A 72,089-nucleotide genomic window follows, 5' to 3' on the forward strand; every position below is an offset into this window, starting at 1 on the left:
CTGGATCATGCCATGTTTTGAATTTCCAGTTGTTGAATAGAGAAAGAGGTCTGTCCAAACTATTTAATCTTGGCAGACAAGTAGCTTAGGTAGAGAAAATAAGGTTCCCAACTGCTTAATCTGGGACCTTGGAAGCAATAAGGATAGCCCTAGATAAGAGACAAAAGGAAAAAGCAAAGGAAAAGAAAAGGAAAGTAAGGGTCTGCAAGCCTAAGTGTACCCTCCAAGAAGAAACAAAAAATGCTAGGCAAAGTAGCTGGGTAAGTAGATGGGGTTGTAGAAGTGGTATTCATTTCAGGTTTAACCTTGATGGTCAAGATAAGAGAAGAAAAGCAAAGGAGCATGTCTAACTTCCCCTCTTCCCCTTTTTCATGTCATTTACTAGCATTCCCTTCTGAGTTGAGATTCATGGAACTAATTGTGGTGTTATGATTGATTTTTAATCTTTAGAAGCCACATTTCCTGTGTAAAAATTCTTTTCATTTTGATCTACTCCTTAAGCTAAGTGTTTCACAAATAAACTTAGTATTATCTCCCCTCATTCATATTTTCCCCCATATTAACTCTAACTCTACTATGTAAATCCCCTATATTACCTTTCCCCTAATATTATTAACACCACGGTGTATAAACCCCAAATTTTGTATAAATATCCCTCCCCTTGGCATTATAGCCAATAAGTTCTATATCAGGGATCAAATTGGCATCTGGTCAGTTTGATTAGCCTAAAGCCTTGCCCCTCTCCCCTCTTCTGAATCCATTTGACTCATTCAAACCTCATTTGCTAAGAAAAACCTTGTAAAAATCCCTCCTACCCATAAACCCCATTGAAATTATGAAAAACCCAAAAACCCACCCTTTGCCGCTTATCCAAAGTTTCGGCGCACATGTTTTTCCAAAAATACATTGTGAAACTTTACAAAAAACCCATATTCTATAGTTCTCTACCAAAACACAGATCCCAAAACAAATAATAAATTGAAACCCGCCCCCCCCTCCGTATTGGTCGATTACATTGCCCCTTCCGCCCACCGACGGATCAGACCCATCTGATCCGACGGTCCTTGTTGATATCGGAGCCGCCCCCATGACTGACAATTAGCGCCCGAGAAAATGACGAAGGGTTACGTCATTCCTCGGCCACGGGTCACCCTTTTAGGTCTCTCGGAGCGGCCTCTGACAAAACCAAGGCTGTATCCTAACCGCTCCGAGAAACCGTAACCGCTCCGAGAAACCATAACGGCTAGTGCACTTACCGCCCGGTTGCTGGTTCCATGTCATGCCCACGTCAGCGCCACGTCGCCGCCACCTCGCCGTTGCATCACCTCATTCACCCTTCTCTTCGCTGACCTGTCCGCCACTTCAGCACATCCATGAACCAACCAGGGCCTGCCACATCACCCGGTGACGTCATGCTGACGTCATTCGACTCCGACCCCACTCGATGACGTCATGCTGACGTCACCCCAGAAAAGGCGCCAAATTGCCAAAAATCCATATTATGGCCAATTTTCGCGTTTTACATACTTTTTTGCTCATTTCCTGTTGTTTCCGCTGCATGGTTTCTTACGTCCAAAACTGCGCCACCCTGCTGGAATCAACCTGAAGACCTCCAGAGCACCAATTCTGCCCACATTCACGACCACTGCTCGCTGTTTGCCAGGTATTTCTCATCATCTATCCTCCATACGCCTAAATTGTCTGTAAATTACTCAGAAGGCTCAAAGGACACTAAAACTCATCATTTTACCAGCAAATTCCCTCTGCAAAGCCTCTATTTCCAACTACAAGCTCGAAAACCACCAGCCGAGCCTTGATTTCCCGAGTTTCTGTCAAAAACTGTAAACTGCTCGCGCAATCGTGAGACAGTTGGTCAATCCATTAAAAACCTGCTACAAAATACAGAGTGAAACCAGACATTGGTCTTATTCGTAATTCAAACAGTATTTCAATTGCTGTATGCTCAATTCACCCTCTAGTCCCTGAAATTCACACTTTTATCGTAAGGAATCACTTCTGTGTTGCTCTGCTTACTTCAACCAATTCACCTGCAAGTCAGAAGCTTAATAGACCATGGAAACTCCAATTGCACTGAACATCAAGCCTCTCAATGCCCCTCATAGGGAGTTAGAATGGAAAGCTCTGGGAGATATGGATTATCAAATGTTAGATTGGTTTCCATTAGGCTCTAAAGACAATATTCAGTTGCTAAATGAGTTGAAAGCCCAGCACCTTAGTGGAGCTGATATCCTAGGGATTTGGGACTCAAACTTGCCCATCTACAACCTCCCCCAGGTAAATCCTATGCCAGAATTGATCCACAGATGCCAGGAGTGCTATGATCCATGCCAAAGAGCTGTCCTCAGCCCCACGGGCTCAATTCTGTTCCATATTACCCCAGAGAGCATAAATGAGATGCTGCATTTCCACACTGCAAAACCATTGACCCCCCTCTACATGCAGAACTTGATAAAGAAGGGGAATAAGTTGTCAAATGACCAGATCATTAAAATCAATCAGTTGTTTGTACAACCAGGCTCTGAAACCATCAGAACTCCTCCTATTGGATATGCATACTTAAATCAATTGGGCAGAATGCTAGTAGATCTGATCAGCTATGTCCTAGGGTTCAGAGGAGTGGAGGATGTGGATGATATTATAATGGCAATGTTGTCTATATTCTCTCCTGGAAAGCCTCCAGCTGTACATTATGACTATGCCACATATATTGCAGATAAGATCCATGACCAGCTGATGAATCTCCAAAGGGAAAGATTGTTCAGATACACTTCCTACATCTACCATCTATTCTTGTTTTATCAACCAGGCAGCTTCCTCATTCCCCTGAAGCAAGTTAATGCCCAGGGGAATCCAAGGTCAGTTGTGTTTTGGACCTCTGTTTTTCATTGCACCTCTGTGTCACCATACACATACTGTGAGTTCATAGACTTGTTCATTCATCCAGCTATGACATTATTGTATGGTGTTCCTCCTCCAAGGTTAACTAATGACATGAGGAGAATTCTCCATCTAAACAAAACCTACAGCATTGGTAATTGGTACTTTTACCAAGACCACACAGTCATTAGAGTATATGGATGTGAGTTGAAGCCTTATAGGCTGCCAAGATATGTCCCTATGAGACTTTTTTCCCTGGAATATTTCAGGCAATTTGGGAATGCTGACTACCTCCACTTCCAAAGTAAGAACAAGAAGGCACAGTTGAAGGTAAGGAGCCAGCTGGGCCCTTTCCTATATAACAAAAAAGAGGAGGGATGGAAAGAGGCAAATAGTATCCTAGAGGCCCTCAAACTGCAAACTAGTTTTGAGTGGATACCCTATGACCCCAATCACTTTGTTTCCCTCAGGAGGATAAGATACAAATTGGGTACTTATTCACATGTGAGGCAGCCTGAGATTGAGCAGTATGCCAATGCATTGAGCTGGGAAGAGGGCACCCTAGAAGAGGAGATTACTACCGAAGAGCTGCTAGAAAGAGAGGCTAGAAATATTCAAAAAGAAGCTGACTTAGAAACTTGTGGACAGGTCCCCCTCTCATATAAAAGACAACTTGGAGCAGCTGCCTCATCCTTGACAAAACATCAGCAAGCTGCCATGAATACTCCACAGACGGCTAACAAAAGCAAAGAAAAGCAGGTGGAACAGCCACCTCCTATGACAGAAGAGCAAATGGAAACCCTAGTGCAGCAACAAGAAGAGATGGAGCAGCAGGGAGAAGTGCAGCAGCAAGAAGAACAGCAACAACAGGAAGAACAAAGGCAAGAACAACCTGTCCAGCAAGAGCAAACAGTGGAAGCCCCTAAATCCACTGAACAAACTGTGCCTCCAAGGCAAGAAACTTCAGCTGAGGCATCCATCCTCCAAACTCCACAAAAGGAGGATACAAGCAGGAAAAGGGACAGAGAGACTCCCCTTACAACATCAGCAACGCGTGGGGAGAAAAGACAGAGAATTAATCCCTTCTCGGAGGAAGAAATGCCAATAGGACAGTCTTTTGGTATGGTCCCACCCAGCAGGGAAGCATCAGCAAGTTCCTTTCAACAGGAACAGGATAGAGCAATGGGAGGTGAAGTGAGTTCCTCAAATCAGCAAAGAGAAGGTGGACCCGGCATTAAACAGCAGTTCATCGACATTAAGAGGAGGTATGAGCCCATCAAGATACAGTTGTATAACCATCTGTTAAACATGGCTCCCACCAATCAACAAAGACTCATGTCTGCATATGATGTGCAGGAAGGCAAAATGATCATGAGTCATTTTATGCCAACAACAGTGCAGCCCCAATATGCCTCTGACTACTTGAAGACTAACCTGGAAGTCCTTGCCAAGGATATCCACCCAATGGACAAGATAGAACTGCATAAGCAAACGGGTGAGATGGTCTATGCTTCCTTGGCAGACCAAACATTGGATAACTACAGGCTACAAAATAGCCTTAACAATACAGCCTCTCAGCTAGAGTTGGAGAGAGCATCATCCCAGGCAAAGGACAACAGAATAAGGTCCTTAGAGGACATCATCATAGAGATTGGGCATGATCCCAAAGACATCAAGGGCATACAAGAGATACTAAAATTGAGGGATGCAGACATGGCAGCCTTGAGGAGAAAGATCAAACTCCCAGCCACAATTCACCCTCAAACAGATGATGTTGCCCAGCAAAGACATGATCAAGAGGCCACAACCTTGTTGATATCTCTGTACAAGCAGCTAATCCAAACTCAGGAAAAGCTGGGAGAATAGGAGGCTGCAAAAGCAGCACTACAGGCAGCCTTGAAACAAAGAGAAGAAGGGCAAACCTCCAAGCCTCCTCCTGAAGTGATCAACCTTGAGGAAGCTGCTCCAACTACTGCCCCTCCTTAGCAAACAAAACCTACAGCACCAACTACATCGACAACTGCACCAACAACAGAGCAGACTCATAGTCTGGATATGCAGAAGCTTCAAAATGAAATTCAAGTCCTGGAAGCTCAAATGTTAGAGCTAAATCAAGCCAAAGAATCTTTGGCTAAAATCAATGACAGGTATGACAAATCAAAGCAAGATGTGGCAGAAAAGGGCAGGGAAATCAAAGCCCTTAAAGACAAGATCAAAGAGCTGGAAAAAGAGCTCACACTAGATAAGGTGACAGCAGAGCTCAAAACAGTCCTTTGGGCCAATATTGGCCAGTCCATTACCAATCAGTGGCAATTCATTGAGACCATAGATGAGCAGTCAGCGCTCATAACAAAGGCAAATAGGGAGATACGCAGAGCAAGAGCAAGCCTTGGCAACATGCCTGATGCTGCCACTAGGATGATCAACATATTAAATAACAGGACAAGCTCTCAACTGACCACCATGGGAATTGCTCACAGAACTGAGACAATCTCAATGATTAAAAGGGTCCTTACATTAAGAAACCTGGTTGGAACATTAGAAAGGAGAACCCAAGATATGCAGACCGAAATCAACAAGTTCATGGACAGGTTTCAGGTCTTGCAAAACAGAGGTCTCCCCAGCCTACTAAGCAGTGTGGGAAGACTGCTTACCCATGAAAACTATGCTAAAAGGGTCAATGCCTTTGCTGCAAGTCAAATTGTAGGACAGTCCAGCACTGCAGCAGAATCAGGGCCAGCATCAGGGCAGACTCTATATAATAGGGTGGAAAACCTGTTTTTTATCATGAACGAGATCAATCATCTGTTTGATGTGCCTCCAAACTTCTATAAATATACAGAAGAAGATGAAACCATAGAGGCAATTGTGAAACACCAATTGCCCACACAGGAAGTCTGGAATATATTGACACAACTAATATTGTCAAGCCAGAACCCGTAATTTCAAGTTTTGCAAAATTTATAAGTGATCATACAGAGGGAAAATTTTGGTAGATCAGCATACAGAGGAAAGATAAAAGGCTGAGCCAACTCAGCAGGGCTATTCGGTCACCACAGCAGCAAGCACAGTCACAGGTGGCAGGGCCGAGAAAATACAACGCAGCAAACATAAAGACACATTTTCCAGCATTAAAGCAAAGCGTTCCAACCGACTCAGTGACCTCCAAATGTCAAAATATCCTCTGACAGACTTAAAGAGCAGTTATGATGCATTCAAAGCTGTAATAACTCCTTTTCTACTTTTCTGTACGAAGTAATGAAGATATTTCTCTCTCAGATGACTCAATGCCTGAGACATTTTGTATAAACATTTCTATAAAGTCCCCTTCGCATGAGTTTGCAAGAATTGTTGTTGATTTCATTTCTATACTTCTGTTGCTGTATAACTCTCAGAGAAATAATACAAAAGGTGGATGAAATTTCTAAGGCTCTGTGTTCCTTGATGCACTGTGGTGGCTGGCTGATTGTTACAGGATTCCTGCATGTTTCATAGCACAATAAGTCTTCTTTTAACCTCTGTGTTATATGTTTTCTAGTCTTTCATGTTCTTTCATGTTTCTGAGTTTTACACTTAATGGCAAAGTAAAAGAATAGTTCCAGGATTTAATCACAGATTACCCTGAACTCAATCTAAGCTGTTATAAATGTTTTCTTCCAGATAGAGTAAATAAGGTGTAATTCTTAATTGCTACACTTTCAAGCTATATCTCTCACTGTGATAAATATTTCAGGAATTCAAGTTTGCTCCTGAGGCATCTATCTCTTCCCCACACCCCAGTTTTAGTGAGAAATTCTTAAATGCTTTTCACTGGCTGTTTACATGTCACCATCATAATCTAACTTTGTTATATGAAATATTTAATTGGCCCTGTAATCTCAGTAAAACACCTCAAGGTTTCTAAAACACTTGTAGCCACAGACTCCATTTCCCAATGAAATAAACTCATCTGTTGATTGCACACTTCAAGTACAGAAAGATATCCCTCAACCAAAGCATAAAACTAAAAACACCCTCATTTCATAGCTAGCCTAAAATCATTTCAGAACAGAGACAAATTTATAAAGAGAGAGCCCTCTCTGATTACAGTGTGGCTAGGCACTGTAATCCAAAGATTGGTTAGTGGTTACCCCGGCCGTATTCCCTTGGGAGTCATAGGGAACAACCTGGGTGTTAACATAATTGGCGACTCCGCTGGGGACTTCTTAGGATTTTCCAATTTCTATACATCCCTCAAAGCCTGAAATCAAGCCTGAAACAAGTCAGGAGGCCTTCAAAACTGTTTCTGTGTAACATTGACAGTTTTTAGGGAAGAGCTCTTTCAGTGAATCTCCATCTCAGCTTTGAAGTATATATAGCCAGTCCAAAATCTTTATCCAGTCCTTACAGATATAAAAACTTCCTATAAATATCCTAAAAAACAGTTAGAAGCTGGCTCCCAAGAAAAATTCACGGCACACTAGGGCAAATCCTGACCCTAATCCACCCATCATTGTTGATAATCCAAATACCATCCCTAGAAACATTAGGAGGCAGCAAAGGCAGGAGCAGCCTGCTGATCTAATTTCAGATTCAGATCATCCCATCCTTATCCCTACTCCATGCAAGGTCCTTTTCCGGTCTACCCCTAGTTCCCCTAGTTCACCATCCACATCTCAAAGTCCTCCTCTCACATCCTCATCCACTGCTCATATCCCCTTGACCAACACTCTAGGTTCACCCTTACTTGTCACCCCTGTGGTACCCACTGTTCCTATTATTCCAGCTACCCCTGTTAATCCTCTAAATCCTGTAAATATGGCTAACAGATATGCACCCTTGCAGATACCGGCTAATGCTGCAGCTCTACCCCAAGACTACCAAACCAAAATCTCATATTTTGACTCCAATGGCCCTCTGACAGCTATCCAGTATGCTAAGAGGATGCAAGACCATTTTGAGACCTATGAAATAGATGATGACAGTGTCAGAATGAGGATGTTTTTTCAAAGCCTAACTGGGGATGTAAGAACTTGGTTTAGATCCCTGAATGCAAACTCCATTACAACTCCTGATGAATTGTATCAAGCCTTTACTAGTAGATGGGAAAAGAAGAAAGATCCTCTGCACATACTTGGGGAATATGACACTATCAAAAGAGGTCCCCAAGAGACTGTTTTGGAGTATTGTGCATGATTTAACAATGTATATAACGCGATTCCACAAAATTTAAGACCTCCTCCTGATCTAGCTTTGTACAAATTCCCTGATGGTTTTGACCCTGACATGGCCTATCAGTTGAAAGAAAGAGATCCTCAATCCCTTGCAGAGGCCCAAAGGGTTGCAGTTACAGTGGAAGCCAACCTAATTGCCAAAAGAAACAGGGCAAGGTTGGAAAAGAGGACCGTTTTCAAAGAAGAACCCTCTGCCTTTGATCAAAAGCTAGATGCAATACTCAATGGAATGAAAAGATTGGGTGATAGAGTGGAATCAGTTGAGAGAAAATCATCATGGGAAGCACCACAAAACAACCCTCCTAGGAATCCAAATTTTAGGAGAACTCAAAACCCAAATGTTGGCAAGGTCAGTGCTGACCAAGACATAAGACCCCCTTTCCAAGAAAATTATGCAGAAACATCCACATCAACAGAACCTAATGAAGATCCTGAGATTAATTTAATGGGTCTAGATGGTGAAAGTCAAGTTTTCTTAACACAAGAAGATCATGAAGATGATGAAACCAAACTCTTCCAAACTAAATCAGGTGAATCCTTTGACTTTAAGCAAGGCTATGACACTGCTGTTTATGAGGTCCATAAACAATACAAGCTAAGGAGCAGAACTGTGAATGTAAACCAGCCTGAAAAGATAAAGGATAATCAGCAGCCTGAAAGAGTCATAGTCACAGAACCTAATGACAAAACAAAGTCACCTGCAGAAGAAGTGATTATTGAAGAGATCACTGAACCACTGTCCTTGAAACAACAGCCTGTGGCCATTTCACATTCTCAGCCTAATTTGAATGTTACTCCCCAAGAGATGAGTAAAAGAGGCAAGTTCCAAAGTCAAGATAAAAATCAAGAAGAAGATTTAATGAATAAGGAAAGGACTATTATCTATAACCCCAAGACCCAATCTGAAAAACCTTTTGACCTAGAAACTGAAGTTGGTAAACTAAAAATAGCAATCCCTCTCTCAGAACTAGCCAAGCATGACATCTATAAACTACAAATCAAGAAGTCCCTTCAACTCACTAGCAACAAAGATGATGTTAATGTGCTGGATGACACCCCAGAACTCCTGTTTGGCCCAGAAGTGGATGGAAAAACAATGGTCACAGGGGTATTACCTTTTTATGTCAGCTTACATATTCATGACAAAATATTACATAATGCAATGTTTGACTCGGGTGCTTCTCACAATCTCATGCCAAAAGCAGTCATGGAGAGATTGAATCTAGACATAACAAGACCATACAAGGACCTGTTTTCCTTTTACTCCAACCAAGTCAAGTGTCTAGGTCTCATAAAAGATTTATGTGTGTCCCTGGTTCAATACCCAAACAAGACAATCCTAATGGATGTGGTAGTTGTTGATATCCCACCTAAGTATGGGATGTTGTTATCAAGATCATGGGGAGCTAAACTCCAATGTTCCCTACAATTAGACATGTCATATGCCACCATCTCTGTTTTTGGGCAACCAAAAAGACTGTACAGAGAAACACTCATGAAATATATGGTCAGCAGTGAAGAAAAGCCTCAAAACTTCCCCATATATGCTGTCCATTCAGACATAGACTCATACATTCTCTTCAATGACAACACAACTCCCTCAAAAGGTGAGGTTGAAACCAAGATACTCATACAGGAGGAAGACTCAAATGAAAGAATTACTACCCATGAAACAACAATCAATCAAACACTAGATACTGCTACTGTTCAAAATATCAAGCATGCCCAATCAAATGATAAAACTGTCCTAGAAGACAAGCTAGATGAAAAACCACAACTTCTACTCACATTTCCAGCCCATGAACAGATCATCAAATCTCCTTCCCAACAGGATATTCTATGGTTCCTTGAATTTGATGGCTCAGTGAACAAGTTAGGGGCAAGAGCTGGAGTTTGGGTACACAATAAAGAAAATAGTCATGCAGAGGGCAGAGCTTATAGATTGAATTTCAAATGTACTAACAACATGGCAGAATATGAAGCTCTTTTACTAGGCCTCAAGTTAGTAAAGTTCTTACAAGCTGCTAGGGTTTCAATCATGGGTGATTCAGATTTAGTTATTCAACAAGTGAAGGGAAACTTTGTCACCAATGACAAAAGACTAAGGACTTATAGGTCTGTTGTTGCTGAGGTACTAAACGTTTTCTCTGAATTCCAAATCACTAAGGTTCCTAGAACCCACAATCTACATGCTCATAGTTTAGCCACCTTTGCAAGTACCTGCAAGCTGCCTTTTGGGCACCATCATTGTTTTACAACTGAGGTAAAATACAGACCCTCCATTCCAAACAATCTTAATGATTGGCAAGTATTTGAGGATGACAAGCAAATAAACCATTTTTTAACTCTGCAACAAGAATTTGCAGGATTAAATATTGACACTGATACAGCAAGTCAATCACAAATACTTGATACAGCAAGTCAATCAAAAATACTTGATACAGCAAGTCAATCACAAATACTTGATACAGCAAGTCAATCACAAATACTTGATACAACAAGTCCATCACAAATACAGTTTCAACAGATTACTCACCCAATATCACCTAGAACAGCAAAGGAAATGCTAAATCCAACTATTTTCAACAACGAGAACATTCAGCTAATTCAATCAATCGATTGTGAGGAAGTGACCAATGTTGAAACTGAAATCATAGAGCTGAAAGACAATTTTCTACCAACAGGCCTAACGCCACTAGAAGACATCTTTGACTCAAATGACATCCCCAGAAAACCAAAAATGCAGCCCCTAAATGCAGCCATTGAAGAATGCAACATAGGTACAATTGACAAACCCAAAATAATTAAATTGTCTGCTTCTTTACCTCCTGACCAAAAGCCTAAGTACATTGACCTCTTTAAAGAGTTCCAGGATGTTTTTGCATGGAGCTATGAGGAGCTAAAGTCCTATGACACCTCTGTTATCCAGCATACAATCCCTCTCAAACCTGATCAAAAGCCCTTTAAACAAAAATTGAGGAGAATCAATCCTATGCTTCTCCCAGCAATGGAACAAGAAGTACAGAAAATGTTCAAGGCAGGCATCATAGCACCAATCAGATTCTCTGAATGGATCTCCAACTTAGTCCCTACAAGGAAGAAGACTGGTGAAATTAGGCTGTGTGTGGACTTAAGGAATCTGAACCAAGTATCCCTCAAAGACAACTATCCCTTACCCAAGATGGATCACATTCTCCAAATAGTCGTAGGGGCCTCAAGGATCTCACTGCTTGATGGGTTCTCAGGCTTTAATCAAATCTTGGTACACCCTGATGACCAAAATAAAACTGCATTTACAACTCCATGGGGAACTTTCAAATATGTAAAAATGCCTTTTGGATTGAAAAATGCAGGGGCAACATTTCAAAGAGCAATGGACATTGCTTTTGCATTGGAGATTCATGACTTTTTAGTCATTTACCTAGATGACCTTACACCTTTCTCAAAATCAGACCAAGAACATATAAAACATTTGAGACAGATCTTCCTAAAATGCAGAAAATATGGAATTTCCCTGAATCCCAAGAAATCCCTGTTTGGTTTAGAAGAAGGCAAGCTCTTGGGCCATATCATTTCTAAACATGGCATTAGAATTGACCCAGATAGGATACAGGCTATCCTACAAATGCCCCACCCAAGGAATGTCAAAGAGTTACAAGGATTCTTAGGAAAAATCAATTTCTTGAGAAGGTTTATCCCAAACTTAGCAGAACTAATCAGATTATTAAATAACATGCTAAAAAAGGATTCAAAAGTCAAATGGACTGTTGAAGCCAATCAAGCCTTTGAAGGTATAAAACTGGCCCTTACCCAAACCCCAGTCTTGATCAATCCTCAATTTGACAGGGAATTTATCATTTTCTCTTTTGCCTCCCAGCATACCATTGCGGCTGTTTTATTACAAAAAGATGACCAAGGAAATGAGAAGCCAATTTCTTTCTTTAGAAAAGCTCTTCGAGATGCACCTTTAAAGTATCAAATCATGGAAAAGCAAGCTTATGCTTTGGTCAAAGCCATTAAAGACTTTAGGATTTACATCCTTTATTCACATGTCATAGCATATGTGCCAAGTCCTATTGTCAAAGACATTCTCACCCAAGAAAATCTAGAGGGTAGAAGAGGAAAATGGATTGCCAACATCTTGGAATTCGATATTGAGATAAAACCTACAAAACTGATAAAAGGGCAAGGTTTGGCCAAACTAATGACAGAAGCAAATTTCCAAGCCTTAGACATCAATCAGCTGGACAGTGAACCGGAGCTAGCGACTCCAAAGATCAATGTAGCCTTTGAACAATCCCCCTGGTACTCTGATATATGTTATGTATTGCAAAACCTGTGTGCTCCCTCAGGATTGTCCAGAACTAAATGTAGGTTCCTAAAAATGAAAGCTTCTAAATTTTGTGTTATGGATGGAAATTTGTTGTGGAAAAACCATGAAGGAATACTGCTAAACTGCCTAATTGAGAATGAAACTGACAATATCATAAAGGAATTTCATGCAGGTGACTGTGGTGGACACTTGTACTGGAAGTCCACTGTGGATAAAATACTAAGGGCTGGGTACTACTGGCCCACTATGTTCTCTGATGTCAAGAAATTCACCACCTCATGTCATAAATGTCAAGTGTTTGAGGGAAAGAGACAGTTGCTGCCACTTCCTTTAAGGCCTATTGCAACAGAGAGACCTTTTCAACAATGGGGCTTGGATTTCATTGGGGAAATTCACCCCTCATCCTCAGGCCAACATAGATGGATCTTGACAGCCACAGACTACTTCACCAAGTGGATTGAAGCTGTTCCATGCAGACAAGCAAATGATTCCACTATCATTTAGTTCTTGGAGAACAACATATTGGCTAGATTTGGCTGTCCTGACAAAATAATAACAGACAATGCTGCTGCTTTCAGATCCAAGAAAATGGTGAACTTCTGCCATAAATTTCACATCACTTTGGGCCATTCTACTGCATACTATCCCCAAGGAAATGGCCTTGCTGAGTCATCAAACAAAAGTCTGGTAAACATCATAAAGAAAGTGCTAGAAGAGAACAAAAAGAATTGGCATAGGAAGCTTGTAAATGCCCTGTGGGCAGATAGACTAACAACCAAAAGATCAATTGGGACCAGCCCATATGAGTTGGTTTATGGATTAGAGGCCAAATTTCCTTCATCACTAGGAGTGCCTGTTATGAAACTTCTTCAAGAAAGCCAAGCTGAACCAAATGATATGCAAAGAAGAATCAATCAGATCATATGTTTACAGCAGACTAGAGACCAAGTTTTCAGCAGAGTTCAAGTTCTACAAGAAAAATTAAACAAGGCCTTTGATAGAAGAACTAAGGCAGAAGATTTCAACATTGGTGACAAAGTCCTCAAGTGGGATGCAAGGAGAGAAGATAAAGGAAAACATGGAAAATTTGATTCATTGTGGAGAGGACCATTTGCTATCCAAGCAGTGCAAGGTAACAACACTTATTTCCTCAAAAGCCTTAATGAAACTGACTTGGATGAAGGTCCTGTGAATGGCAGGATCCTGAAGCACTATTTTGACTATTACCCATGAGTGCAGCCTGAGGTTCCTTTGTATATATGCAGATGTAAATATTATTTTCTGTGTAGATTGCAAAAATGCAGTTTTTTCAAGTTTATTGACTGTTAGCAAAAGGCACATAGATTCAGAGATATACCAAGGAAGAAAAGCACAATTTTGGCATTTCAAAGCAGCGTACTTCAAAGTTTTGGGTAAAAAATGTCAAGGGCCAAGGCAATCTGACCTGCTGTTCTTGGTCTTTCAAATGAAAAACCATCCCCGTGTGGAGCCACTGTTAGCTACCTATACCAATAGGTTTCATATTTCATGATTGGCAAGGGAAAGTCCAAATATGCTCTGCTTTGATTATGCAAAGATCTCATATTTCCTAGAGAAGACAAGGTATGCAAAAATATTGTCCTTGTTCCAATTTTGATGGATGATTCAACAGTCTAATCTGGATCATGCCATGTTTTGAATTTCCAGTTGTAGAATAGAGAAAGAGGTCTGTCCAAACTGTTTAATCTTGGCAGACAAGTAGCTTAGGTAGAGAAAATAAGGTTCCCAACTGCTTAATCTGGGACCTTGGAAGCAATAAGGATAGCACTAGATAGGAGACAAAAGGAAAAAGCCAAGGAAAAGAAAAGGCAAGTAAGGGTCTGCAAGCCTAAGTGAACCCTCCAAGAAGAAACAAAAAATGCTAGGCAAAGTAGCTGGGTAAGTAGATGGGGTTGCAGAAGTGGTATTCATTTCAGGTTTAACCTTGATGGTCAAGATAAGAGAAGAAAAGCAAAGGAGCATGTCTAACTTCCCCTCTTCCCCTTTTTCATGTCATTTACTAACATTCCCTTCTGAGTTGAGATTCATGGAACTAATTGTGGTGTTATGATTGATTTTTAATCTTTAGAAGCCACATTTCCTGTGTAAAAATTCTTTTCATTTTGATCTACTCCTTAAGCTAAGTGTTTCACAAATAAACTTAGTATTATCTCCCCTCATTCATATTTTCCCCCATATTAACTCTAACTCTACTATGTAAATCCCCTATATTACCTTTCCCCTAATATTATTAACACCACGGTGTATAAACCCCAAATTTTGTATAAATATCCCTCCCCTTGGCATTATAGCCAATAAGTTCTATATCAGGGATCAAATTTGCATCTGGTCAGTTTGATTAGCCTAAAGCCTTGCCCCTCTCCCCTCTTCTGAATCCATTTGACTCATTCAAACCTCATTTGCTGAGAAAAACCTTGTAAAAACCCCTCCTACCAACAAACCCCGTTGAAATTATGAAAAACCCAAAAACCCACCCTTTGCCGCTTATCCAAAGTTTCGGCGCACATGTTTTTCCAAAAATACATTGTGAAACTTTACAAAAAACCCATATTCTATAGTTCTCCGCCAAAACACAGATCCCAAAACAAATAATAAATTAAAACCCACCCCCCCCCTCCGTATTGGTCGATTACATTGCCCCTTCCGCCCACCATCGGATCGGACCCATGTGATCCGACGGTCCTTGTTGATATCGGAGCCGCCCCCATGACCGACAATTAGCGCCCGAGAAAATGACGAAGGGTTACGTCATTCCTCGGCCACGCGTCACCCTTTTAGGTCTCTCGGAGCCGCCTCTGACAAAACTAGGGCCGTATCCTAACCGCTCTGAGAAACCGTAACCGCTCCGAGAAACCGTAACGGCTAGTGCACTTACCGCCCGGTTGCTGGTTCCATGTCATGCCCACGTCAGCGCCACGTCGCCGCCACCTCGCCGTTGCATCACCTCATTCGCCCTTCTCTTCGCTGACCTGTCCGCCACTTCAGCACATCCATGAACCAACCAGGGCCTGCCACATCACCTGGTGACGTCATGCTGACGTCATCCGACTCCGACCCCACCCGATGACGTCATGCTGATGTCACCCCAGAAAAGGCGCCAAATTGCCAAAAATCCATATTATGGCCAATTTTCGCGTTTTACATACTTTTTTGCTCATTTGCTGTTGTTTCCGCTGCATGGTTTCTTACGTCCAAAACTGTGCCACCCTGCTGGAATCGACCTGAAGACCTCCAGAGCACCAATTCTGCCCACATTCACGACCACTGCTCGTTGTTTGCCAGGTATTTCTCATCATCTATCCTCCATACGCCTAAATTGTCTGTAAATTACTCAGAAGGCTCAAAGGACACTAAAACTCATCATTTTACCAGCAAATTCCCTCTGCAAAGCCTCTATTTCCAACTGCAAGCTCGAAAACCACCAGCTGAGCCTTGATTTCCCGAGTTTTTGTCAAAAACTGTAAACTGCTCGCGCAATCGTGAGACAGTTGGTCAATCCATTAAAAACCTGCTACAAAAGACAGAGTGAAACCAGACATTGGTCTTATTCGTAATTCAAACAGTATTTCAATTGCTGTATGCTCAATTCACCCTCTGGTCCCTGAAATTCACACTTTTATCGTAAGGAATCACTTCTGTGTTGCTCTGCTTACTTCAACCAGTTCACTTGCAAGTCAAAAGCTTAATAGACCATGGAAACTCCAATTGCTCTGAACATCAAGCCTCTCAATGCCCCTCACATGGAGTTAGAATGGAAAGCTCTGGGAGATATGGATTATCAAATGTTAGATTGGTTTCCATTAGGCTCTAAATACAATATTCAGTTGCTAAATGAGTTGAAAGCCCAACACCTTAGTGGAGCTGATATCCTAGGGATTTGGGACTCAAACTTGCCAATATACAACCTCCCCCAGGTAAATCCTATGCCAGAATTGATCCACAGATGCCAGGAGTGCTATGATCCATGCCAAAGAGCTGTCCTCAGCCCCACGGGCTCAATTCTGTTCCATATTACCCCAGAGAGCATAAATGAGATGCTGCATTTCCACACTGCAAAACCATTTACCCCCCTCTACATGCAGAACTTGATAAAGAAGGGGACTAAGTTGTCAAATGACTAGATCATTAAAATCAATCAGCTGTTTGTACAACCAGGCTCTGAAGCCATCAAAACTCCTCCTATTGGATATGCATACTTAAATCAATTGGGCAGAATGCTAGTAGATCTGATCAGCTATGTCCTAGGGTTCAGGGGAGTGGAGGATGTGGATGATATTATAATGGCAATGTTGTCTATATTCTCTCCTGGAAAGCCTCCAGCTGTACATTATGACTATGCCACATATATTGCAGATAAGATCCATGACCAGCTGATGAATCTGCAAAGGGAAAGATTGTTCAGATACACTTCCTACATCTACCATCTATTCTTGTTTTATCAACCAGGGAGCTTCCTCATTCCCCTGAAGCAAGTTAATGCCCAGGGGAATCTAAGGTCAGTTGTGTTTTGGACCTCTGTTTTTCATTGCACCTCTATGTCACCATACACATACTGTGAGTTCATAGACTTGTTCATTCATCCAGCTATGACATTATTGTATGGTGTTCCTCCTCCAAGGTTAACTGATGACATGAGGAGAATTCTCCATCTAAACAAAACCTACAGTATTGGTAATTGGTACTTTTACCAAGACCACACAGTCATTAGAGTATATGGATGTGAGTTGAAGCCTTATAGGCTGCCAAGGTATGTCCCTATGAGACTTTTTGCCCTGTTATATTTCAGGAAATTTGGGAATGCTGACTACCTCCACTTCCAAAGTAAGAACAAAAAGGCACAGTTGAAGGTAAGGAGCCAACTGGGCCCTTTCCTATATAACAAAAAAGAGGAGGGATGGAAAGAGGCAAATAGTATCCTAGAGGCCCTCAAACTGCAAACTAGTTTTGAGTGGATACCCTATGACCCCAATCACTTTGTTTCCCTCAGGAGGATAAGATACAAATTGGGTACCTATTCACATGTGAGGCAGCCTGAGATTGAGCAGTATGCCAATGCATTGAGCTGGGAAGAGGGCACCCTAGAAGAGGAGATTACTAGCGAAGAGCTGCTAGAAAGAGAGGCTAGAAATATTCAAAAAGAAGCTGACTTAGAAACTTGTGGACAGGTCCCCCTCTCATATAAAAGACAACTTGGAGCAGCTGCCTCATCCTCGACAAAACATCAGTAAGCTGCCATGAATACTCCACAGACAGCTAACAAAAGCAAAGAAAAGCAGGTGGAACAACCACCTCCTATGACAGAAGAGCAAATGGAAACCCTAGTGCAGCAACAAGAAGAGATGGAGCAGCAGGGAGAAGTGCAGCAGCAAGAAGAACAACAACAATAGGAAGAACAAAGGCAGGAACAGCCTGTCCAGCAAGAGCAAACAGTGGAAGCCCCTAAATCCACTGAACAAACTGTGCCTCCAAGGCAAGAAACTTCAGCTGAGGCATCAATCCTCCAAACTCCACAAAAGGAGGATACAAGCAGGAAAAGGGACAGAGAGACTCCCCTTACAACATCAGCAACGCATGGGGAGAAAAGACAAAGAATTAATCCCTTCTCGGAGGAAGAAATGCCAATAGGACAGTCTTTTGGTATGGTCCCACCCAGCAGGGAAGGATCAGCAAGTTCCTTTCAACAGGAACAGGATAGAGCAATGGGAGGTGAAGTGAGTTCCTCAAATCAGCAAAGAGAAGGTGGACCCGGCATTAAACAGCAGATCATCGACATTAAGAGGAGGAATGAGCCCATCAAGATACAGTTGTATAACCAGCTGTTAAACATGGCTCCCACCAATCAACAAAGACTCATGTCTGCATATGATGTGCAGGAAGGCAAAATGATCATGAGTCATTTTATGCCAACAGCAGTGCAGCCCCAATCTTCCTCTGACTACTTGAGGACTAACCTGGAAGTCCTTGCCAAGGATATCCACCCAATGGACAAGATAGAACTGCATAAGCAAACGGGTGAGATGGTCTATGCTTCCTTGGCAGACAAAACATTGGATAACTACAAGCTACAAAATAGCCTTAACAATACAACCTCTCAGCTAGAGTTGGAGAGAGCATCATCCCAGGCAAAGGACAACAGAATAAGGTCCTTAGAGGACATCATCATAGAGATTGGGCATGATCCCAAAGACATCAAGGGCATACAAGAGATACTAAAATTGAGGGATGCAGACATGGCAGCCTTGAGGAGAAAGATCAAACTCGCAGCCACAATTCACCCTCAAACAGATGATGTTGCCCAGCAAAGACATGATCAAGAGGCCACAACCTTGTTGATATCTCTGTACAAGCAGCTAATCCAAACTCAGGAAAAGCTGGGAGAATCGGAGGCTGCAAAAGTAGCAGTACAGGCAGCCTTGAAACAAAGAGAAGAAGGGCAAACCTCCAAGCCTCCTCCTGAAGTGATCAACCTTGAGGAAGCTACTCCAACTACTGCCCCTCCTCAGCAAACAAAACCTACAGCACCAACTACATCGACAACTGCACCAACAACAGAGCAAACTCATAGTCTGGATATGCAGAAGCTTCAAAATGAAATTCAAGTCCTGGAAGCTCAAATGTTAGAGCTAAATCAAGCCAAAAATCTTTGGCTAAAATCAATGACAGGTATGAAAAATAAAAGCGAGATGTGGCAGAAAAGGGCAGGGAAATCAAAGCCCTTAAAGACAAGATCAAAGAGCTGGAAAAAGAGCTCACACTAGATAAGGTGACAACAGAGCTCAAAACAGTCCTTTGGGCCAATATTGGCCAGTCCATTACCAATCAGTGGCAATTCATTGAGACCATAGATGAGCAGTCAGCGCTCATAACAAAGGCAAATAGGGAGATACACATAGCAAGAGCAAGCCTTGGCAACATGCCTGATGCTGCCACTAGGATGATCAACATATTAAATAACAGGACAAGCTCTCAACTGACCACCATGGGAATTGCTCACAGAACTGAGACAATCTCAATGATTAAAAGGGTCCTTACATTAAGAAACCTGGTTGGAACATTAGAAAGGAGAACCCAAGATATGCAGACCGAAATCAACAAGTTCATGGACAGGTTTCAGGTCTTGCAAAACAGAGGTCTCCCCAGCCTACTAAGCAGTGTGGGAAGACTGCCTAGCCATGAAAACTATGCTAAAAGGGTTAATGCCTTTGCTGCAAGTCAAATTGCAGGACAGTCCAGCACTGCAGCAGAATCAGGGCCAGCATCAAGGCAGACTCTATATAATACGGTGGAAAACCTGTTTTTTATCATGAACGAGATCAATCATCTGTTTGATGTGCCTCCAAACTTCTATAAATATACAGAAGTAGATGAAACCATAGAGGCAATTGTGAAACACCAATTGCCCACACAGGAAGTCTGGAATAGATTGACACAGCTAATATTGTCAAGCCAGAACCCGTAATTTCAAGTTTTGCAAAAATTATAAGTGATCATACACAGGGAAAATTTTGGTAGATCAACATACAGAGGAAAGATAAAAGGCTGAGCCAACTCCGCAGGGCTATTCGGTCACCACAGCAGCAAGCACAGTCACAGGTGGCAGGGCCGAGAAAATACAGCGCAGCAAACATAAAGACACATTTTCCAGCATTAAAGCAAAGCGTTCCAACCGACTCAGTGACCTCCAAAGGTCAAAATATCCTCTGACAGACTTAAAGAGCAGTGATGATGCATTCAAAGTTGTAATAACTTCTTTTCTACTTTTTTGTACGAAGTAATGAAGATATTTCTCTCTCAGATGACTCAATGCCTGAGATATTTTGTATAAACATTTCTATAAAGTCCCCTTCGCATGAGTTTGCAAGGGTTGTTGTTGATTTCATTTCTATACTTCTATTGTTGTATAACTCTCAAAGAAATAATACAAAAGGTGGATGGAATTTCTAAAGCTCTGTGTTCCTTGATGCACTGTGGTGGCTGGCTAATTGTTACAGGATTCCTGCATGTTTCATAGCACAATAAGTCTTCTTTTAACCTCTGTGTTATATGTTTTCTAGTCTTTCATGTTCTTTCATGTTTCTGAGTTTTACACTTAATGGCAAAGTAAAAGAATAGTTCCAGGATTTAATCACAGATTACCCTGAACTCAATCTAAGCTGTTATAAATGTTTTCTTCCAGATAGAGTAAATAAGGTGTAATTCTTAATTGCTACACTTTCAAGCTATATCTCTCACTGTGATAAATATTTCAGGAATTCAAGTTTGCTCCTGAGGCATCTATCTCTTCCCCACACCCCAGTTTTAGTGAGAAATTGTTAAATGCTTTTCACTGGCTGTTTACATGTCACCATCATAATCTAACTTTGTTATATGAAATATTTAATTGGCCCTGTAATCTCAGTAAAACACCTCAAGGTTTCTAAAACACTTGTAGCCACAGACTCCATTGCCCAATGAAATAAACTCATCTGCTGATTGCACACTTCAAGTACAGAAAGATATCCCTCAACCAAAGCATAAAACTAAAAACACCCTCATTTCATAGCTAGCCTAAAATCATTTCAGAACAGAGACAAATTTATAAAGAGAGAGCCCTCTCTGATTACAGTGTGGCTAGGCACTGTAATCCAAAGATTGGTTAGTGGTTACCCCGGCCGTATTCCCTTGGGAGTCATAGGGAACAACGTGGGTGTTAACAAATCCAACCCTTAATGATATCCTCAAAGAAGAACTGCAAAAATGGTTAGATGCAGGGTTCATTTACCCTATCTCTAATAGTGAGTGGATCTCTCCTTTAGTGTTAGTTCCCAAGAATAACGGTAAGTGGAGGATTTGTGTCAATTATAGGGAGTTGAACAAAGCCACAAAGAAGGATCATTTTCCCCCACCCTTCATTGACCAAGTGCTAGATGGCCTTGCAGGGAAGAAGTTCCTTTCTTTCCTAGATGGATTCAGTGGGTACAACCAAATCCAAATATGCCCAGCAAACCAGGATAAAACCACATTCACCTATCCTTGGGGTACTTTTGCCTATACAGTCCTTCCTTTTGGCTTATGTAATGCTCCTACCACTTTCCAGAGAGTAGTCTTGAGTATTTTTGCTGAACTAGTGCATGACGTTGTGGAAATCGATATGGATGATTCTACACCTTATGGTTGTGATTTCCAAGAATCCCTGACTAACCTAGGCAATGTATTATGCAATTGCATTGAAATGAACCTATCTCTTAGTCCAAAAAAATGTGAATTTTTAATGACCGGAGGGACTGTGCTAGGTCATTCCAAATATTAGAAAGGACTGCAAGTGGACCCAAACAAAATGGCCATCATCCAAAGGGTCCCACCTCAACAGAAGCAGAGAGATGTCAGGAGTTTCTTGGGGTTAGTTGGATACTATAGAAGGTTCGTAAAGGACTTCAGCAAGTTAGCCTCTCCTTTGTTTGGATTGTTGGCTAATGATTCTGAATTTATATGGTCAAGGAGTTGTCAAGAGGCCCTAAACATTCCAAAGGGTAAATTAAACACTCCACCAATCCTTAGAGGCCCAAAATAGGCCCTCCCTTTTCATATCCATGTTGATGCCTCACATAAAGCCATAGGAGCAGCCTTAGGTCAGGTAGAGGAGAAATTGCCTTATGCCATCTATTTTACCAGTGAAAACCCGTCGAAAGTTGAGTTAACGTATACTATGACTGAAAAAGAAATATTGGATGTGATGCATTCATTGAACATGTTTAGTCATTAAATTATAGGATATCAGACATTTGTGCATAGTGATCATGTTGCAGTTAAATATTTAATGAACAAACCAGATGTAAATGCTAGAATCATAAGATGGTTACTTCTATTACAGCAGTTTCATCTAACTATCATTGATAAGCTTGGTAAGGAAAGTGTTATTGCTGAATTTCTATATAGAATAAATCTACCTGTAGGTGAAGAAGGGATGGTGGATGATGAGTTACCATATGAGAATTTGTTTGCTACTTCAGTGCTCTTCCCCTGGTTTGCTGATATACCAAACTATCAGGTGTAAGCACAGTTCACACCAAACATGCCCTCAAGAGAAAAGAACAAGATAATCAAGAAAAGTGCCCCCTTCACCTCGATTGGGGACAATCTGTTCAAACATGGCCCAGATCGAATCTTAAGAAGGTGTGTAAGGGGAGAGGAAGTCTTTGACATCCATCTGACCTGTCATGATGGGCCTTGTGGAGGTCATTTTGCAGCAAAGAGGATAACATTCAAAGTGCTGCAAGCAGGCTATTATTGACCTACTCTTCATCAGGATGCGAAGATGTTAGTCTGTTTGATCTGTCCCAGAGGATGGGAAAGCTGACTCCAAGAGATGAAATGACCCTACAACCTCAAGTAACTTTTGAGCCATTTGACAATTGGGGCATGGACTTCATTGGGCCTATCAACCCTCCTTCAAAGAAAAAACAACACATCATTGTGTGCACTGATTATCTGACTAAGTGGGCTGAAACGAAAGTAATTGAGGTAGCAATAGAAGAAGAGGTGGCTGAGTTCCTAAATGAGAATATATTCTACAAATTTGGGTACCATAGAGAGCTAGTCATGGACCAAGGTAGCCAGTATACCTCCAACATGATTGAAGAACTGCTCAAGCATCATAAAATCAATTATAGGACCTCCACTCCTTATCATCCACAACATAATGGGAAAGTGGAGGCGACCAATATAGCATTGGAGAACATCCTAACCAAGGTAATGAACAAAAGCAGAAAGGATTGTACAGAAAGACTAGTTGAGGCCAGCTGGGCCTATAATACGACATGGAAGACCACCACTGGATTTATACCCTATGAGCTGGTCTATGGGGAAAAGTGTTTGATGTCCACTAAATTTGAATATAATATATTGAGGATGGTAGCCCAACTAGATCTGGATCTTAGTCAGGCATAGAAATAAATATTGTTCCATTTGAATGGCTTAAATGAATTTAGAATGCAGGCCCTCCTCCATACGAAGATAGTTCAACTTCGGAGGAAAATTTGGCATGACAAGCACATTGGCGAAGCAATTTCAAGAAGGAGACTGGGCATTTTTATATGATTGTAGATATAAATACTTCAAGGGAAAGCTAAGGACAAGATGGCTCGAACCTTATGTGATGGAAAGATGCCATGACAATAATTTAGTGCAGATCAGAATTATAGATGAAGAAGCCATTCCATTAGTAGCTAATGGACACAAAATGAAAATGTACAAGAGGCCTTTATCTAAATAAGAGTTCATTGACAGTATCAATAAGAGAATGATGATGGTGGAGTAAATTTCAAGTCCTCCCTCATCAGGTTCCTAAAAACAAAAAAACTGAATAAGGATTCAAGTGAAAACCTCCATGAGGTGCCTGAGTCCCATCTTTGGGTTGAAAACCTCCACGAGGCAGCCTAAGGATGAGAAAAATTGAAAGAAAAAGAAGATCCCTGGGTGAAAACCTTCCCTGAGGCACCTAGGGAAAATATATAGGGTGAAAACCTCTTTGAGGCATCCTAGGTGTATATATATGTATAATAAGAAAAAAAGAAAAGAAACATGCAAGAGGATGAGAAAGAGAATTAGGGAGAAAGGAGAAGATCCAAAGGGAGCCCTGCCTCACATATGTTCATCTCCTCCACTCCTTACCATCCATCCCTCCATAAATTCCATTGTTTTTCACTTCATTACTCTAATTCAGGAGAAGATTGTGTTTTCTATAGAGTCACTTCATCCATTACCATAATCCCTGCCTTCACACACACTCCTACTCCCTTTGTCTATTCAGAAACATTAGATATGTAACCACAAAAACCATTAGCAGACAACAGAAGAGGAACAAGGGTGACCATACAACAACAACAACATCATCAGATCTGCAATCAACAAACCATCAGCAGACAGTAGAGGAGGAAGAAGAATGACCATCAATATCACCTCTAATATTTGACAACTGTAGCGTGGCATTAAGGCCACATGTAAGTATCCTGCTCACTCACTCATATGCATCATTTGGTCAAAAGTTGTGAAGGTTAAGAGGTAAACAATGTAAACTTTGAAATGGGAACTAATATTGTTACTCGTTTTGTAGAGATAGAAAAAAGTGACCCGATTTTGAAAAGGAGTGATGCAGAACACACATGTTTTTTTAGAGGATAGTTTTCAGCACTACAATTTTTTTTTTTTTATGTACATTGCATTTCAGAATGGTAGTGATTTTGATGCTGATTTTAAAAAGTGGTAATTCTACACGATGCCCTTTTTTTAAAAGTTTTTTTTTTTTTTTTTATATATAATTTTAACTTTATAATGTATGAAATGTAAATAATTATTTTGTAAATATAATAATTTTTGAAGTGGTCTTCTTATTCATATTTTCTTGTTTTTTTTTTGTAGTGAGGTTTTTATTGTTTTGCATATTTAAAGAAGAAGGTTGATATTTTGAATTTTTGATATTTTACATATTTATACATCGTTAATTAATTTTTCAATCGACATGAAATAATTGTCTCTAAAAAACAATATTTCTTAACAATTGACATAAAAATAACCATTTTTAACATAAATATAACTAAAAAACTACACGTTTTGATAATTTTTTGCTAGAAATGACATGTCTAAATCACAAATTTAATAGGAAAATTTTAACTAAAAATGGTTAAATAATAGTTTTTTTTTAATGAATTTCATGTCAAAAAAATAATAATAATCATTTTCTTTCAAAAAGTGATGATTAACTTAAAAAATAATGTGAAAATCACATAAGACAAATATTGAATGCATAACAAGCTTAATCGAGCATGTATTCTTCTCATAAAATGTCAGAGCCAAAACATTACAAGTATAACTAATTAATAGCTACAAAAGTTATGATTGATTTGCAAGCATAACTTAAATTTAATAAAAATTGTCATGTAATCCAAACTCTCTGTCCTCTAGAGTTTAATCGTTGTCTTTTTCCACCATATTTTCTGCTTCATTTTGCTCATTTTCCTCTTCTAATGGATCTTTGATGTCTACAAATCTCCAAATGTATGCCTTTCCAATCGATCTGTGTAATGGTGGTTGGGTTTCCTTTGCTTTTTTTTCCACACGTGATTCACTAAAGTCCTCTTTCTTCAACCCAATTTCTTGCATTGCATCTGGAAGAAATTGAAGAGCATTAATTATTTGCTGAATGAAATTGCACTGTATTGGATCTTTTTCAATTGCGATGCAATTTCCTCATTTTTGAAGGAAACATGCTAGTGTTGTACCTAATTATCAAGCACAAAAGAAATATTGAAGTAAATTAGTACAATAACATATTAACTAAAAAATAACATATTGAAATTCAATTCCATATAATAAAACTTACCTGAGCTAGAAAATAAATCGAGCACCCAATCTCCTTCATTTGAACATATGTCTATAAGATAGTTAATCAATAACTATGATTTTTGATAAATGTTAGCTATCTCTCATTTTGCTTCTTTATCTTCATATGTTAGTTTTCTCACAACAGCATCATAAGCGAGTATTTGAATATGACTCTTTCCATCTACCCAATTAAAAATCATAGACATATAGCGATCATCTTTTGCCCAACTATCAATATGGATGAAATCACAATCATTTATAAATAGTTGATCTTCACGGTTAAGAAGATTTGACTTTTTCCTGTAACATGAAATATTAAAAGTTCAATTAACTTGTACATAAATTAATTTTTCAACATTAATGAAATATACATTTTAAATGTATTACCATGTAAGCTGCATCCTTGAATTTGTTTTCCCCTTGAAGCTTGACAATAACATTTCCAATTGTGTGTCCGAATGAAATGTCACAAATCTCCATAATGGTGATGGCGTGACTTCCAGAAATCCTGCAACCACTTTACTAAGAGCTTGATAAGTATAAGGGTCACTATCATAATCAATATTTGGAATATTGAACCATGGGGAATATTTGCAATAACTAGGGCATAATCACTTTTATATGAGTTTAGCAATGTCTTCACAATCACCTTGTATTACTTGATATTGAATAGTGTCTGGATCATTCCAAATTAAATGAGTAAGAGTTGGATCAAGTTCAACATTCTTAATACGTTGCTTCTTCAGTTTTTACATCTTTACTTTTTGAATAAAGGTTCTGAAACTATCTACTGCTCCATTATCATCCTTCTTCATCTTTTATAAAATAAACAAAAATATATGTGTAAGTTATAAATTCAAAATAGTACACAGATGAATAAAAATTAATGTATAAATCAAGATACCTTTTTAAATGCAGGATAATTTTTTTTTAATGTTTATGTACAACTTGAATCCAGATAGTTTGTACAACATCATCCCAACTATCTTCGTTCAGAAATTTAACCATCTGTTCTTTAATTCTCATGTAAACTTTCTGACTACACAGATAAAGTAACAAAAAGTTAATATAATGATATGTAAAAAAAATACTACCAAGAACAATATGTTATATTTAAAAGAAAATTATAATCTAGAAATAAATAAAAATAATTCAACAAACTTACTTTTGAAATTCCTTAGACATTTCCTCCAAAGATAATTCCCCTCACCTCACATGAGATAATATTGCTTTGACAATTTTTGCATCTTTCACTCCTTGCAATGCTCTCCAAGGTGAGATAGTCATATCTTCTAGAAGCTACTTCATTTTAGGACCTGATTTACTGCTGCTACATATCAATGGCTTAGACTTTTTGTCCTTTTGGCTTTTAATTCCATTGTTTTTCCACATGCTAAAAATCTCATTAATCAACTCCCATATATCTCCAGTTCTAAATGCCAACTGGAAATGTTATCAACACCTCTGAATAAATCAATCAATTATTGCCTGTTCCACCTTTTGAATTGATTTTTTCTTCAATTTTATAGCCTATTTCCACACAAAATTCCTTTAGGAAATCTACACTAACATTTATCCTATCCCCACCACATGTTTTTTCAAAATCACTATGAATAAATCTAACCCTTTAGATGAAAGTCATAGACATCCTATACTCATTATCTCAATTATGATCCCATGCCACTAACTTTGCTTTTGTATTTGATAAACCATCATAAATTATACATTTCATTGTTTCAAAACATGGGTTATTGGGATATTCCTCCATCAATTGTCTTTGAGCTTCTATGGAATGGTTCCCCCCAAGCACATAATAACTGTATTCAAAACATTTTGACTTATCAAATGCTTCTTTGTTGGGAACTTGAATTGGATCAACAAGAAGCACATAACTAACCACATGAGTGTATGGGTTGTAACTCATCAATGTCTTCAAGTTGTGAAAATGTAGATGATGTGGCTTTCTGATTTGATATTGACATTGTCCTTCACTTGCCTTATAGATTTGTTTGACGTTAAGCTGAAATGTACGACCACCCTCAATTAAGTTTCTCTAAGTTGTCAAATTTTGTTGAATGGCATTTTGTTTTGTTTTGATAATCCCATCCTCTAAATCAGCTCCTGGTGTAATGGTTTCTCTTCTTTCTTTTTATTTTTCACTAGGTTCTTGATTGTTGGTAATGACTACCTCAAAATCTCCAACTTTACTTTTCTTCCTCATAACATTCTCATCATTAACTGTAACAAATTTATTCTTGGCCATTGTTACTTTTGGTCTTTTATTTCTTTTCTCAGTTTCAATGTCATCTTCAGTAATGGAAAAATATTCTTCACTGTCAATTTCAACTTCATCATTTTCAAAAGTAACTTGTCTACCCTTGCTAGATTTATCCACTAGAGGCATTTTTTTTTTCTGATCCCTTGGATGTAGTTTTGTAGCATCATCAATTAGTACATTTTTGCTTGTTTTCCATATTTTCTTCTGACACTGAGTAGAAACTGCTGACAACTTTCATAATATCATGGTCTATGAAATGAATACCTCCCAACCTAATTGAACAACTTTCAACAAAATTTTGCCAAACAAGATAACATATGTCAATAAAAAAAAAGTTAAAAAAATAGAGTGAGATAGTTACAAGAATGCAAAATACAAATATAAATAAAAATACTTACGATATTTTGTTTCATCTCATTTACGATTTGTTTACACAACTTTGTAGATACCTCTCTCATGTCATACAATGAATATGATAACTGGTATTTAATCCTTTCATGTGACTTGGGCACTTTTGTAAGTATGTAAACAACTTCATTATCCAGTACCAAACACATGTCTATGACTCTTCCTACCACTTCATAAATTCCATTATCATTCGATATATCAATATATAGATATATATTCACATTTTGGCTTTCTCTTTCTATCACATACCAAATTCTTCATGAAAGTTTCATTTCTTTTGAATTCTTCCAGTATGAAATCATATTTTTATCATTCGAGGCACTTGAAAGATTTGTAGCCATTAGCTCAGGTGGAGTTTGTTCACCAATGTTTCTTGAAGATCCACTTTTAAGAGTCTTTGGTCCAGAAAGATTCACAAAAATCTTCTTTCATGCGATTTTCCTGACAAAACACATAAATCAGTAAATAACGAAAACATAATATCTTTGATCATCATTTACATCTGCTAAACTTTTTAATATAGCACCCTACCGTACTAATACAAGGAATACACAAACTAATAAAAGAATTGTACCCATATATCATGCACTACCCGACAAATTATTTCACATTCTTAACAAATCTCGTTACCTTATTAATAGAGGTAAAACCAGAGTCAAAATCACTATAATAAAATAATGAGTAAATGTACAATACGTCTTTCACACTAGTTAAAGTTATATCATAAATTTCTAACTTGTATAATATGTACTATTAGATAAGATCATTGAAATTAAAAAATATTAATACTAAAAAAATTAAAATTTTCTTAGTATTAACACAGCTTCCCCGCCACCCTGTGGAAGAGTGGGCCACCGAGGTGCCGTGGGAGGAGGCTCCCACAGCCCCCCCGGTGGCATGCCCGCCCGCAGGGTGGCACAGGGGGAGGCTGTCGCAGCCCTCCCATGCCACCATGGTAGCCCACCCACCTGGGGGTAGTCACCCCACCACCCTGCGAGTGGGCGAGCCACTGGGGTGGCACTGGGGGGCCTGCCTCAGCCTCCCCCTACGCCACCCCGATGGTTCGCCCGCCCGCGGGGTGGCGGGGCGATTCCGAGAAACACCCCACCACCCCGTGGGCGGGCGAGCCACTGGGGTTGCGTGGTGGGAGGCTATGGCACCCCCCCTGCATCAACCTAGCGGCCTATCCACCCGGAGGCTGGCGAGGTGATTCTAAGAAATTCCCTCCCACCCCATGGGTTGGTGGGCGGGCGGGGTGGCCTGGGGGGGGAGTGGGGGGGCGTGGCTGCAACAACCTCCCCCCATGCCACCATGGTGGCCTGCTTGCCTATGGGGTGGTGGGAGGTCCAAAAGGGTGCCGCGGGGGTAGGCTCCGGTAGCCCCCCTGCGCTACGCTACGGCCCGCCCGCCCACGGGATGGCAGGACGTCTGTTGAGTCATCCTACCACCTCGCGGGTGGCCGGGCTGACGGGGTGGCAGAGGGGGAGGCTTCGACAGCCCCCCCTATGACACCCTAGTGGCCCGTCTACCCACGGGGTGGCGGGACGATTCCGATAATCGCCCCACTCACCCGCGGGGTGATTCTGAGAATCAGCCCGCCACCCTATGGATAGGCAGGCTTTCGGGGTGGTGCATGAGGGGTTGTCGCAGCCTCCCCCTATGCCAGTCCAGTGGCAAACACACCCGTGGGGTGGTGGGGTGATTCTGGGAATCACGCCGCCACCTTGCAGGCAGGCAGGCTAGCCCTGGTCATCGCCCCTAACCTACGGGCCCATTTGGCCACCGTGACCATTAACGAGCCCGTTTGGAAGTCATGAGCTTTACCGGGCCCACCATGCTCACATCAGACCTAGTGGGTAAATTTATCTTGCAAAATGTTTTAATTTAAAAAACAAAAATTTTACTTCATTAAACTTATTTAATATTAACATTTGCAAGGAAAAAAATTAACTAACCTTTCAATTGTGAGAATTCTACGTTGAATATGTTGTTGATAGCAATTTAGCTACTCCACCAATTCGCTCCAAGTCTTTCAGCGAACCTCAAAAAACTTTGATGTGATGTGAGTAATAGTGATAATGGAATTTATTATATAGGTGAAATTACGAAGATGTTTTACCGTATGGTTAATGTGGGATTAATTTGTTTTAAAAAAAATTAACATGTTAATTTTTTTATGGCGACAAAGGAAATTATGATAAAGCGAATATTATGGAATTGTTTTACAGTGAGGTGAATGTGGGATTAATCTGTTTTAGAATGTATTATAAAATTTTTAAAAAACATTGAATTGTTTAGTAAATATTATATACTTTAACTATTAAAATAATCTAGGTAAAAGTTGTAGTTTACAATTTTAACATTAAAGATTTATTTTATCAAAAAAAATTAGTTTACATTTTTCAATAAATTGTAAAATAAAATAATGAAATGAACTAAATCTAACAAACATTTTGGAGGAAATGTTTTGGCAAAACTTTTTGGAGGGAAAATTTCATCCTCTAAGCTATATAATATCTTTAGGAGACTCTGCATTTGTATCATTCAACCTCTTCTATTTGAAAGGGATGGATTGTCCTAATAGTGAAGTTTCAATTTGTACAGTATCAACATCTTCATCGCGTAACATTTCTATTCATATTGATGAATATAGCAGTAATTCTTCCACTATGAATAGAATGCCAATTATTCCACTTAGTCCTAATCCTGAGGACTGCGAGAGCAACACTGATGAAAGAGGGGATGGAGAATTTCAAATTCTTCCACTTATTCCTAATTCTAAGGAATACAGTAATAGCAGTGATGAAGAGCATGATGAAAAATTTCAAAACAATGGAGTGTCACGGTGTCCACTTAGTCCTGATCCTATGGACTATGAGAGCAGCAATGATGAAGATCATGATGATGAATTTCAAAAGAATGGAGTGTCACGGTGTCCACTTAGTCTTAATTCTAAGGACTATGAGAATAACGGTGATGAAGATCATGATGATGATGTTCCAAAGAATGGAGTGACACGGTGTCCTCTTAGCCCTAATTCTAAGGACTATGAGAGCAGTAGTACTGAAGAGCGTGACGACGAATTTCAAAAGAATGGAGTGTCACGGTGTCAACTTAGTCCTATATCGAAGGACTATGAGAGTAGCAGTCATGAAGAGCGTGATGACAAATTTCAAAAGAATAGAGTGTCACAGTGTCTACTCAGTCCTAATTTTAAGGACTATGAAAGAAGCAGTGATGAAGAGCATGATGGGGAATTTCAAAAGAATGGAGTGTCATGGTGTCCACTTAGTCCTAATTATAAGGACTATGAGAGCAATAGTGATGAAGAGCATGATGATGAATTTCAAAAGAGTGGAGTGTCACCGGGTCCACTTAGTCCTCATTCTAAGGACCATGAAAGTAGCAGTGAAGAAGAGCGTAAGGATGAATTTCAAAAGAATAGAGTGTCATGGTGTCCTCTTAGTCCTAATTCCAAGGACTATGAGAGTAGTAGTGATGAAGAGCATGATGATCAATCTCAAAAGAATGGAGTGTCACAGTGTTCTCTTAATCCTAATTCTAAGGAGTATGAGAGGAGAAGTGATGAAGGACATGATGATGCACTTAGTCCTAATTCTAATGAGTATAAATGTAGCAGTGACAAAGGACAGGATGTAGAATTTTTAGTAAGTAAATAGTCACATTTTCAATGTAGTCCTAACTCTATGGACTATGAGAGTAGCACTAACAATACACATGAGAAAGAATATACAATAAACATCGAGTCAAATTTTCCATTCATTATGAACTCTAAGGACTATGACAGTAGTACTAAAGAAGGGGAAGATGAAGAATATCCTCCAAGTTAGTATTTGAAAAGCACAACTGATCAGAGTGTGGATAACATTGCTCTTAATGATGATGAAAATCATTATACAAATGATGATCCAATGATGTATATGTTGCCGAGAAATATTGTATCGAGGAGTAGGAGCAGAACTTTTAATATCAATGCAAGATGTTCTAGTTATACAACGGGTAGAGAAGAGTATCCAATGAGAAGAAGTTCTATCAGTGCTCTCATTTCAAGTGAATTTTGTCAAAAATATTGCTTGAAACATATGGATTTCAAATTTTTATTAGAGAGCAGGAAGAGATACTTGTCAATGAATAAAAGCATGAAAAATTCATATTTAGTTGGGTGCATGAAATCTACATTTTCAAGTTATGATTATCATATTGGGACATTATTTATCTGTAGAAAAGCTTTCAAAATGTTTTATTCTAGTGGGAATTTTCATCTCTCAAGAATTAAAAAAAAATTGGAAAAGGATCCCACATTGTATTCAAAAGTACATCATAAAAGACAGTTTGGGCCATTATCAAATACTACAATGTCATGGATGAAAAATTTCTTTTCAAAGCATGGAGAGTATTCCAAATAGAGAGACAATACATATTCCAAATAAATTTTCAAGATGAGATATCTACAATCTATACAAAGAATCTGCGGAAGGTGCTGAGGGACATGGCCGGTTTATTAAATATCTATATTTTGCGTAGGTATGGAAGAAAAAATTCAACAACGTCCGTATTCCTAAGAAGACAAGGATGGGGATTTGTAGTACACGTGCTTCTCTTAAATAAAAATGGGAAAAATGTGAAGGGTCAGAAAGAGGAAATAAACTCGTACTTTAACTTTTAAAATTCTATAATCATCAATTATGAAAAGATATTTCTTAATGTCTTTCTTTTATGTTTTGTAGATTCAATTGTCAAAGAACTTCCGGAGCATCACGAACAACAAACAAATGAAAGGAAAAATTTGTACAAGCATTGAAATAAGTGTTATGGTAATCTGAATAAATATTTGGGTTTGATGATTGATGGTATGGACTAGAAGAAAACACTTTTACCACATTTTGTTCACACACCCAAAAATTTATAGGAGGAAAATTTTATTCAGTATCACTTGGTCGGTTGTATGGTCTTGATTGGGAAAATGTTGCCAAGGGTGTACTTCACAGCTCCAAATATTCATAATGATGCAAATCTAACCATAACCATAATTCATGATGTGCTTTCTCATTGGTCTGGTAATCTTCCTAAAGTTTTGTATCTACAATTGGAGAACACTTGCCGTGAAAACAAAAATTAGGTTGTTTTTGGATATCTAAACATGCTTGTTGAATTGAGAATTTTTCATAAGGTAAAGGTTGGTTTCCTTCTTGTCGGGCACACTCATGACCATATTGATTAGATGTTCAGTCATTTTTCAGTCACATTGAGGAGGAAGGAAGTAGGAAGCTTACCATCATTAATTGAATGCATTAAGAAATCATACATGCCAGAGCCTACTTTTGATGTGTTGGAAGAAACTATTGACATATGAAGGTTTATTCTTGGATCACCTGGTGAGGGGAAATGCATTGAACAACTTAATGACATTACCTTCCAACATCAATTTCATATCAAAAAAATTGATGGGAAAACACTAATATGGTGCAAGAAGTATTCAACTATTGCAGATGGGGCACCGTCATCAGGTTTGGAATTTTTGAATTTCATTTCAGATCATCCAATATTTGAATCAAAAATATTGTTATTACAATCAATTGGTGAAGTTCATAATGCACACAGACGAAATAGAGATATAAATATTCTAATTTCCTAGAAGAAATTAAAAAATGTATTAGATATACATATGAGTACTTTGACATTGTTGATTCAGTTTGGTGGGAGTCATTTTTCAATAATCAAAGTGATATCATTTCAACAACAAAAAATGAAGATATACCTTTCAAAAATCCATTTATTTGGCCACAAAATGTGTCGAATGAACATGAGGAAATAAACATTGTTGAACAACAACAATCTCAAGGTATTATTAATTCTTCATAGGCAGAGGAAAGAGAGATGTATATTGGTTCCAGAAGATCTCTTGCAGAATGTGACGCCATGGAAGACCTTTATAGGGGTTCACTACAGGATATTATGGAGGGTTGCATGATCACAGTGCTAGCAGATGGAGATCCCAAAGGCTATCCATTCTGGGTTGCTAAAGTTATAAAGGTATTTACAGAAAATGATGATGTTAGAGGTGTTGAAGTACATTGGTATGCCACAAATACACACTCATTCAATGGTGTATATAAGCCTGAGATGGTAGTTGACAAAAAAATGGTGGAAAGAGAAAAAGAAAGGGTACAAATATAAATCATCACTGCACAGACATATTAAAATTGGAGGATGTTGACATACTTGCTTATGACTTCAATTTAACAAAGAGAGGAACTCTTCACCTCAAGACGATAGAGATTCTAAAAAGGTTGTTACCAGAAGGAATAGTGTTGAGATGGGAGTCTACTGAAACCAGTCATAGATCTAGAATAATTTCGAAACTTGAAATGCTGGGCATGCATGTGGACTTGGATGGGGCACTAGTTGATGAAAGAGAAGAATATGGAACATCTTCATCATCATCCAGTCACTCATCTGAAGATGTGAATTCTGATGGTGTGCAAGAAAATATGAGTGATTTTGAATAATTGTTTAAGACGGTTTATATAACTGATGTTTGCATCGTATCTTGAAATAAAATTTTTAATTTCCATATGGTGTTAAATAAGAAGTTATGAGTCATTTTTATGTTGTTGGATTACTTGTCTTAATTATGATAATTTTTATTGTTTAGAATATCTATAATGTAACATTGAATTAGAGATATAATGTATGTTTCGTTCAATATACAAATAATGACTTTTGAATTCATTTAGTCATGTAATTTGTTCATAATGTCATGGCTTTTTAATTTTATGGTTGAAAAAATTCCAATTTCTTTTGTATCTAGCATGTTATGGTTGAGAACATGTTGAATTTTTACTTAGGAAAGAAAAATGTTATTCTATGAAAAACATTAGTGTGTTTTTTCCTCATAAACAACTTTTTTTGGCACATAAAAATTCGGTTTTACTAGCATTTTTTAAAAATGTTGAAAATTGACCCTAAAAAAAAATCATCGTTCCAGTATCATCACTTTTTCGTTTTCAAGGTGTTTTTTGCACGAAAATTTTGTTTTCACTGCCATTTTTAAAACATGTTCAAAATTGACCCTAAAAAAAAAAACCATCATTCCAGTATACACACTTTTCGTTTTTAGCACTGTTTTTGATGTTTTTTCAGGGTTTTTTGGCCAGAGTTCCTGTTTTGAGTTTATAGTTCCCGTTTCAAAGTTTACATTGTTGGTAGTTGGTTTGTATGTAAAAAGGTGGCTAGTTTCCTCTTCAAAAAAGAAAAAGAGCTAGTGGATTACATACACAGGAAACTCTGTTTCCTCAAGAATTTGCTCATTTCCTCTTCAAGCCTCACAAGCAAGATGCTCATCAAGTATATCTCATGTTAGGGTAAATACAATATTGTTTATGGCTACCATTTTAGAATGGTTGAAGAAGTAAGATTTGGGGTAGAAACACCAATTCACCAAAGATACACCATACCCTATTTTCTGATGTAATCACTCATGGAATCCAGCAACAAATAAATAAAAGGAAATTCCCAACAGAGAGCTGACCATGGTTGATCAGAATCCTCATTGAGGATGCCTTCCAAAACCTCAGGATCCCTATAACATGGACAATCTTCAATGACTTACTAGCAGAGGATGACATCAAAACCTTCATCTATGGTGTTAGTCCTTCTGCCAGTGAGGAGGAGGAAAAACAAGAAGAAGAAGATACAGAGCTAGATGGGGATGAAATGGATAAAGAAGACACTAATACAAATAAACATGATGCTGAAATAGAAGAGGAACAAGGCACTGAAATAAAATAGAATCAACAGCAACAAACAAAAGAGCTAAGTGGCTTCGGGGACAAAGAATCAACTAAACAATCAAATCCCATGGCCCTAATCAACACCCATAATCTAATTGCAAATGATCGTCAGTTGACACTTAGATATATTGTTGCCAAAGGGCAAGAAAGTACACATTTTGAGGATATGTTTAGGCTGGTAGGAAATGATAATATACATTCCTGCTAAAGGAGATGGAAAAGATTGCCACGTAGCTTGAAGATCAGAGAATATCAGTGGGAAGAAGGAGAAAGGAAAGTAGGTTGCTATAAACAAGAAGAAAAGAGAACAGGAGAAGCATAATATGTCAGAGAGGCTACCACAACCACTAAGTTGCTCAGAGGATGAGCAACACTTTCAGTAGGGGAGTTATGATGAGCCTTATCATTGAGTAATTATATGGGCCTTAATTGACCTTAATTCACCTCCTAGCTTAGTGAAAATAACTATTCTCACAAATTATTGCATACTTTGATTATATTTTGCTTATGAGATAAGTTAGAGTTGGATATTTTGCTTTGTGGTCTAATGTGCATGTAATGGAGGAATCAATTGACTTACAGTTGACATGACATTACATTACAATGTACATGTACTCATGTGAGACAATATGGCTGGAGAAAGCCATACAAAACATCACTGACACTTGGTTCGTTGTGATGAGACCAACTCTTTGGCATGCTTGTGATTGTGAAGGTGGTGAGCTAATGCCAAGCTTGGTCATTCGTGATGGTGTGCATGCACCTCATGGTGACATCTTGCTGAAGTGAACTCTTGCCTCTATTGTAACCAGTGCATTGGTTCAACTCCTTCATCCAACTCGTCTGCTAACATGCGCATGGTATTCTTGGGTGCGCCTAAATCGGCAACACACTGATGCATAGTTTCTGTACTAATATTAAAGTGTGTGTTTGTATTCATGTGCATCAACTTACCGAAGTACATGTTCAACTCGAGATGGACATGCTTCCTATCTTCACCTTGGTGAGTGTGATCAATTGGTTGGACTACATGTGCGTGGACAATGACATGCACATTGTTGAATCCCTCGCATGCGATCAAAAAAACTACTCACCATCTCTGCTCCGTCACCTCATAGCTTGTTTCTCCAAAGTTTCTTTCATCATCAGTGGATTTTCTTGATCTTGCAACTTTGTTCCACCTCCGTGTTGTCAACAACCTTCCTCTTACATTCACTACATTCGTTGTGTTCATTGCATTCACTACGTTCACTACATTTGTTGTGTTCACTACATTGACTATGTTTGCTGAATTCGTTACATTCGTCACATTCACTGCATTCCTTGTGTTCGGTATGTTGTCGTTAGATGTTTTTCATGATGATGATTGCTGTGATATCTTGATGTTATTTTCTACGAACAACTTGATATTTTCGTGAGTAGGAAAGATCATAGACATTTGATCAACTACATCTCTAGGTGTGCTCTGAATGTTGTCTTCGACTTTTCCCTTTTAGAAACCATTGTTCCTACACTGCTGAGAGGCAGATGAACACCTACAATACCTAGAGACATGGAATCATTCATGGAAAGAAATTTGTCAGTTGAAAACCAAAATGAACTCGAGAACTAACTTTCAACATACCTGTGTGACTGATCATGAAGGTTGCACAATTTCATCCAGGAGGTCAGGAGACTGACTACCAAGACTATGAAAGGCATAGTCTGGGTTGCTAGGAGATTAGATGATTGATGGAACTGTGTAATGCACAATTCAGTCTAGCTGCTAACAGCTAGAATTGTGCAATGCAAAATCTCCACTAGAAATGGCTACACGCTCATTGATTGCATTGCAAAATTTTCTGGGCCAACAGTCATTGTCCATTAGAAATGTGAAAAACAATCCTTGAGGATAGTGGCTTGGTAGAAATGTGCATTTATGGAGAGAAAGATAGATCCTTCCTTCCCCAGAATTCACAATATTGTCTCAGTGAAGGCAGAGTCTGGACCAAGGTTGGTCTGATTTGCAGAGAAGAAACTAAAAGAGAATATGATAGTGAATGCATGGTAACACATAGTGAAAATAGAAATGATTTACATTGCATGAAAATATGAATGAAATATGATTTAAACAGATAAACATGCATGTGGGTGAAGCGGTCAGATAGCAATGAAAACTAAGACAGTTTTAGGACAAGCCAATATACATGTAAATGAAAGTAAGCACTCAAAGAAAATAATAAAACATTACTCATAGAAGCGAAAACACAAAAAGTGACAGAAATGCAACACAAGTCATGGAAAGCGGGCTTACACTAAAACAAGTACATTGAATGTGCCGAGAGCCCCTAGATGTAGTGTGCGATGTCATAGTTGCAAGTTTGATGTGAGGGATGACCTCTGCAACTTCGAACTGATGAGTTTTGACAACATCAAAGTTCTGAAGCACATGCCATAAATCTAGGGAAATCAACCCTTGGTGGGAGGTTTCTAAAATGATTATTGCACGTAACCTCCAACTGCCAAAAATAGCTCCTTGAGTTATGGAATTCCTCTTGCATGTTTTCCTTTTCTATTTCAGGAAAAATAAAGTCATGCATGCATTAAAGCTTCCTTGGTGCCCAGTGGAATTGTTCATCCAGACTTCTTATGCATGAAGCTGCTCAATTGCTTGAGAAAAATGCACATTTCTCGCTGGGAGTTGGGCTGACTACCGAGGAAGTTTGCACAATTTCTGGGTAGAGCAGCTGACTGTTTCCCAGATTTTCGCAAATTCTTGGATGAGAAGCCCTGCTGGGAGTGTTGACTCGAAAAACTGTGCAATTTTGGAGCTCAGCAGGCTACCAGATAGGATTCCACAATTTTTGGAGGGAAGGCTAGTTTTCTTGTAGAAATGTGCACTTTTCTTGCAGAAGATGCTTAGCTTCCAGCTGGGCCAAGTTCAGGTGAATAACTTGTGATGGGAATTCATCAAGTTGTGATCAATAGGCTGCCTTTGTGCAAGAAAACACTGAAGCTTGTGTGCTTGACAAATCAAGACAAGCTGTTGTGAATGGTTGGTAGGGAGGCTCTAAAATGGGCTAAGGCAAAATTTTGGAGGGTGTTTTTAGCTACTACAATGCTTGGTGAAACACTATATAAATCTAGCTCTCTAGATGGAACGTGTTTTTTATAAGAAAGTCTAACACCTCTGGAAGTATTGTTCATCTATCAGCTCATCTTGGCTTCACACTAGCTTGCTTGAATGGTGTAGCATCTACCAAAATCTTGGTTGATTGACACACATTCCAAGCCAAGGCAACACCGTTGTTTTTATTGGGGTTGAGGGGTATATAGGTGTACAAGCATTATAGTTGTCAGAGTCTTAGTTTCATCTATAGTGTTGCTCCACTACCTGCAGGCCTAGACAGTGCCCTGGTGCAGTCACATAGGAACACAAACATGGCTCTACTACCAATGAGCTTGGTAATTACCCTGGCGGAGTTACTTGCATCACATCCCTATGCAGGAATCATTTCTCTTCTTTCACCTTATTCATTCTTTCATTTTGAATTTTATGACTATTCATTTTGAATTTTTTTATCATTTCAATTGTGCATAGCATTTTTTCATTTCATAGGTGGAGGAAGGATCCCGTCTTATTTAAAGAAGAATGCATCAAGCTGTGATCAACATGTTGCCTTTGTGCAAGAAAATGCTGAAGCTTGCGTACTTGACGAAGCAAGGCAAGGTGATGTGAATGTTTGGTACAGAGGCTCCAATACGGGCTAAGGAAAAGTTATGAAGGGTGGTTGTAGCTGCTACAACACATTCAAAATGAAAAGTTATTTATTTCATCTAATATTTAATATATATTTGTTATTCTAATATTACAACATATTAAGTGAATCCATAATCATATTGCATCATATCAAAGTGCAAATATATACCATAATAAAATTTCAATTAAGTTACAACTAATATGTCATTACAATGATGTAAAACATGCAAAAAATCTAATTAAAGTTAGTAAATCATGGATGAGGATAGACAATCGAAATCTAGCGACTACTTTCCAAAGGAATGAGCAAGTGTAGCAACAATAAGCGGACAAGGGTGAATGATAGACATAGAAATTGGCCCTCGAGCAAGAAAGATAGCAGGGATTTCTTTTCTAAGCATGATGCTAGAGAGATGGGGGATGTAGCCCTCCTCTCCTAGTGTTATAGACATATTTGGGCACTGCAAACCCAATCTTATATGTCGATAAACCAAGGGCTATTTAACCCCTAAAAGTGTTGTTTCATACCCTAAAGGATCATGGTCAACTGATTACATCATTCCCAAAAAGTTCCACCTGAAAAACCACTCAGAACTGGCCAAAAATGGACCATACTAACTGCTCCACTATCATGGTGCGATGCATACTGACTTTTACACCAGCCAGGTGTGATGCATACTGAAGAGGCCTTCTATAGGGTGCGATGAGTGAGGATGGAAAAATGTCTGAGACAGTTTGTTAAGTGGATGCTCATGGAATCTTCCAAAAACTTCTCATATGACACTTGCCTCTCTGAATTCACCCAGGGATAAGTAAGAGATCCAAGAAATCTCCAAGTGGCACCAAGAACAACAAGTGGAATGACACTAATAAAAAACCCAGAGATGACTCACACCCTTGTAGACATCTATAAATGGATCCTTCATCTAAGAGATCTAGGGGCTAGAATTTTTTAATTTGTAAGGAAGTGTTGATAGTTTGTCTTTGAGAAAAAACATTGTGTTGTAATTCTCCCTTCTATTATTAGTAAATTTATTTGAGTTTTCCTCCATACAATCGTGTATTTGTGAATGTTGTTATCTATGAAAGCCATTTTATGATCAATTTATTTTTGATTATGCATTGTTTATGATATAATAGATCGAGATGCTTTGATGGTGTTTTGTTACTTTGTCTCTATAGGTATTCACTGAGTGGGATAAGTAGGAGAAGAGGTGGAAGCTCTATCAACGTAGAAAGAAATCAAGAAAGGAGTCAAGTGGAAGATCCAGGTTGGTCCCTTTGCTTCTCTGTTAGCTATCATACATAAAGGAAATCACAAATTTCTTCGCTTGTTTGTTTCTAGGATAGCTGCCAATCCTAGTGGGACTAATAGATCGAAAGGACACTAGTTTTCTCGAAAACAAAATGGCGACTCCATTGGTGATCGAATAGTTTGTTTGTTTGTTGTTGATTTTTGTCTTATAAATTGTAAATGGAGCCTGATGTTAACCAGATAACCTTCGAACTTCTCTTGCTCTGCAATTCCAAAGTAGATGAATGCTGCTTCAGTCAATCTCTAGTTTAGTTTATGATTTGAACATCTGATTTACAAACATTTCAGTTCCCTATTGTTAGCTCAATAACCTCCCAATATCATACCCCTGTACTTTGTTCTTTATTGTCCAATATAGCATAGCTTAACTCACTTAAGTCAGCCGCAAATTTGAGCCAAAACCTATCTTAGTTGTGCTCGTTGGCCCATCACAATGTCTACCACTGGAAACCAATATGCATCACACTTCTCGTGTGTAGTAGGTGAGATGCATCCCTATTTCTGTGAAGCATAAGCGCGATGACTGAGTAATCCTATTTCTTTCCTTGAAATTTGGGTTTTTTGTCCTTGTTTTCAGCTCTGCTTGGTTGTTTGGCTGCTTATGAACAGTATCTCATTACTGAAGCCTCCTTGTTTTACATAGTTAAGCCTCCATTCACTAGGATTAGTAAACTTTTTTATGTATTTTTCCATAATTTTCAATCCTTTGTCGAAATGTTTTGTAAATCGATCTGTTGTTTTGGTGCAAAAACTGTCGTAACTGTCATTTTGTGTCAAAAAGAGGAGTGTCGTAAAGTCTTCCTCCTCTAGATATTCGATTGAACTTTTTGTCATGTATTTGGTTTGATTTTTTTATATTTGAAGTGTTGAAAGCATCTTCTATTCGAAATTGAAAAGTGTCGTTTAAGTCTTGCTTTCATTTTGAAAACGAAATTGTTGAAACGTTGCTTTAAAGAAAATATTTCAAATCTATACTTAATTTTCCTTTTTTGGCATTTCTCACATTAAGGGAATGAGAAACAAATACATGCATTTTCATTTACATTTAGACTTTGTACGAAAATGATTTAGGAAAAGTGAATTTATTGTGTGCTCTTTGCTTTTTGTTTGAAAGAATTGTAATCTTGCTTCCTTAGTAGCTAGGATTTTCATTGCTAAAAATAAACAACAATTGTTTATCATTTTAGATTGCATTTTTATGAATTTTACATCTACATCACGCGATGAAACATGAAATACAAAATTCTAAACAAGATCAACTCTAAAATAAATTTCAATGAACTTAACAATGCTTTGGAACCTAACGCAACACATCTAGAGGTCTAGGCTAGAGACATGTTCCAGCGTCACAAAATCTAGTAACTATCGTTTTCATCAAAGGTTGGGTGATTCCTCCTCTTTGATATGACAAGTGCTAGCATGGAATTGTGCTCCCCATACCATCGAGTATATATTGGGAGGCCACAATAAGCTTATATCCTTTATCTATAGGAAGCTGTGTCTACCGCCTTATCGATCGCAATGCACTGAACACTGCATTGGGGAAGATTGACTATCGTACGTAAGTCCTTGGTAATTCCTCTTTAATTTATCACCAAGGCGTATTTTGTAGTTTTGTGATTGGTTTCATAATCCCTCTTTCTAGATCTCCAGAGTAGTCATTTTCATTCCTTTTTGAATCCTTAAAAGAAAAGGTCCATCTGAGCACTTGTCACTTCAGGCTCAATAAAAATCGAAGGTGACTAGAGTCATCTTTAGCTTTTTCTTGACTCTTAAAAATTGAAAAAGCAAAAGTTGTGTCAAAGTGTCATTAAAATTTATTGAAATTCCGAATAACATACTTATTCCTTCATTAGTCTTAGGTTGAGATAATGGAGTCCACCAATCAAGGAATCCCTTTGGAGGGTAATTCCTAGTCCTTTTACATCTTGGGGAAATATTGGTGCACCTCATATGGCCACTTTGTCCCTTCCAAGACTTGCTATTGGCCTACCAATATGGCTATTCTCAACCTCTATGGTTCAAAATAACATGATTCCTCAGCAATCGAATCAACATCCAGTTGATGTTAAAATTTACCCCTCACCTTCTTCTTCATTTGTTTCTCCCTCCCCTTCTTCCTCTTCGCTTGGTGAAAGTAGTGATGGTAATAAACAAGTTACTAAGAAGAAGAAGAAAGGTAAGGAGAAGAAGAAAAAGCCAATTCGGGAAGGGGGTAACCAACCAACCATAGATTTGGATGAATCATCTAGTGAAAATCCACACACTAAATCTCCGAAATATCCTTGTGTAGTTTGCAAAGGAAGCCATTTTCATTGAGATTTTCCTTGAATTCCATGGATCTTGAGAGAATGGTCTCCACATTAACACCATCTATTGTCATCAACCTCTGGTGATCATGTTGACAACACACCATCAAGTAGCGAAAATGAAATTCCTGGACAGAAAGGAAAGGTCAAAACTCCATGTGGATTATGTGAAGAGACCATAGCCTTCCTTGTTGTCCCTTTTTGGATGAGGCCAAAAGAGTCTTGCATAGCCGTCCTACTTCACCGCAGCAACTTTCATCTGGATACAAGAAACTCACCTCAAGTCCTTTACTAGTTGAAAATCTGACTGACTTAACTAAACTGTTGGTCGAAACACCTATCATTGAAAGTGAGTCTTTTGACCAAAGTCAACAGGTCGAAATGGTAGTCGTCCCAGTCTTTCCTTCAGAAGATCCACCTTCAAATGATATTATTCCCAAAGAGAGTGAGAACGATACTATTCAAATTCTTTTTGTCACTTCAGAGTCCTATGAACTTGGTGGAAATCCACCTGTTCCTTCATAATAGGAAGATAATCCGCCAGTTCCTGCTACTCAAGGGGTTATTTCACCCGTTTATTCGGTACCCCCTCCAAGCAGTCTAACCGCTTCCTTTGATTGGAATCAACTAGAAAGATCTCACCTTCTTTATAATGTATTATTCCGGATCATAGTACAAGTTTACAAAATGCTCGTGACTAGCACTGTCATAGATAAAGTGGCTCACCATTGCTTATGCTTGTTACATAGAATTTGTCAAGATTTAACAAAGGAACCAGTCGACCATTAGGGATCCTTCTTAAGTTTCCGATAACTTTGAGAAGGAAAACCGTTCACTTGAATGTGATGGTAGTCCAAGGACCGTTAGATTACAATCTACTCCTTGGATGTGACTATGTTTATGGCATGGAAGCTATTGTTTCCACACTCTTTCGAGTGATGTGTTTCCCACATGAAGGAAAAATTGTCCATCTTATCGACCATCTTTCATTTCCAGCCTCAAACATAGCTTCGAGTCGATCATCGTCCCTAAATGGGCTTTTTGCATGAACAATGTCTCTTCAACCTTCATTCCATCCACTTAATTACCGCGAGTAGTCCAATGAATGTAACGAAGCTTATGGGGCATGCACCCTCGTCCATTCGGTGGATGAACCCAGCTGAAAATATAGGTTTCCCTATAGGTTATGTGATTGGTCTGAAACACTAGACACTTTCGTCTATGCTACGGACGAAGCCAAGGAAGTATTTTGTCTATTTTGTGGATGAAACCATCCTACCATATGAATTTCCTTGTAAGTTAAGTGATTGGCCTGGCACACCACTCACCTTTGTCTAATTGGCAGACAAAGCCAAGGAAGTGTTTTGTCTAACCACTGACAAAAACAATCCTGCTTGACTACAGTGATTCCAATACAGTTGTTGGAGATTCTCCTTCAGTAAATAACCCTTTTGATCGCCATTACATCAGCCTTTTGAGCCTTGGTTGTGTTCTTACCATAACCTCCATCCGTTTGGTCTATCATACACTTCCACCTGATTGTTTTCCATTTTGAGGAACAGGAGAGACAAGTGGTCTTGTTAGCCACCCTCTTCACATCACCATGTTTTGAGAAGTTCCAAGATTACTCGGAACTAGTTCCTACCATGGATACCACTCGTTCCTCAAAAAACAAATCCACCTTAAACCCTTTCCAGAGTCCCTAAATATGAAAATATTATCGAGCAATTGGTCTTTCCACCTCGCTAAAGTGATTGGAAGTCCCATCCCTCCTATATATTTTAAACTTTTCAGACCTGAGGGATTATCTCATGAAAAAGTTCGAGCGCTTGTCTTTTTTAGCTTGCTAAAGTGATTAGAAAAGTCATCCTTTTTGTATTATTTTAATCTTTTTCAGACTTAAGGGATTATGCTACGAAAAATAACTAATAGAGTTTCCTTTTCATCCCTTTTCAAACTCTTAAACATGAAAAGGACCGAGTTGTCTTTGTCGTTAAACTCGTTAAAGCAATAGCGACAAACTTGTCCACCTAGACAAGAATGAGTTTCGCTATTGTTAGGCTCGCTAAAACACAGCGACAAGTTTGCCCGAAGGGAAAATTATAGAACAAACATATGTTATCCTCCTCAAACTTGACAAAAATAAAGAGGTACTGGTCAGCAATGACTAGGGAGAAAGGGAAGAAAAATTGAAGAAATTTATGGTAGCAGGTCACTCTTGAACGTGACACTTTCACTCCATCACCATGATTGAGTCAGGTTGGGTTATTCCGTTCACCAGTCATATCACCATTGGTTCTCCATACCATCCAACTTTTGGGGGTTAACGCTACCAAGCCATCTCAATGTCGCTGATATGTTCAAGATAAGTCATTCAAAGAATTCACCATCCAGTCAATACCTCATCCACTACAATACCTTCAACCTCCATTTTTCATGACCACCATACCTGAACCTTGTGCCGTCAAACATTTTCACCTCCAAAAAATCATTTGCTTTGTTTCGTGTCGTAGATGTGGGATACATTAAGGCGCTCCTACAATGCATCACTTCTTGTTGAAATCAGCTCATTTTCCAAGAAGTTGACTTAGAAACAACCCTTTTAGTACTTTGAAGCTTGCATGCCTCAATGGGAAGTTTCTCACTTCCGGTGACAGGTTTACATCAATGGCCTTCGACCGAAAGATTTTGTGTGGTGTTCGACATCAGATCATATATTCAAACCACATGAATTGTATTGTAGTACCTTGAGGGTCATTATCATTATCGTTGATTCCTCTTGTGCCTATTAACAACTTACATTATTGGCTGGTAATTAGGTGATGTCTTTCCATGTTCGACTTTAGGACATCTTTTCACATGGATCGACTTGTACATCAACCGGAGATTGAATGAGTTTTGAAGACCCCGGATCTATTTTCATCCATCTGGGTTGTGATATATTCAGGAATATAAAGACATCAAATGTACACAAAAGCTACACAAATAGTCATCTAAGCCAGGGAAGATGACTCTTCATATGAAGAACCAGTTGGCAACTGTAGACAATTATCTGTTCTATGTACATGAAGATGAATTTATAAAGCTGAGCATGGGAATTCCTGCCTCAGCTAGATCATGAAAATAATATAATGATGATGTATTTTATTGTATCTTATACAGGTCACCTTCTAGTTCGAATACCTCAGATCCTCATGAAAAAGAATTTCACCCGACATCAAAAGATTTACGACTTCATGCTTTAGGGGGGCAACTGTTATAGACATATTTGGGCATTGCGAACCCAATCTTATATGTCGATAAATAAAGGGATCTTTAACCCCGAAAAGTGTTGTTTCATACCCTAAAGGATCATGATCAACTGATTACATCATTCCCCAAAAGTTCCACCTGAAAAACCACTGAGAACTGGCCAAAGAAATGGACCATTCTAACTGCTCCACTGTCAGGGTGCGATGCATACTGACTTCTACACTACGAAGGTGCAATGCATACTAAACAGGCCTACTGTGGGGTGTGATGAGCAAGGATGGAAAAATGTCCAAGACAGTTTGCTATGTGGATGCTCCTGGAATCTTCCAGAAACTTCTCATATGACACTTGCCTCTGTGAATTAACCCATAGATGAGTAAGAGATCTAAGAAATATCCAAGTGGAACCAAGAACAACAAGTGGAATGACATTAATCAAAAACCCAGAGATGACTCACACCCTTATAGACATCTATAAATGGATCCCTCATCTTAGAGATCTAGGGGCTGAAATTTTGTAATTTGTAAGGAAGCGCTGATAGTTTGCCTTGGAGAATAAGCATTGTCTTGTTGGGTGATCTTGCTTTTCATGAGGTGAAGAGGGCTTTGATGATGGGAGGATGATGCTGGATCAGACAACTGGGTTGTAATTCTCCCTTCGATTATTAATAAAGTTCTTTGAGTTTTCCTCCATACAATCGTGTATTTGTGAATGTTGTTATTTGTGAATGCCATTGTATGATCAATGTATTTCTGATTCTACATTGTTTATGATATAATAGATCGAGATGCTTTGATGGTGTTTTGTTACTTTATCTCTGCAGGTATTCACTGAGCGGGATAAGTAGGATAAGAGGCGCAAGCCCTATCAAGGGAGAGAGAAATCAAGCAAGGAGTCAAGCGGAAGATCCAGGTTGGTCCCTTTGCTTCTCCCGTATTTATCATACATAAAGGAAATCATAAATTTATTTGACTGTTTGTTTCTAGGATAGTTACCAATCCTAGTGGTACTAATAGATCGAAAAGACACTAGTTTTCCCAGAAACACCTAGGCTATTTTTGGAGCTCTTGAGCAACTAGGCTCCCTAACTGCCCTACAACTAGGGTACCTAATTCTTGAAGACATCCTAAATATGGAAAAAGGTTACCAAATACATGTGGATAGAAGGTGGATCGAGTGGCTAAAGGATGACAAACATTTTTGCGTTAGGCGCTTATTGGAGCTCAATTTTTTTTGTGAAATTTTGTGGAAATGATTAGGGTTTCCTATTGATAATTAATGTAATTTGGAAAACTTGTTACACAATTTTTGTAACCTTATAAATTTTGAATATGTATCGTCAAATTAGATAACATGAGAATCGAGAGATCTCGTTATGATCTTATCATTGTAATATGAAATTATAAAGAGGTGTGCTTTATACCTTTAGAGATAGACAAATAGAAATAAACAGAGAATGATAGAGAGGGAGAGAAACAAAATTGTAAATCTCTATGTATCATTAAATCTCAATCATTCATGGCCCTATACCTTTCTATTGACTAGCTTGTGTGTTGCGTAGTGTAGTAGCCCCTGCTAGGAAAATAGGCCCCTCCTTCTTAACAAGGTTCATTGGTTAGGAAAGTATTGTGTATTTTTTGTTTATTTCCTCTCATTTATAATTAATATGTTATTATTTTTACAACCATTATTAGACTTTTTGATGCTTTAGTTATTGCAGAATACTAACCTCTGCATTGTGTGACAACATATTTCTTGCATCAGTCCCTTTTTTAGTGTGACAATTATTTAATTCCCATTATAGTTTGATGGTGTGTTAATTTCATTTGAATGTGTGTTCCAACATTTGTTAAGAGAATATTTTTTAGGAGTGTCGATCTTTTCTAAATAAGAGTGATTGTGTAACAAAGTGGGTTTATTCTGCATTGTGTGTTTATTTCTTGAGAGTGTTAGAAAGGTTTGAGAGTGTAACAACTAGAGTGTTGACATGTTGAGAGTGTGATTACAATGATTGAGCTTGAAATTCATTAGAACTAGTCATCATTTTCCCTTGCACATATTTTGTGTAATATTATTGCAATAACCAAACCTACCCGGATTGACAATTATCGTGAAGAGTTTGAATTATTTCTTTGAATTATAAGGATAAGTGTTCTACACAATGACAAGCTGAGGAAAAATATATACACAAATTTCACGTAATTAAAGTTGAAGTAAAACTTGGAATTCCATATGAAATTTGAATCAGAATTATTTATGGATCAAAGAAAAGATATAATAACTCAAAAGTGTGCAAAATAATTAAATAAATAATCTTCATTTTGAACCAATTATACTTCCCGATAAATGAAGTCTGGGTGTCAATTTTAGTGAAGAAATGAAATTTTATCATGCTTCACAAAAATGCATGCCCAACATTCATTTCAAGGAAAAATTGAATGATTCAACTTGGAGGGTACTTTTTTTTACTCGTAATTAACATTAATTTTGCATACAGAAATGTTTATTGTTCTAAAACAATATGCCAAATTGGAACGATTTCTTAGGGTTAAAGTCAAGGCTTGTGTGCCTCAAATAAATGCATAGTAGGACCTATATTAATTAACCATGAGATAATGATCATTCCAATATAATTATAAAAACATTTTATGCAACATGCCATAGTCATTTTCATAGAGGAAATGCTATACACTGAAATCTAGTTTTGTTGTAGTACCAATTGATCATATGTGCCAATGATCATAGTCAGAACAAATATGCACTCCTAGGCTAAACCAATTGCACTCTTGGTAACAAAATTCAAAATGCGACATGATTGGACAATTCCTAATCTTACGATATAACCTTGCAACATGTCTTACAAATACCCTACATAACTACCTTTCTCACTTATACACAAGTTTCACATAATGCACGTCAAAGAAAATGTAGTATACATATTTAAGCTAAAGTAAAGATAAAAGGATGTAAAAGTGTGTAAAATCATTAAAGAAATAATCTACCCAATAAATGAATCTTGGGCATGCATTTTAGTGAAGAAAGATAATTTTGGCCTGCTTAAGAAAGATGCAGGCCCAACCTTCATTTCAAGGCTAGTATTTTTTCCTATGAGGATATTCTCTCTTCAATTTGTAAGGCATGGTCTTAGTGTTAACCAAGTAAATTTTGTTGCTACATAAAAAAGGCTATACTGTTAAACTAGAGAGGACTTTAGGTCTATTTATTGTAAATAATAAAAATCCCTTACACAGGTGGAAGTGATGATGAAGAAGATTGGCTTTGAGAAAGGAGAAAAGTGGTAATATGAACTTCACCGTATAATTTCTCATAAAAAGGTAGAAATTAGTTTTGCATATTATATTCATGAAAGTAGACAAAAAATTTAGAAAATGGAAAATCAAGATACTTGGCCATGTTGTTGGGTGCAACGGTTAAAGGATTTTGAAACCCCTATGGTAAACAAGAATAATTTGGTTGGGACTGATCCTGAATAGATAGATGTTGAGATGGAATACTCGAAGTCACAAAAGAGGACTAAAATCCAAATGGAGGATGAAGAATAAATACAAATAAAATTAATAGAAGGACCTTTAAAAGAGCTTAGGTTTCAAATGCAATTTGGAAATCCATGGCATACTACTTCCTCTTATATCTCCACTAATTTGGCAACATTCAAAATAGACGTGATTCCTTTTTCATTTGAAACTTTGAAAATCAATTATCAACAATTTAAAGAAATAAGTTATAAAATTAGAATTAATATGGCAACAGAGCATCAAGACACTGTTGCAAATCATAGAATATGAGGTGAAATCATTATGGAAGAACTTAAAAATGCCTAGAACTGAGAACACTCAAATAACTGACGTAGCTCAATTTGAAAAAAAAGAGCTATTAATAGGAATTAGTTGATAGAAATAAAGACATATTTATTTTGCAGGAATAAGTGCGAATATTACAAAAGTAATTTAAAAATCATGTTTGCACCATTATTGTTCAAAGTGAATTAGACAAAACCTTTGAGAAATTAACAAAGGTCATGGAAGAGCTTAGAATTTCATAAGTTGAACTAAAGAAAATCCAAGATGATTTGGTCGTGGTAAGGGAGTAGTTGAATGTAAAGGAGATGCAATAACACATATTATATGAAAATAACAATCAGCCTCCAAGTAAGTATAAGGAAACTCAAGAGGAAATCAAAGTGTTGAAAACCGAGTTTGAAGGTAATATTTCTTTAATTGAGGATACACAAATGTTTTGGGATGACATTTTTCAAGAATTTCATTATATATGCGAATATATTCTTATAATACCACAACAAAATATTATGATAACAGGATTAGAGATAAGCATTGATTTATGCAAGAAATAAGTACAAAAATAAGCACTCAAGTCCAAGGAGATAATTAAGTATTTGAATGAAAAAATATTCAACAAAATTAAGGGTGAGAGTCAAAATATTTTGGAGCAAGCACACTAGCGATGTTGTAGTTTAACATGTGGAGGCATGGAAACTTGGGTGAAGGTCAAGACCATGTGATGGGAGTTCCACCAAAGCATTCATTCTCTACGTCGTAATATTTGTTGAAGTGAAATAAAATGGATAGGGAGATTACTAAATCAAATTTTTGTTGCAGAGGAGATCATTTGAGTTTTCAAACAAACGATGAAATTCCAAGGTGATGAATAATGATTAGGCTAATATTGAGGTAAAAGGATAAAATAGGGTAATATTGGTTGGGGTGAGACAATTAGCATGTGTCAACCATCATATTGACTTGATGTGAAGGAATATTTTAAACTAACATCATGCAGACTCAGAGTGATACAAATCAGAAAACCATAAAGGTGGAGTTAAGGTCACAAGCAACCATGATGAATGAGAACAAAGTGTTGAACACCATAAAATACTACCCAAGGGATGATTGAGGAATGAAATAATTAGTGAAAGGAAGTCTGAGTAATAGATTATGAAAGAGGCATTTGTAGACATGTATGCCATATGTTTTACATTTTCAAAGATAGCAAGATCAACCTTTTAACATGACAAGTCATGCATTAGCAAGATCAACCTTTTAAGATGACAAGTCATGCATTGGCCCCCAGCTATAATTAAAACTAACTATTGCCCACACCCCAATTGAAAACTATAAAAAATATACTTATGTTTGTTTTAATGTTTATATGTTTTAATTTAAAATAAAAGTATTCTTTGGTGGTGTTATAAATTATTTTATTTTATTTAAAATAGTATACCATGTTAATTCTCTCTTTCCTTTTTTCAATTCTAATTGTTATGATAAAATTTAATTTTTATATTATAATAAATATAAAATGTATTTTAAAGAAATCATTTAAATATTATTTTCCTAAAAACATTTATCCAACTTTTACCATTTTTTTATTATTATAATAATTATCTAAATAACATAATATATAATAATTATTTAAGTTGTATAACAATAATATTTTTAAATATTTTCATTTAGTAGGTTTTGGTTATTGTGTAAATATGAATACATATTAATAAAATTTGGATGATAAAGTAACTAAATTTTTTATTATTATTAAAATTTATTAAGATAGGTAACTCTCCTCCATCTCATATTATCTTATGCTTCTAGTGATGCTAATAAATATTGTTTCATTGATTCCCCAAAAATTTTTATAACATATCTAAGTTCATAAAACAATAAAAACTAAAAAATGGAAGTAGTTCACATTCTGAATATGGCTAGGAAAACTTGAAGTCTAAGTAACATGTTTAGTTTTTATAAACATAACATGAAGAAAACTGGAACTTTTAGAAGGTTGTAAAAGCACATCTGATAGGTGAATTCAACATTGCCAAGTAGAGATTGGTGTGCACACAATCACAAGAGTTATCATTCATGCCTCTCCCTGCCCCTGTGTGTGTTACTATTCACTGAACTCCGCTTTGAAATATCAATGCAAATTTTATTATAAATAAAGAAGAAGAGGTTTTCCCACTAAGCATTGTAGTTGGCATGCTCAAGAGTGAAAACATAGAAATTAGAGATGAAAATGAACTTTCATTCCAAAATGAAAAATTCTTGTAGTTGGCATGCTCAAGAGTGAAAGCAGAGAAATTAGAGGTGAAAATGAACTTTCCTTTTAAAATGAAAAATGCTAAAAAAAACAGAGAAATTAGAGGTGAAAAAGGAACTTTCTTTCCAAAATGTTGAAAATGTATCTGTACATTCACATTACCTAAATTATACATTTCAGTTCCTATATAGCCTCACACTGCCTGTCTTCCATAATATGGAAAACAAATTCCTATTGCAGCTTTCTGGATATTGCTCCTCAAATTCTAGGTCAGAAGAGATGTTGATGTACAAATCTTGCTTCAAATACTTGAAATCTAATTCGATTGAATATCAGTATGTACACATATATGTAATATGGTTATTTAAAAACAAGTAATGTGAAATTACTTTACCTAGCTCAGTGCCATCTTCTTCCTTAAGCCTTGTCCTTGGTTGAATAACAACTATTGCATTAACTCTCGCAGTTAAATTACACATATCTTTCAAATTCAATGAACTTCTCAAAATTTCATATAAAATTCCAACCGCATTAGCATCACCTTCTCCACAAGTATATACAGGGATGCTCAATTATACATCCCTGCACAAAATAACATCATGGGAATGTTGTTATTATTCTCCTAAATTAAATCATCATTAATATAAATTATGTCAAATAGTTTAAATACATCAGCAAGTCTAATCGAGGAAAATGTGTGAGTTTTCATTATAAAGAGGAAATTAGACTTTATAATAATAAAACTTTGAGAGGAAAACTATTATGAAAGGCAGCCTGGAAGAGACTATTTGGCCTTAGTTTCCATCCACCCCTTCTTAGGATATTTTTTAGATTGTGTGTGCTGAGGATATTTGAGCAATTGCGTGTTGTTACTAACCATCACTGTTTTTAACTAAGGTATTTTGACCAACTCACACATTTTAAGGAAAATATGAGGGGAAAACAAAATATTAAAAAATTATTTAAAATAATAAAAATATAAATTACACATACATAAATAGTTCTATATCCTACTCTCCAAACCCGTAAAGCAACCAACTCATAGACTTGTTTGAGAAAATTTCTCAGTTGAGTTTTAACATGTATAGGGGAGTGCATTAATTTAAAAATTTACAAATTTGGAAGTGTTGAGTGGATGTTTTTAATTCTATATGTCTTAATTATATTTGTTATATAAATGTGTTAATTTAAAAATTTATAAATATGTATTTAAACATATCCATAGACATTAACTTGTAGTAATTTTTAGTTATATATAGATAAGGTTACATAGAAGGCTTGACTTTTCTTGGTTTTCCATGCGCTCCCTCTTGGTTTGAAAAATGGTTTAAAAAATGGTTGTCATTGTGCGTGGATCGGTCTCGTGACCATTGACTGCAATGAGCTTGTAAAAAATGGTACAAAGTCTTCAAATTATTATGCGAGTGAATGACAACATGGACCGACATTGCTACATAATCATGACAATAAAAGGTTTTAGTTATGAACGGAGAATAATCGAGGTGCCTTTTTTGTGTGTGTTTGGTTATTGAGCTTTCAATTATAAGGTTTATCACTTTTAAACTTACCTTTATATTAAATATATTATCTTATTTTTTATTATTTAAATTTATCAAATTACCTTTAATAATTCCAATAAGACCTTATCTAATTATTTTATGCTTTAGATAAATTTCAAAAAGAAAGTTAACTCTCAAAAGATTAAATGTGTTAGTTATTTCCTTCATATTATATTAAATATTAGAGTGAGAAATAATGGTTGAATAAATTATTTTTTGGCCAAATGTAAAACACACATGTGAATTGTAATTTTCTTATATGTATTTTAGTAATGTTGGATGTGATTTATTATTCATCATTATTTTCAATTAATTAATTTTTTATTTAAAAATATATATATATTTATTTATAATATTCTAAGAATATACACTAAACAACCTAAATCTAATACAACAATTATTATTGTAGACTAAACTGTAAATTTTTAGTTTTACAATGCCTAGCATGGAAACACATTTATTATCTCCTCTCACACTTCTCTACGATGAAATCAGGGTATTTAACACACGAATAGAGTAAAATGGTCTCCTCGGACTACCCAAAAGCGATGTTGAGTCAAACATCATCCGTGGTCACACATTCCTATTCCTTCAGGAGATCCACTAAGCTCATCAATTCAACATAGACATTCAATAAGTGGAAGATGGAAATGGTATCTATGAGTTCCCCATGAACAAAGTTGAATCAGATATTGCAACCCCGATCATATGCTCCAATTCCTAGCACTCTCCAATAGACTCAATTATGTGCATGATGTTTGAAACGATCTATTGAATGCTAAAATATCTTTGAGACACACCAGCTTATATGAAATAAATAGATATATGTTCTCCTCCGTGTGCTCTACGAACAAAGATTCCCTTCATTGTATATACTACAATCAATTTGAATTGAATTCCATATTCAGATTTATTCACAACATCAAATCTTGAAATTCAGATCTGCCTCCCCTCCCCTCCCCTTCTTCATCATGTATTTATAGACTACGCTTATAGACTATGCCCCTTTGTCAGTATTGTATATTCATGAAATAGTTTCTGTGCAATTGCAAATCACCCCTACACAATATTTCTACCATAATTTTTGTTATGTCCAACCAATAGCTAGGAATCATCTATCACTATTCAACATCTGATATTTTAAGAGATATCCAATTAAGGGCATAAAAGCTATGATTCCTAACACATCGTTTTTAGCACAGAAGTAAATTGATAATGTCACTACCCATGCAGATGAAAACCAATATGTCTGTTATTGTAGAAAACCAGTATGTCTGTCATTGTAGTTCTATAATTTTTCGACTTCTATAGATGGTGCATGCAATTAGTTGAGGACCTGTGTTTCGATTTCATAGTTATGGAGAGTGGATTTCCCAATTAAATATGGGTTCATTCCTCTAGGAATTTTATAAGGCGGTAGGGGCTTCGCCTATACCAAAATTGGATAACTATTAACTTGAGCTGGCTTGTGATGTAGCGAGTTAGATTGTACTAGTGTAGGAATTGTTCAGGACAAACTAGCATTATATTTTGTTCTCAGATCTTTTGGTTAATGCAGTATAGATAGTTAAGTTTTTTAGCATTTTCTTTTCCGAGAGAAATAATGTGTTATGTGCGATTGATAGTCTTCCTCTTTATACTTATTGTTTTCATTGATCACTTTTTGATTGTTCTGAAGAGTAGAGTAGATTCTTGTCTTGTGTTTTAGCATATCACATAAGATGTTGAATCTAGAGGAAAATATACATGGAATCGAAGCTAAAGATAGTATAGAAGAGGATATTTCGAGTTATGTGTGTAGGTGAAAATCAAATTTGCAAGTTCATACTTTAGAGTAGCAATATGTATGTCTATGGGTTGCGGCTTGCGTATGCCTTCGAGGGAAGCTCAAATTACATAGCTTGGAAGGACATAATGGAGGCAGTGCTGGAAGATAATGGCCTCAAGGAATTCATATATCATGTCATTCCTAAACCTCGAGCATTGGATGCTAAATATCTGGTTGAATGGAGAAAGTGTGTGGCAAAAGCGAGAAGGATTATCCTGGATGGAGTTCGTGCGACATTGTCTCGAGTCTCCATGGCAAGGATACTCCATACTGAATGTGAAGAGCATTGATGGACCTATTTGAACATGGAAGTGACCATAGGAAATTGGCACTGAAGGATAGACTAAGAAGGATCAAAATGGAGAAGGGTGACTCTATTTCGAACTACTTGAGAAAGTTCACCCATTGTCAGGATGAGCTTGGAAGTGTAGGGATCACTGTTTCCAAGGAAGATATGGTGACCCTAGTTGTTCTAGGAATTCCCAATAGTTCGCACAGTTATTAGGATTCTCTCAATGGGAGGTAGAAGCTACTAGATTGGGAATGACCGTAGTCAGATTTGGTACAGGAAGAGATTCAGAGGAAGACCAGAGACATAACCTCTTCAAAGACTAATGATGAGGAAAGTTATGCCTTAGAGGAAAAGGAAAAGAAAGGGAAGGGGAATACATCCCATTCCAAATCAAATTCTTGTCATGGAGGCAAGAAGAAGGATGTGCCAAAATTCAAGTTCTTTCATTGTCACGAGTTGGGACATTTTTTCATAAAGTGTCCACTCAAGAAGGTCGGTAAGAATCACTTAGGAGGAGCGGAAAGAGGTGAGGCTCTTGCGTCATAATTCAAACTAGAATTTACCTTCATCAAATGTATGGTGTCATCAATGATGGGTAGTGAATGGTACCTAAATAGTGGAGCTTATTTCCACATGACTGGTAACAAAGAGCTCTTCAGTAACTTGGAGGAGAAGGATCTCTAGACGCATATCAAGATGGGTAATGGTGAGAGGTATAGCGTTATCGGGCTTGGTATAGTTACCTTTTAGAGTGATTTGGGTGCTTACCTCACTTTGAAAGATGTTATGCATGATACTGGTTTGAACAAGAACTTGGTATTTTTCTCCATGTTGGAGGATAAAGGCCATGATGTGATATTTAGTAAGGGAAAGACATTCCTTTGCCACATAGCCATGAGATAGGTAAAGAGGATAGATGTACGGGTGAAGAATATCTAAAACTTAGAGGTAGAAGATTGTACTTCCTTGAGCACAAAAGAACAGAAGGTGCAGAGCCGAGACATCAGTGAGTTGTGGCATAGGAGGTTGGGTCACTTGCATCATGGTGCTTTGAAAATCATGCAAAAAATTTCTACCAATCTTCCCAAAGGTACACTAGAGAAAGTTGATACATGAAAAGGGTGTACATTGGGAAAATAATCCAAAGCTTCCTTTACGACAAAGACAATCAAGCACAGGTGATCCTTGATCGAGTCCTTTCAGAAGTGTGTGGAATATTCTTGACACCATCGATGGCCAAGTATTATGTTATATTTGTTGACTATTTTTCTCATAAATGTTGGATCTTCTTCATGTAGAAGAAAGATCAAACCTTTTCAAAGGTTTGTGAATTTAAAGCATTGTTCGACAAAGATACTAGCAGGAAGGTTAAATCTCTTAAGAGTGATAACAGTGGAGATTATGTGTCGAATGAGTTTCAAAATGTCTGTGTAGCAGAAGGGATTCGATGAGAGTTGACAACACCTCATAACCCATAGCATAATGGGGTGGTTGAAGTGAAGAGTAGAAGCATAGTAGGGCCATCACGGGTGATGTTGCATGATCAGGGCCTGCCACTACACTTGTGGGTTGAGTTATGCAACACAACCGTTTATTTGTAGAAGAAAATCCCTCATCAAATTCATGGGATGAGTGCATGAGACGAGGCTTTCCAAGGGAAGAGAGCATATCTATGTCACTTCATGATTTTTTTTCATCGGTCTACTTCCAGGTAAACAAATATACATAGAAGAAGCTTGAGCCAACAACATAGATGGGGATATTTGTAGGATATGTTGATACACCTCACAACTATCGGGTGTACCTTCTGACAATGAGGATGAAAATAGTTCGCAAGGATGTAAAATTTAATGAAGAGAAGGCCATGAGATGTTACCTTGAGAGGGAGCTTTAGCAACCTGTGGTTGAGGAGATTTTATCTCCTAGGGAGGAACCTCAAATTTATGTGGAGAATCCACATGAAGAGGATCAAGGAGTCGAGACACCCACTCATGTAGAGTCTTCCAAAGATGGGAGAAATTGCACAAGGGAGGATGATAGGTTATTTCATGATGCAAGAGAGAATGTGGGAGATCCCCCATCATAGCACAGGAAGAAGAGGTGACCAAAGAGGTACACTAGATACATGGCTCTTATGAGCGGATGTGTTGAGACAGAGCCATCTTATTTTGAGGATGCAATGTAGAAATCGATTTGGGTTGATGGCATGGTTGAGGAGTATGATTCCATTGTCAGGAACAGTGTTTTGGATGTGGTCACAATATCTGTGCATTAGTTAGTGGTGAGCTCCCAATTGATTTACAAGGTAAATAAAGTAGTGGATGGTAGTGTGGAGAAACATAATGCCAGGTTTGTGGCCGGAGGATTTTATAAAGCGGAGGGGATTAATTACGATGAGACCTTTGCTCCTGTTCCATGGTACTCATCAATCAGATCCATTTTTTCACTGTCATCATAGATGGGATGGAATATACATCAGATGGATGTAAAGTCAGCCTTACTTAATGGAATGATTGAGAAAGAGATGTATATTGAGAAACGTTAAGGTTTTGAGACCTTCGACCACGAGTCACATGTATGCCGACTCAATTGAGTGTTGTATGGGATGAAACAAGCACGCCATGGTTGGTACAACAGGATTGATAGCTATTTCACTGGGTTGGGCTTCACCAAGATTGAAGCAGATGAAAGCCTTTACCATATTACAATTGAAGTTAAATTGTTGATTATTATTTTATATGCCGACAATTTTATTCTGATAGGTGATGATAAGATGATCAAGTCTTTAAAAGAGGACCTTGCAAGAGAGTTCAATATGAAGGACCTGAGGCTCATGCACTACTTTCTAGGCATGGAATTATGGCAAGGTGAAGAGGAACTTTTTGTCTCTCATGGAATGTATGCCAACGAGATATTGAAAAGGTTCCACATGGAGAGAAGTAAACCCACAGAGACTCCTATAACATGTAGATGGAGGAGGGAGGATGCTACTTCTAGTGAAGTAGTGGAAGCTACTCTTTACAGACAACTTGTGGGTTCACTCATGTATTTGGTGAACACACAACCGAACATGTTCTATGAAGTTAGCCATCTCAATCAAGTAATGGTTAAGCTAACCAAGCTATATTCGAAGGCATCGAAGCATGTGTTGAGATAACTCAGAGGCACTACTCAGTATGGTTTATGGTATAAATGGATAGAGGGAGTGAAGCTTCAAGGCTTCACCGATGTAGATTGTGCAAGGAATCTATATGACAGCAAAAGCACATTAGGAGGGATCTTCAATATTGGGTGAGTAGTTGTTTCTTGGTATAATAGGAAACAAAGATCAGTTGCACTCAGTTCAGCAGAAGCAGAGTACATGGTTGCTAGTCAATCATCTTGTGAGGCTATCTGAATGAGGGAGATTCTGGTTGGTTTGTTTGGTTAGCAGATGTATCATACTGTGATTCACTCTAAAAATCATAGTTGTATCAAACTCTTTAAAGATCTAGTTTTTTATGATTGGTCCAAGCATATTGATATCTGGTATTACCATCTTTGAGATTGTGTGCAGAGGATAATTATGTTGTTGGAGTATATTCCAACATAGTAGCAGGATGCATATATTTTTACAAAGACATTGTCAAGATGGAAATTCAAGTTTCACATAGACATGATCAATGTAGCTGATAATCCCTTTCTTATTGAGAGGGAATGCTAAAAATAGCAACAGTAAATACCAATTTAATTTGTCCTTAAATTAAATTGTGAATTAAATTGTAATTCTATTCTCATAGCAACTTCTAATAGTTAATTAAGTTAAATTTCGAGTTGGAAGTCTATCTAGATGAATGTAGCGTGTTCCCTAAATTTTAGGGGCTCAAGTTGAGTTGTAATTAGGTAACTCAATCTAACTGATTTATAGTCAGTTAAACTAGTTCTAACTATTGGAGGAACTAGTAGAGGTCTAGTAATGGAGTAGTGCACCAGTGCATCACCAGCACCACACCAGTTAGCTGAAGATTCACCCACAAATTATTCATGCACCTCAGTTCATATGAGGACCCAGTTGAGATTCGATTTCCAGGATAATGTACTATTAGCTGTATAATTTTTCGATTTGTACTGATCGTGCATGCAATCAATTGAGGACCTATTTTTGGATTGTGCGTTTATGAAGAGTGGATTTTCCAATCAAACATGGGATTATTTATCTAGGAATTGCACAAGGAAGTAGGGGCTTCGAAGGAAGTATAATTGGTGAAGTGTTGGCTTTAGCTGGCTTGTGAGGTAAACAATTATATTTTACTACTGTAAGAATTTTTCAGGACGAACAAGAATTGTATTTTCTTCTCAGATCTTCTAGTTTTGCAATATAGATAGTTAGGGTTTTTAGTATTTTCTTTACCCAGAGAAATGTTATCATATGTGCGATTGATAGTATTCCTATTTCTTCTTATTTTTTTCATCAATCAATTTTGGTTTCTGCTGAAGAGTAAAGTAGATTCTTGTCTTGTGTTTTAGAATATCACATAATCTATTGAATCTACAGGAAAATCTAAAGTATGATGGGATTATTCCCCCTTTCTTAAAGGTAGGCTAGGGGGAGCTTACCACTAACTATCTCTTGAAATTGAGCAGAATACATGTTATGGTGGGTAGAAGGAGGTGGAAACACTTTGAGGAAACAACATGGCTAGATGAAAAAGTTTGAGCCACCCCACCCTGGTAACCCTAGGGGTATCTTGAAGAAGGAAAAAACACCAAATATTTTCCACAACCTACCAAAGGATGGATAAAATAGAATAAGGAGAAAAGAGAAATGTTCATGGATAGGCATGGAAGTCAAGACCTCAAGCAATAGTGGTGGTCATGCATCTCCTTCTGAGAGCACCACTATTAGGTGGGGGCATGTGGCTAACACCTTCTAGTTTGTTCAAAGACGTATAAGGAAACTAGGTTCCCCATTTACCCTTATTCTTGTTGTTCCAAGAATAGGAAGAAAACCTCAGAAAGGAAAGAGATTCCAGGTCCATGGGGATAGAAGAAGGACTAAGTGGCTTGAGGATGAGCCACATTTTTTTATTGTGGTGCTGCAGCACCCTAACGGGCCTCAGTCTTCTGGTGTAACAATGCCCCAATGGGCATGAGTTCTTGAGTATGAAAATGACCTCTCTGGGCCTTCTTATCTTTTATATGAGAAAATATTATGATAGTGATATGAAGGATATATTTTGAGTGCTATGAGAGACATACCATGATAGACATATGACTCTTTCACTGCATTATTATTGCTAGTGTTATCTCTACATAATTTATTATGATGATATGGGGTTTATGCAATTCAAAATGTTGACTTTTTTTAAAATGTAATTATCTACAATAGAGACTTCTAGCCCTAAGAATATTAACATTATTAGTGCTCTACTTGTTAATGGTTAATGATGAATATGCCTTAGTAAATGTTGAAAAGTAAAATCAATTATATAGTTGTCAAATTTGATTCATAAAATTAAACATTTATGTGGGAGAGAGGAAAAATTATAGGTCACCAATGGATGCTAATCAACCTATTTTCCATGTTGAAAATATGGATAGCTCTGTAATTTTAGTTTTTTGTTTGTATTTGGAGTTTAAAGTGATCGTTGAGTTGATTATTGTTGGTGCACGGGATACTGACAAACCTGGGATTTGCAACACAATGGCTAACAATAACCCACTTAGCATTAGCCCTTTTGAAAAAACCCAAAAGTGACTGAAGTGTCACCCAAGACGTTAATGGGTGATTTCTAGCAGCAGGATTGTGTAGTCTAACAGGATGGTCTTATGATTGTGAGACACTTCTCTTGAATAACACATCCTACAACATTGTATTGTTACTACGCACTACACATATAACTAAGCATTAGTTATTCCATAGATTTCACAATCCTATAATGGCCATGTGTGGTGTGAGTCCTTCGACATGGAATCCATATGACAAATCCTATTCAATCCTCGACACAAATAGGTTTGTGACTACTATATAGATACAACTGATATATTAGATAGAATAACACTTCAGACATTACCAGTGAAGGAGCACTTGTGATATTTCATCCAAGTTTAACAAACATAACTCTATAGGTCTAAAAAAAAATAGGGCATCACTAAAGACCACCGGTCCAAATCATATCAGTGACTATGGGCATTTGGATTAATAACAAACATCAAAACTAGTAACACCATTACAAACCATCACCGAAAAGTGAGGTAAATCATATTTTAATGCAACACATTCACATATATAGAAGAGTCATCCAATAATTTACATAGCTATGCATAAAAAATATTGCAAAGTGTTCCCCAAAATGTTTTCTATATTAAAAAGTTATCAAATCAGTTTCGCCAACAACAATTCACATATATATTAGCAGGCAAGGAAAAATATCCCGAGTTACATACACCAGTTTACTAGGCTCCTCGAACATCTATGAAAACAATAGACAACAAAAAAATCCTGACTATAAAACATCTGTAACACACTTGTATAGTCCATAACTAAGCCCATTATAGTAATTTTACCAAGTAATGACATACTTGACTATGGGTCGTATATTACATCAAAACAACAATGGCATAAATAGCAATTCAATAATTTAGCTAGAAACGCTTACGGACAATGACCCACCCTATATTGGTCTTCAATAAACCATTTTATATCTATTGGGAGTTCTCTTGAATCCTTGTCTCTTCTTGCATATTTAGTCTACATGGATAAAATTCATTGGGATATTGCATTTGATTCCCTCCTGAGTTGTCCTATATCTATCCAAAATATATCCTTCCCTATTCAGCTCCGCTCCTCCCATTCTCTCTCATTTTAAAAATTTCTCCAACCTCCTATTAACCACAACTTCCCTAGTTAAGACATTCCCGAGTCTTGCAGCCACTACAACCAACCTCCAAATTTTTCCTTAACTTTGTTTGGAGACTCCTTACCAACCGTCCTCAACAACATGTCTTGCATTGTCAAGTACACAAGCTTCAATGGTTTTCTAGCAGCATGACAACCTATGAATGATATCTTGTTGCACTCCCCTCATAGGTTACTTTCCCAGACATGGTCCAGCTACTGGCTAGGAAGCTCCCTAAAAAATTGCGCAATTCTGGAGGGGAACCAGTGTTCCCTCCATAAATTGTGCAAGTCTGACTGGCAAGCTACTAGACTCAGAAATTGCGCAATCCTGTGAGTTAGCCTTCCATGAGAAAACTGTGCAATGTGATCCAGCAAGACTACTTAGCCCAGAAATTGCACAATTTTGGGTAGCAGTCAGCTGCTCCTCCCAAAAATTGTGCAATTCCCTTAGGCAACCTGCCCAGCTCCCTCCCAGAAATGCGTAAATTTCTCCCTCAGTCAAGCAGGTTGTTGTATGTGCCATCGGGTTAACTGGTTCCACCCCAAACCAAGAAAACTTGACTTGCATGCATGGGCTACATTTTCCCGAAATAGAAAAAGGAACATGCAAAATGCATCCCTAGATTTTAGGGATCTATTTTTAGCGGCTGGAGGTTACATGTAAATATCGTTTCAGAATCTTTCCTCCAAGTGTTGGTTTTTCTAGATTTGTGGCATGCGCGTTATGAGAATTAAACTTATTTAGTCGATGCATTAGAGCTCACTTCATCACATCGATCTTGGAGCTTTGACATCCCACAACACATCGAGGAGTCTTTGGCACATCCAACTCAGCTATTTCCGGGTAAGTCCGCCTAACTTGTCTTTTGCAACATTTCTGTCGCCTTTTGTGTTTTGGCATGTGTGAGTGTTGTCTGCTTGATTTATGTTAACATTTGTTGCTATTTGCATGAATATTAGCTTGTACTAGGACAGTTTCAGTTTTTGTTAGCATCTCACTGTTGTTGTATGCATGACACTGCTTTGCACAAATGGTCGCTGATTCGGCAACTTGGTTCATACACATGCATGTTGAACAATTTTTTTAATCCTGCATTCAATATTTGCATGCACAATCATTCACTCCTTCTTACACTCGGTATCCCCATGCATTCACATCCCTGTTTGCTTTCATTTGCCTGTCGATGGGTCTGGGTGACCTTGGCCTAGACTATACCTCACCAAGACAGCATTGCGCAATCCTGAGAGGGAAGGCTCCACCTTCCTCCTAGAAAATGTGCATATATGCCTAGTGACTATCCTCGAGTATTGCATTGCATAATTATAAGGGGCAGTGACTATTGTCCCATAAAATTGTGCAATGCAATCACAAGATCTGCAACCCTTGCCAGCTGAAATTATGCATTACGCAATCCCATGAACTAGCAAGCTAGTGTGGATTATTCATTGTGAAATTCCAACATTTAACCGACCTCCCAGTAGTTCGGACTGCCTTTTCATAGTTCCAGTAGCCAGTCTCCCAGCCTCACAGGAAAAATTGTGAAATCCTTGCCAGTCAATACCCAGGTATGTTGCATTTCATTCCTCAAGTTTGATTTGGTTTTAGGTTGACATATTTCTTGCCATACATGTTGCCATGTCTCCAGATCTAGCAAGTGTTCATCCCCCTCTCACTAGTTTAGGGCCAACGGTCTCCAAAGGAGTAGGATCAAAAGACAACAACAAAAGTGAATCTGGAGCAATAGTTGAGCGAGTGTCTACAAGTTTATCAATCTATGAAGACGCCAAGCTGATTTTAGACAAGGGAATCAAACTGAAATGCAAATGGGTCAACGATGAATTCATAAGAACATTTAGGTAATATCTCAAAGACCGCCAATTTTATGTGAACATTATCAAGTCCAACTTGTACCAAATTGCATGTAGGCATCTTGTGTTCCCATGTGCAGACATGATACATTGGATTGTCTCACACACTAATCCCGAGATGATGACATTGACTAGTGTCAGCGAGATGAAGATTGTTACCTTCAAGGAACAGGGTTATGAACAAATGTACCATATGTCGAAGCGAGTGATCACTATGGACACACCCTTCAACATACCTAGCAGTAATGACAAATCCAGGGATATCTTGAAGAATTGGGTGAAGGAGCTGGCCAAATTCATGATGAGACCCAACTAGGTTTACAATACGAATATAATGTGGAAGTTGTATCAATAATTGGTCATGTTTGCATGTCGCTTGTATGTCCAAGAGAGCACGAAAACCTTCCAGTGGATTTGGGTCATCACGTTGGACCAACTGGCTAATGAAGGAAAAGCATGCAACTCAACTGACTTGTTGGCTCATGGGCTGAAGGAATAGGTAACAAGAGCTCAACAACTGCTGAGAAGTCAGCAAGCATAAATCTACATGTCCACCTATATCTTGGATGCAATCTGTTTCCATTAAGAGTTCTCGGGCTTAAAGTGGGCATGGACATCGACGAATACCTCTATGAAAACTTATTATAAAATGTTGTTCGAATGCAGGTTGAGAGGAGACATTAGACAACTGTCAGATCATTTTGTCACCCCAGTGTACAAGATGATATTTGACCAGGATACACCTTACATGTCAAAGGCAGCAATGGAGGCACTGATCGACATAGTATATTTGTATGCCTCACCATCTGTCACCTTCATACAGATGCATAGAAAGGAGAATCTAGGACATGTTTTGACAAATTTCACCTTGGACAAGCTCGTCATGCAAGTATTATCATACCACTTCTCGGCAGGTTTGTCAGCTAGGCTACACTGGAAGAAGAATGCAACTCGGCCCACTTTTCCATTGTAGATCAGGTTATACTAGATACAAAATTTCAACCACACGGATGTCGAATTAGAGGAAACCAAGGAATATCCATTTGATGCTTGAGGCTACAATCCATGTGACCGCCATTTTTCGTAAAACATCAATGCATGGTAGTGTAGTTTCAGCAGATCCACGGGGCATCTCATTAGGCAGAGGAGGACCCATGGAGATATTGTTTTAGCTTCTCCACACCCAATGAATGGGGCAGCATCATTGTGGAATGGTTAGCTAAGAAGCATCTAGGAGAGCAGCAGTATCAGAGGTAAAAATACCAGAGCATGACAAAGGCAAGAGGAAGATTGTCGACAGCGTGGAGGCGGAACAATGCTACAAGTTTGGAGTAGACCCACTTGTGGAGAAAGAAGATTTGGCAATAGAGGAAAGGAGGCAACAACGAGATACGAGGAATGCGCAAAGGCAGAGAGAAAAATGAAGAATGGAGGAAACAGAGAAGGAGTTGCATGAGTTGAAGGAGAAAGTCTAGAAGGAATAGGAGATGCGTAGACAGGAGAAGGAAGCACAGTAAGAATAGGTACAACAAGGGGTGAAACATCTACAAACATATGAAACTGCACCTGTACATGTAGTTGACTCATCTGAATAGACGACACCAAGAAGACAGGGTGAGCAGTCAAAGGAGAAGGAATTTTCTCAAGAGATTGAACAAGAACTTGAGTAGATGGATACAGATATGGAGTAGTAGGAGTTAGAAAAAGACATCAACCTCATGCCTTATCATCAAGAGGTTGACACACCATCTTCACCACATCTAGAGGAAGAGAAATTCGTAAGCGACCAAGGAGACACTGAGATTCTTGGGGATCAGCCGGAAGGAGATATACACAACATATCATTTAACAAATCACAACATAGAGTTGTGAAATCTTGTAGAGTCTATACTCCAGATGATCACACATTTCCTAGGAAATTTGAGGAATGAATGATTATACTTGACATGTGCAAGCATCCAGCAGCATTAGCCAATGCTACCAGAGCATATGCCGAGGCCACTAGCTCGATTGCTCACTTCTTGATCGTTAATAATGAGTGATTAACTAAGGAGTTACAGACGATGAAGTAGGGAGGAGAATCAGTTACAACATCTACCTGAACAGAGTTGAAGAAGGAAATATTAGATGAAGTATTGTCCCTTTAGACAGTCATGCAGGTGTTGTATTCCATGTTTAGCATTGTGCATAAGTTAGATGTCCATCTGAATGGTTGGTGGCAGTGATGTACTAGGAGAGCACGTATCCTGTCAAACGTGCATCTTGTTGTTTATTACATCCAAACATGAACAATGAGATACAAGCGAGACTTGTTACACTTGCCCAATATGGTAAATCCTAGAGCGGTTGAGCTAAAGGCATGAATCGAGAGTCAGATCTCGAACTATGAAGGCCTCTCGCAACTCATCTCTAGTGTACAGGCTTCCCATGCATGGGTATTTAAGAGTATGGATGTTGTTGTGCATGCACACACAATCCCATCTATTGGGACACTCACCGAGGCAAAGATTGGAGCTTGACTTGTAATTTGACAAGATGATGCATATAGCCACCAGTGCAGTCTTTGTCATCAATGCACTCACCATGCATCATTATGTCACTTGTCGAGTCACACTTATCACAATGATGCACATGTTATAAGAGGAGTTGGAGAGAGGAGCTTGAGTAGTGTACCTGGATGGTATGAAGGCAAGATTTCTTTTCCATAAAGATGTCACCACAAAGTACATGGATACCATCGTGGACTACAAAGCTTAGCAGCAGTTCACCACCATCGACCACCATCAAGATGTCAAAGAGCTGGTGTTCCCACAGTTGTCCAAGTCATAGTGATGTCAAGCATGGATTTCTCAAGCCTATTTTGTCTCACATGCGTACATGTGTAGATTATATGTGATGTCTTTTAAAGTGGAAGTTAAAGTGTCGATAGTTGGATGTAACAGTCATAGAGTAGATGAAGAGTCATGAGGATAGATAAACTATCACAAAGGGGAATGTCAAGGGCCAGCCCACCCTTTGTTATATATAGTCTCTCATAACTCATTGTATGGTCTTTTGGTTAGCAAAGATTTTGATGGGAGTATCTTATAGACAGACGGGACAATATTGTAATGAGCCTTGGCTTCTCCACTATGCAAAGCTAGTATATCTCTTTGGAGGAGAAGGTGGTAGTGTCTGTAATGTTCCACTGTCAGAACTAGTGGTTGGTTATGGTTGTATTATATGACGGGAACTTACACTTCCTAATATGACAGAGCCAACATGTTTCATTCATATGTCATATTGTATTTCAGTTATCTTGTTTACTCTAAATTATATATGTATCTGTTTGCTTACGCATGCATGTGTAGCTATTTTTTGTATATGTATGTATGAATCTTATTGAAATGTGTTTTGGTTTAACCATCACTTTCGATTTCTATCTCACTTGCCTTCCAGTTTGTGATGCATCTTATCTCATGTGTTCCCTTCTTAACTTCGTGCTTTCACAGGTTTCTAAGGGTCTCACTCACCACAACCTCCATGTGTTAAAAGCAGTCATGGACCTTCCTTAAATTGTTGCATATGTAACACCCTTGGTACCAATATGGAAACCTTACTTGCCTCTACGAAAAACCATGGTTAAGGTGATACCATACAACCCATTGCAAGGACTCCTACACCGAACGGTCTGAGGCCTAGTTGGGACATCTTACCGAAAAGATCCCCTAACATGTTGGTGGGTCTAGCACTATCAACATTTATGGTGCTAGAAGGAGTGCCAAAAGACAACTTGTGTCCTCTCATCCTATTTTGAACTTTTCACATCTATCATGGATTCTGTCACACTCACCCCTCCACAATGTTTTTCGCATGTCGAACCTCTCAACATCATGAGAGAGTTTTTTCATCTCTTGTCTGAATTCACATGTGATGGTGAAGGTGAAGTGTATTGGCTTTGGTACTTGAAGACTTTGATGCATTCCTTGAGAATTCAGACAAGTTCTATGCAGAAGAGGTCAGTCTACACTGGCATACACACTTCATGAATCCCCACAATGGTGGTGTTGTAGTCTGCCTACTGGCAGCATGCACTCACTTGAGAATTTTTATGATCTCTTTGAATCTACTTTCCATCATTCTGATCCAAATCCTCTTGACCAAAAATTTTTAAAACAACACAAGGCCCTGAATGAATTGCCTATGGATATTTGGCATCGCTTCTGTAACTTGCAATTTGAAGCTCTAAAAATCTAGATGAAATTTCCATATCTTTAGGATAGATTTGAGTACAGTATTAACAAATCATTTCATCCCAAGAAGAATTTTGAGCCTAACCCTTGCTCACCATATCTCAATGATGGAGCTGCACAATCACAGGCATATATGGTTATTATCACTAATGACTGTCCGTCGTCCCCTCATCAAATAGTGGCACCACTGTAGAGTGATGTGGGAGAATAGGCACACACATCTGTTCAACTGTCACATCCTCCCAACATCACTTCGCATAATTGTTGCTCAGATTTCATTGTGAGTCCATCGAATTGTCACACACATTTCATACCTAAACCTCCATCTTCATACCTGGATGATCCTTCAGATGATAATGTCTTGTGTTCTTCCATTCTAGATTCTACACTTGCTGTGAACGAGGATCAAGCCATCGACAGAGTTGGTTTTGCACAACCATCATGCACTTTCATTCATCAAGAGTATGACTGCGAACTTAAGCATCAACACTCGACGAAGGATGACTCCATTCTATCCAAGCCTCCTCCATTATTTCTTGAAATATTTAGTGAACCTGCCATCCATCATTTCACATGTGTATCTCCATCAATGGATGCACCCATTTCTAATCGTTCACAGGACACACCGAATGTCGGTCCATCATCTGAAAACAATGAGGATAAACTATTCATTAAAAATTCACTTGACTTTTCAATTTATTTTTATGGAAACACAGAGGGTGAATTTGTCCACTTCTCATCTATGCCTCTGTTTGATTCATCAGATCATGAGGATGCCGATGAAATCATTGATTTTGTTGATAATACTTGTCGTGATCTATTTACTCTCGTATTTGATCATGATGATGATTCTATCACAGTTGATTTTTCGAAGCCACCCGTTTGTGATGATCTATCTGTCAATGAAGTCGAAACCCCCCAGACCGTTGAGGTACTTCAGCCTGAGCTAATGGTTATGTCAGGCCCTCACTCTCCTGAGGTTGGTTTCACTTCCGATCAGGAAATTGTTAAAACACCCAAGGCTCCTCATCACTCATCTATATGCATTGAAGATCAATCTCACACATAGATTATGCTTCCTCCACTCAAACTACATGATCCCATCACTCATGCATTGGAGGAATATTACATAGAAAGCACACATGGATGACACAAGTTGTCTTTGCTTCCTTCATTTGCTTTCATGTCACATTCAAAGGCATATGTATGCTTCAAAACTGCACATTACATCGTACAACACCATGATGAATCTAGAGGACTCTATGTCATGCACTTGCACTCACGTATGTTCTGTGGACACATTTAAACATGGAGTGTGTTCATCTTCATTGTTATATATTTCATATTGGTTGGTTCACATAGATGTGTTGTTCGCGAACCACGCCTTCACAAACATGGGTCAACCAATGTGCCGATGGCTGTATTGGAAGTATTAATTCATGTGATCAGACCCATGCACCATTAGATTAGGAGTAGGCATAGTGTTTTCTTTTTGTCCATTTTCTTGCATGCTTGTTTGCTTACTTGATTTATATGTTTTCTTCTTACCTACTTGTTTTCTTACTTGATTTCATTCGCTTTTCTTTGTGTTTGTTTGCTTGCTTATGTTCATGGGTTACTTTCACATGAGATCGTGCTCAACTCTTGAAACAAGCTGGGTATAGTACAAGAGGCCTTGTATAGCCATCCTTACTTGGTTATCTGTTATCCTGCCTCTGTTAGAATTACTTGTTACCTTTAGTCCATGATACGTTGATGGAAAATACATATTGTTCGAAGTGAACCTTGGTGAAAACACAATTCATGCATGCTAACAAGTGTCACCTACTCTAGTGAATTGTTTTTGGGTTAACCCTTGACATCTCAGTAGAGTAGAGTAAGGTGAGGGGGAAAACCTTAAAAAACATGTTAGAGGTATATATAAACAACTTCTCTGAAGGAATAACCTCTTCTTCTCTCAATAAGTTAGAATACCTCTTCCGCCTGCGAAACGAATAAGTGTTATGCATAGTTATGAAAATGAAAAAAAAAAAAAAAAAGAAAAATGAATAAGGAGAAAGAAGAGAAAGGCTTCATGTGTAGAGAGGTCATAGAAGTAGCTTTGCTGGGGTACTGACCAAGATTGCTAGTATCAGAGCGATGCTTGTGTTCCTACTTGACTTTGCTAGGGTACTATCCAAGCCTACTGGTAGTGGAGCAACAACAGAGATGAAACTAAGACTCTGACGGCTATACTACTTTTGCACCAATGTTATCAGGAAATCTAGTGACTATGCAGAGCTGCTAGTCCCACTAAGGCTGGTAGATACCTTAGAAACAAACAAACTAAAACCACTTTCCTTTTCCTTTATGAGAAGTAGATAAGAGGGGAACAAAGGAGACCAACCTTTGTCTTGCACTTGG

The sequence above is a fragment of the Pinus tabuliformis genome, chromosome 3_2 (genome assembly GCF_031772625.1).
Source record: "Pinus tabuliformis cultivar Carrire ecotype Pingquan chromosome 3_2, CPIR1, whole genome shotgun sequence".
NCBI classification, from domain to species: domain Eukaryota; kingdom Viridiplantae; phylum Streptophyta; class Pinopsida; order Pinales; family Pinaceae; genus Pinus; species Pinus tabuliformis.